Genomic DNA, 72,089 nt, shown 5'->3' on the forward strand with positions numbered 1-72,089 from the left:
AGCTGACATATTTATTTATCCGTCTCTTCAGTACAGACACTAAGCAGTCCATCTGCTCAAGTATTACTGTATTTGCTGTCTCGGCTGCTTTTTGAATTTTGATATAGATTTCATTTACTATTTTAACTAAGATTATATGATTATTGTATCATGTGTGCTGCCCTTGACTCCTGCAGGAGGAAGACTAGGATAGAATTAGTAGTCTAGAATTAGTATTTATTGTTATTATTTAATATATTTTTTTAATAACGATGGTAATCATTTGACTTGGATGGGTGTTTGGTGCCATTTAGTGTTCACCCAGATCTTCATTTAAAATTGTTTATGGATAGAATTTCTTGAGTTCTTAAATTTCAGATTGGTTTTAACCTGTTAGGGTGTGTGTGTTTTATTCTGTACAATGTTATGTTTGATTGTGTCTTGTGTTCTGTTTTTCATATTATGTACCCCATTCTGGGATTAATTTTAATGACGAATGGGCTAGAAATGCCCCAAATAGGTAAAACATTCTCCTACTGGCATGAGCTACATGGGCATGCGGCCAAGAGATTAGTTGCCCAAAAGATACAGACCACAGTAAGCATCATGCCAAAATGCAGGGTTTCTCTGGCATGGTCACCGTTGTAACCATGACAGACAAGATAGGTAACACACCACCAAACACTGATTTGTATCCCCCTCCATGTATATTATAGCAAATGACACAGCACTTCTTTTTGTACCACTAGAGAACGCAGGTGAACAAATGCATGATTGAACAGGACCTCTCACATCCATCTAAACTTTCTGTACGTCTATAAAAAAAATAGCTGTGACATGCTACCTTTCCACAGGGATAATTTTTTATTTTATTATGGATCACTCTTGCAGTTTCCTCATTTGCAGTCTGAAGTGGTACAACCCCAGAAGAAATCCACCAAGTACTCTTGGATTGTGTCCAAGATATTAAGGCCAGGTGAGTAGTACGTCAATTTTTTGGCCAAGCATTCACCAGTGCAATCCATGTATACAATGGCTGCGGAGGGTATTCAAGGAAGAAATGTTTGACATCCATAGTGGGGAATAGTGTGTGAGTGTGTGTGTACCTTTTCTATACACATGTTGTAAGGACCATAGAGATTCTAGTGGAAGGGCCTTCATGCCCAGTGTCTCAACAGTGTAAATCAGAAGGTGCATTTGCAGAAGATCTTCTCCCACCCATGGGAGAGGTTTGACAATTTACTGACAAACTAACGTGACTTGAAACAAATCCTCCCATAAGGAAGCAACAAGCTGAACTGTGAGAACCCAATGTTGATATAGCTCCTTTGGTTGATTGGCCAATCTTGCCTGCTCTGTTTGTGGCTCCCTGCCATTGGACTTTGTTCTCATCTAACATAGAACCACTATAGGCTCAGTTCAGGGTTCTTCTGGCTTGCTGGGGGCACATGCTCATTGAACACATCCAATGAGCATATTCCTCCCAGGGCCTGGAGGAGAGTACACTGCACATACATAGCATGTATATTCACAGTGTAACATATTTCGTGAGTTTCACCAGATAGGATTCTAAATCTATAAAAGTACACCCTGTTCTCAATTAACCATAGCTGCTATTTCAGTGGTTGGCCAGAAGGCACATTCAGCTTTTTATTCCACATTCACACATGCAGAGTTGTCCTATGTCAAAATGCTCTGACTCTCTGTATGGGACACTGGGATCTTGTCAAGCGGACATGCTTCCTTGGCTTACAGCGCAAGCCTAACCTTGTCTACTCAGAAGTAAGTCCTGTTGAAGTCACTGGGGCTTACTCCCAGGTAAGTTGCAGTCTGAGTTTTTAAAAAAACAACCATTGCTTTACATGCCTGTATAAAAGGAAAGAAAGAGAGAGAGAGAGAGAGAGAGAGAGAGAGAGAGAGAGAGAAGATGGTTTGCTTCGCTTCAGTAAACACCAGCAAAATCTTCACTCAGGGATCTTTCGATCCAGAAAGAGGAGAAGGGCAAAACAGCCCAGAATCCTTGGCAGGAACCAATACCTGTGATGCCTCGTAACCCTGGGATCACCTTGCATCAGAATTAGAAGTCATCAAAGGGGTGACACAGCAGTCAAGGTGCCCACTTTCTACTCAAAAGAGGGCAATCCGTTGCTCATGTCATGAATATATATCAGAAAGTGGGTTGGGACTGAATCAGCTGTGGTGTAAAAAAAGGAGCATGTCAGAGAGCAGGCCAGCCCTTTAAAGCAGGTACCTTGAAAGGAGGGTGCGGGGGGAGGGGGAACCTCTTTAAGATGAAGTCTGTGCTAATAACATGTCCAGAAGATGGCTTCTGGCAAATTGCTTTGTTATTCTTGTCAAAAAAAAAAAAAAGTCCCTTGGAAGCAGTCAATTTTAAACCATATATCAAAATGATTAATTGCCCTTAAATGAGCAGATGCTGAAGTACCCTTGAATAGAGGCAAAGAGGCTAAAGCCTTTTTGGATTGTGAGCCTAATGTATTCATTGAGTTGGCAAAATATCATTAGAGCTATTAATTAGCTGCAAGAGCCCAAGCTTTGGAGAGTCCAAGGTGTTCCTGTTTGGGGTCTCTCTCCCCCCCCCCCATTTTTCCCCTAGGGGGAAAGGGTCTTCCTGGGATAAGGGAAGCAGGTATTTTAGCCTGTGGAGAAAATGCTTGATGTTACACAGGTTGCCTGTTCTTTTGTAAACGGAAGCAGGGCTGTAGCTTCGCCTCCCTGGGACCGGAAAGGTTCCAGACAGGTCCTTTTGGACAGGATCCTAAAAGAGTCACGCGGAGGGGGGAGTCAAGCTGCAGCGAAATAGACGGCTCTCGCTTCCTAAGTGTGCAGGCGGCCCGCCCCGGGGCTGATCTTGAGTTGGCTGGTTCGGATTGTATCGAGGAAACAAGAGCAGAAACTGGACCAAGCTGGCTCCACCGTAGAAAGGCGATGGGGGTGGAGAGGGGTGTCCTCTTGCTTATTATTTCGTAGGCTTTGCAGAAAAGCTTCCTTCGCAACCATCCAACATCATGTAGAATGGAAACGATTTCGGGACCCTGGCGAAATGGTTGCTTTTTGTGAAACATTCGCTGCCCTGTGGGCGTGTAAAAGAGAAGTGCTGTTAAGAAAGGTTTGGGTTGCAAGAGCCAAAGAAAGATGTTCTGCACCCACAAATATGGGAACTACCTGCTAACTTCCCCAAAGGACTTTGGGCATGGGGGGGCGAAGGGGGCGAGAATCATGAGTCCCCTCAGCCCACACTTCAGACTCTCCGGGTATCAGCAAATCCCTAAAACTCAGTCTGCTCAGGGTTCTTTTGAAATCCTGCATCAAATATGTTTTCAATGAATTCATGGAAAAGGGGTTGGGGCTGGGGGTGGGCTATGGTGGAGGGGGGAAAGAGGGAAACTTTTTAAATCTGTTTAAGTTTATAAACAAGATTAAAGAAACAATGTCAAGGGTCTTATGGAAATGGTGATAGTGCCCCTTTAAATAACAGCAAGCGGAGATTTTCTATATCACTGTGCAGTTTAAATCTGTCTTGATGGACTGGACATTAGTCCTCCTTAAATCCTTCAGAAAGCAGCTTTAAGGAAAAAGGCTGAGAGGAATTTCTTCTCGCTTTAATTGCTTAAGAAACGGTTCCCACAATGAGCGGTGGCCTAGATTCGCCTCTCATTTAAGTTCTGATTTTTAAAAGTTCACAAGTTAATCCCCTTTCAGTCTCACACGAATGCAGTTGGCACAGGGGGACAAAGTAATGGACAATGTGCGGGGGGGGACGTTTCAAACCAATTTTTTTAAAGGGGGAAAAATCCAATCCCTTCCCCCACCCCAGCTAAAAAAAATAAGGGGAGGAGGGAGGTAACCGGCATGGTGTTGATTTGGTTAAGCAGCTATTTTAAGACCTTGTTATCATTAGAATACGAGGTGACTTTATACATCATGGCGAACTATCTGATATAGGCAAAGAGATGGAAGGGCACGCCCTCCCCTTTAACTCTCCGCGCTGGAAGGACGCAGAGAAGTCAAAAGGGAATAATTCCAACATATTTCCAAGGAAATATGGTTAACCCACCCACACCCACACAAAAAACCCACCACATTTCTTACGCCACTAATTAGGATGCAAAAAACTTTCAAAGGGGGGGGGGTGAGCACTGGAGAGATGCTCATTTTTAAAACTGTTCAAACTTAACAGTAAGGTGGTTCTTATTTTCTCTTCTTTTTTTTTTAAAAAAAGACGCTTTAAGTTGTCACTCGAAAAATAACGGTGAGGTGTGAAGTAGTATTTAAAAAAAACAGAACCGAGTGTTGCACTAAAATAATTATCAGAGGAAGTGGGAATGAAATGGGTGATGCTGGTGAGATCGCAATTTTGACGAAGATTGGAAACTTTGGTGTGGAATTTAGAGAGAACGGTTCGAATTAAGTCAGTGGCGTTCATTCCCATACAGGCGCTTCGAAATCTCGCATCAGTCAGGTACAGGAAAGATTTTGTTATGTAGAAAGAAACTGGATTTCTTTTTTTTAAAAAAATAAAAATCTAAACTCAGATTACCATAAAAATAAAGAAAACATGGGGGCGTTATTTGATAAAGTTGTACCAAGTGAGTTTTCATATAATCCATAGTAAGATTAATGAAGCTGATCTTAGAACATTGTTGCATCAGAAGGAAAAACGTTCTTCGCTAAAAACGGTGGAGTTTTTGACATCCATTTTTAACCAGTTGCCGTCTAGGAAAGAGAGTTTGGGTCGCATGGATGTATATTATTTCAGCACACATGTTATAATTTTAAAAAGTAGTGAACAAAAATAATAATTTTATTGAAGTCCATAGAAGGGAGTAAAATATGTTTTACCAAATTATAATTAAAGCGTTTGCTTTTTTTGTTTGATTTACGAAATCGAATCCTGCCCTTTTGCTCGACAGATTTGTTTGCTCTTCTGCATTTTGCTATCAAAATCTATTCTTTATAGATCAACTTGCAGGGTAACATCACCGCAGGATAACTTAACCAAGCAGTATATGGGTCGGTTCTCCTCTGTGTGTGATCTTTAAAATAATAATAACGTTTCGACCCAAACTATGATAATTAAGAAGACCGGAGAAAGTTGTCACCTTTGCTAAGTCCATCTCTCTCCTTCTCTCTCTCCCTCTCCCTTCCTTTTTCACACACACAGAGAAAGACAGGATAAGGTATGCTGTAAAACAACAGACGTGAAAAGGTAACTTTTGAATCGAACTTCTCTCCCGCTTCTGCCCAATCAAAAGAAGCGCAGGGTATTTATTTGTTTTGGCAAGTGTCCCCCCCCCCATCCACCAATCACCGTCACAACTCCGAGGAGCTACAGGTTTCTAAGGAAGGAGCTGTCCCTAAAAGGGCAGCGTGGGAGCGACAGAAAAGAGAAGGGGACCGGGATAGAGGCGAGGGCGTTGCGAGGCGTTTGGAAAGCACCGTTTCCGGGGATTCGCAGAGGAACACCTAGACTAAAAATAGGGAAAGGGTTCTGGTCTCTTTCCTCCACCATCGCTACTTCCTCCCTCCCCGCCTGTTTTAAACAGGAACTACAGTGACTGGCTTAAACAGACCAAGGGCAAGGAAGGTTGAAGCAAAACGCTAAGCGCATTCTTCCTTCCTTCCTTCCTTCCTTCCTTCCTTCCTTCCTTCCTTCCTTCCTTCCTTTCTCTCTATCTATCTATCTCTCTCCATCCTTCCTGTCGCCTTCTATTCCGATCAGTCTCGTTTTTGTTTTGAATGATACACCGTTATGCTGAAAAGTTTGCCCCAAGAAAAACCCCAAGCTTCATGTTTGCCCCAAGAAAATCCCGCGTCGTCGCTGCTTTTTGAGAAGCCTAACAAAACCAAAAAAGTTTGCACGAAACACGTGGAGCGGGGGAGGGAGAGAAAGGTGACAAGGCGACAAGCCGGGTTTCTGACCTTTCCTACTGACCCGATTTCATTTTCCTTGTCAGGAAAACAGAGAAATAGATAGCTCCGCGTGACACCTGCAGGCCAGGTGATCAAACTTTTTCTGGATGGCTCAGAAGAGGAGGAGGGATGGCTAGCGGCGCAGGGAAGTCTCCTCACAACCCCAATCGCCACCTCTGGAGAGCCTTCCAAAGGAACATTTAAAATAAAAATTCATCTTCAGTTATTTTTCTCTCTCTTACCCTATTTGTTTGGAAATAGATTTAAATAGCTTTGCTCTTTCTGGGAAATGCACGTTTAAAAATAATAATCATATTTCGTTCCCCGCCCCCCCCTTCTTTAAGTAGTTCAGCGCCTAAGACTTTATGATCTCCACTGCGTCTTCCACACACACATACACACTTTTTTGCCAGAAAATCTATAGGCTTAAATTAAAAGGTACTCCTTCTCTCCTCACTCCCCCCCTTTCAGTCTTTCTTGTTCCCTTAATTCCTGCCTAAACGGTTTTGCTCTGGGAGAAGAAATCTTTTCTAGAGGAGGGGGGGAGAAGCCCTCAAGAAGAGAAGGGTATTATTGTTTTAATCCTCTTATCCGCAGTCATTTTAAAACAGGGCGTTTTGGAACCTGAAATGGCGTCTTGTCCTCCCCAATCCCATCCTAAATCCTTCTGGGATGGGAGAGACTCGAAAGGCAAAGAACCCCCCTGGCATCTATTAGCGGTCCCTGCGAAGGCTTTCAACAACTGCCCTTTTCGGCAGCAAAGGCATGACAAAGCCGAAAAGCAAATAAAACCAACGCTGTGCAGTTAGTCAACTTTGCCAAAAAAAAAAAAAAAAAAGTGGGAGAGAGAAAGGGAGAGAAAGGGAGCTAGTCTTGGCTGCCTGCGGAGGGAGAAGGGGGCGAAGACAGACCTGCAAGGTCCCTGCAGAAGAATGTGTGTGCGCGCGTGTGACGGGAGGTTGGAGGTGTGTGGGTCGGTGTGGGGTGACAGCATAGAAATCCAAGGGGGTGGAATCTGTTCTGTCCACCCCATTGTGCCGCATCTACTCCTCCCGCCTCATTTTAATCCCTCGGATTATGTAGGGATCCAATCTTAATCCCACCGGGAGTCTTCCCGCACACCCAGAGGCGGGGAACGGTGGGAGGCCACCCCTAAACCCCGCACGGGCCAATTCACTTTCCTACGCCTTGCCTAGATGTTATTGTTTATATCCAGTTACCTCTTCGTTGTAATAATAGTAATAGTAGTAATAATAGCAGCAAGCACCTCTCTTTACGTTCCTATGCCAAACACGTTGGTTTGGGGGGAAAGGGCTTCACTTCCATCCAAATGGAGGAGCGGGGAGCGTGGGGAGCTGTGATCGTAGTTAAAAGCGGGTCAGAAGCGTCATCAGCTGAGAAGTCCACCGCTGAGCACTCGCTGGCGCCTCAGGGTTAGAGTGTAGTAATCGGGCCAAGGTCAAGGGCGCAGTCGCCGCTAGGCAACTTCAGACTTTTCCTGCCTAGGAAGATCTCCCTCCTGTTTGACCTGAGGAACTGAGATAGGTGATCTTTTCCCCCAGAAGCCTCTTTTTGGAGATCCCTCTATGCCTTACACCGGCCTTCGCCAAGCTGATGCCCTCCAGATGTGGTCAAGCTGAGAAATCCTGGCAATTAGCCATTTCTTACAGACATTCCGGCCAACCACCTCTGGAAGGCACCAGATTGGCGAAGGGCAGGCCATAGATCTAGGTGAAGGCAAGAGAGGGCCTTGGTTTTTGGTTGCGGGGCTGAAACTAGACTCTAAGGAAGACACTCGGTGATTCGATGCATAAGTGTATTGGAAGTGGCAGCAAGTTCGGCTTTAAAATTTCCAGAGAGAAACTGACCTGATCCGAAAGTAAACGCGTCATATAAAGAGCGCGCATCTGCTCCCAGCGGAGCGGCCAGATCAAACCCCCTTCAGGGGGCAGCCAGCCAGCCAGCCAGTCACGCCGGCCCTGGCAATGCAGTTTTCCAAATGTGAAGGGGATGTGAAATGTGCGGAGATGCTTGCCAATAGGCCCTTGCCAAAAGAGGCAACTCCTTTGCGATCAAACGTGGAGAAAAAGGCCAAGAGGCGTCTCTCCGCCTTGGAGAGCCGCGGTCACTTTTCCAGGCTCAGATCCACCACCCACTCCGGCCACTTATTAAACTCTCCTCTGCCCCTCCGCTTCTTCCAACGCCAGCCTGGCTCGCTCTGATGATCTGCCAGGGATTCAATTAGACTGTTGCACCTGACTAGGCTTGGAGTAAATGACTAGAAGGGGAGGGGGGCAAAAAAGAAAGAAAGCAGCCCATCCACCCTACTCCTATTAAGTTGCTACTAGAAGAGTAAGAAGGAGGCGGAGGGAGACTTGGCGGCGGCGGCGGAGGGGAGAGATCGGCAAGCCTCTCTCTTGATTGACAGGGTGAAGGACCATTGAAAATCTTGCAGGGGAGCTCCCAGGTCTATGTGAAGCTCCTTTTAAAAATCCTTCCTGATTCCTCCTCCCCCAGTAGATGGCAGCTTTGCAGGACCCAGAGACAACTGGGAAACCCGGAGCAGGAGGAGGCTGGAGTAAGGCGAGCGCTCCCCTTCCGCTCCCGAGTCCCTTTCTGGGCACCCCACGCTCCCGAGTGAGACCCTGACGGAGGCTCTCCCCGGGCCGACTGCAACCGAGCCTAAGAGAGGCGAGACTTCGGCTCCCAAGGTATGGCCTCCCCATCCCGCTTGCCCCTCCCTCTGCTTGACAGAGGAACTGCCCGGCGCTCGAAACTTGGCCCAGATGTTGGTCCTTCCGCGCGTGGATCCCCCGGCGCAGAGCCCGAGCTAGCAAGGAAGGAGCGTTTACACCCGGGAAGCGCGGGGAGGTTTGGCGACCATGGCTTTCTCTCTCTCTCTCTCTCTCCCTTGCTGTTCTGGAGAGGTGGGTGGGACTGTGTGGTCGCGGGGCTCGTTTCTTCGCAGCAAAGTTTCCAAAGTCGACGCTGTGCTCTTGCGCCGGTTGTCACGGGCCGGTTTCCTATTTCACAGCCAGGCACCGACCCCGCGTGTGAGTGACTAGGCGGCTACTGACTAGCCGAGGCTTCCCATCTCCCACCGTTGACCCCAGTGTATCATTTCTGGCCAGATGGCTGGACTGCTGTCCGTTCTGCCAACTCTTTCTTCTTCCTCTTTTCCTCCCTTCTTCCCTTTGAACGGCTCCGCTTTTTGGGTTTGTTCTGGCTTGGCTTCATTTGGAATAAATTAGTTTGCCCCGTAAATGTTTTTTTTTTTCTTTACCCCTCCTTCCTCACCCCACTCCCCTTTACTAAATAGAGACAAATCTCTTGCCTCGCTTTTCGAATGTAATTTTTAGCAGATGGTTAAACAAATAAAATTCAGGCGCACAGATTCGTTTGGTTAAAAGCTTTTGCCTGGCGAAGAGGCGAAGCCGCGCCACAAATGGTTTTAATACTCCACTTCAAATCTTCAAATTTGTCAAGTCTCCCCTTTGAACTTTCCATAGTACAGGCTTCAGGAGAAAGTGAAGACGGTGAAAATTTTGTCTGTGTTTGTTTGTGTGTGTGTGTTTAAAAAATACTTCATTCTCCTACTGTTTTCCTCACATCCCTTCTATTTGCCTACGGGCAATTAACAGCGCATCTCTTCGTCTGTAGGCACCAGTGGTAGATTGTCAATTTCACCCCTATTTACATAATGATGTTTTAATAAGCTAAACAGCCTAGTGAGGTCCAAGGGGGAGAGAAACGGGGGCGAGGGGTGGGAATCTGGAGGCAGAGGGGCGGGGGAGATTTCAGGCAAAGAGGAGAAACCAGCGCTAGTGGTCGAGATACAGCTCAATAGCAGGAGAATGCAAGGAGGAAGGGTCTGGATTTAAGATCGCATCTGGGGTTTTTTACCTGGTGGATAAAAATAAATTAAAATTGCGGGGCGTGGGAACGCTGTTTGAGAGCAAAGTATGTGAAATAGATGGCCTTGAGATCCCACCCCCCTCCACCGTTGCTAATGCGAATCAGCTGTAGACACACCGGCAATCCAGTTCAGCCCCAAAGTGGAGGCACCCCGGATTCGAGGATTACGCGCTCGAAATCTATGCAAAAGTTTATTCTGAAGCAAGTCAAGCCAAGTTCAGTGGGTCTTCTTCCTAAATGCGTGTGCACAGGATTTCAGAATCAATGAGACTTCAGTGCTGCAATCCTATACACACTTACCTGGGAGTAATAAGTCCCATCGAACTCAAAGGGCCTTTCTCCTGAGCAAGCATGGATAGGAGCGGGACGCGTTGGCCTTTTAAGGAGACTACAGAGGTAGACACTCCGAAACTTTGCCTTCACTTGAGTTATGGATCACGCTGCCTTGTAGTTTTCTGTTGTTGCTGGTGGTTTCCTTGGTGAAGCCAGCCGCTCTTTCCCACTCACCCCTGCTCGCTCATTCACTCCGCCCCCGTCCTTGCAAGGCCCCAGTTAAAATATGCTTCAAACCCACATACTTAAATAGGCGACATTCGAAGGGGAGATCGGCCCGCATAGCCAGAGATTTCCCTCGGATCGTGGGCTAGCGGGTAGGGGAAGATTGGAAGACGAATCAGCGTGGACGGGAAGTCTGGGCATCGGGACCCTCAGCGGAGAAGTAGTCCTTAACAGTAATAGCAAACCTGCGCCTATCTACTCAGAAGTAACCCTCCATGGTTGGGGTGGATGAACGTTGTAGTCAAAGATATCTGGCAGGGGGCGCAAAGTTGGGGAATCTGTGGCTCTCCAGATGTTGTCGGACACCAGTTCCCATCAGCCCCAGCCAGCAGGGCCAACAGTCGGAGATGACGGGAGTTGTCTTCCAGCAACTTCTGGAGGGCAACCAGCCTAAGCCGCCCCACTATGCACGTGAGTGGAGGTGGGGGTATTAGTCAATCTGTGCCCCTGTTTGGATCCAGGCAGATGTACATTTGCATATGGGGGAGGGGCAGTTCCAGAAAATCAGGAAATGGGCTTCCTTTCTTGGTGGGCTAACCCAGTATGCAGGTTTTGTACCGTTAAGGCCCCTTGAACATCGTGAGAGGCGCACAGGATCGGGTTGCGCCCCTTTCGAAGTCAAATGCTATACTTCTGAGTCATCATCAGGTGTTTGGAATTCAGTCTCGTGCTTAACAATATACGGTGGTACCTCGGGTTATGTACTTAATTCGTTCCGGAGGTCCGTTCTTAACCTGAAACTGTTCTTAACCTGAAGCACCACTTTAGCTAATGGGGCCTCCTGCCGCCGCAGCACAATTTCGGTTCTCATCCTGAAGCAAAGTTCTTAACCCAGGTACTATTTCTGGGTTAGCGGAGTCTGTAACCTGAAGCGTCTGTAACCCGAAGTACCACTGTAATTCAAACTCCATGTAAGCAACCTTAAGCACACTTACTTACAACCGAGTAAGTCCCGCTGAACTCTGTAGGCTTAACTCCTCTGAGAAACTCCCTTAGGATTCTGAGGGGCCATTTAAGAACAAGAATTCCGTGACTCTTTACAAAATGATTTGGGGGGGGGGAGAAAATGGTTTTAAGCCATACTATCCGCTTATTTTCTTCTGATCAACACTAATATGACTTTTAAAAAGGGGGGAGTTTTGGGTTCCTGTTACTTCTTGAGTATTGTTCTGTGGGAAGGTCGGGGAGACAAAGTTTGAGAAATAATTTGAAATACTGTACAAATGCAGAGGGGAGCTGGAAATCGACCTTTACAACAACAAAATCTCTCCAACTTCCGGACAAATGTATTTTACTTCAGTGATTTCATTAACTCGTCCGTCCGCGCCGGTTCGGCTGCTGCTTCTTATTTAGACGGTTAGGTGGTGTTTACCATCAGGCCCGAAATCCAGTATCATTGAGAGAAGAGCAAGCCGTAGGCATTCACGATTTCAGGTCAGATCCGCTGCCCTGCGCTCCGATTCCAAATCGGAGTCAGCCTACGATTGCATTGTCAGTGAATAAATTGTCCTCGAAATGTCAACCTGCCTTTTCCAGGAAAACACCCCCTAAACGAAACGAGTTAAGTCCCATGGACTTCAACGAAACTTTAATTCCCAAATAAATCTGAAGGTCACAGCCTTTCTAAAGTGGAGGGAATCGAAAGATAACTGAGAGTGTCGTTGAATGAACAGGTTTAGCTGTTTGTTCGAACCATTCATTCTTACGGAGCAACCAAGCAAGAACTGAACTCAAACCGATTGTGTAAAGTTTACACCCATAAAGGCGGAAGTCAGGCAAACACGCGTGACTTCTCCACTAGCAATATATGTGCTGTGTGTGTGTTCCCCGGAAGAAAGTGATCGGCAACCGTTTAAGCCGAAATACTTGGACTTAAGCAGGTTTGGTTTTATGGATGTACTAAAGCGCGCCAAGGTTCTAGTCCCTGGCACGAAGCCTTTAACGGGATTGTGGATCGCGCTCAATAAAGGACGCTAGTTCGGTCCTGTATCGCAGAGGGCGAAGCTGGTTCTGAACATGGCTGGTGGTTTTAAAAGACACCCGCTTCCCCCCCCCCAAAAAAAAGGGGGGGAGAGAATGGGTCAACGAGGACTCCTAGAGGGCTCTAAATGAGAGATGCGAGGCACATTCGTTTGTCCGTAAACTCACAGGAAAGCAATGGACTTGTCTGCACAAATAAAACGCTTGTAGAAAACAAAACCAAAGTGTGCACGCTGTGCCCAGGTGAAAATCTACGGTCTCTCTCTTTAACTTTTTGCATTGGCTTTCTCCACAAACAATGGTTTGTTTAGATCTGGATAACAACCCCCCAAGCCGCCCCCTTCATCTTCATCTCAGGGACCTCGAGTCAAATGTATCCGGCTGACCTGTAGGCTGCAGCAGGACCTGGAGTGGAGCGCTGCCCGTTAGCCCCGAGGTTTAGTTTCTGACTGTATATAGACAGGGACTGTTTTATTTTATTTGTATTTTATTTGCTACGGCTTCACTCTTTAGGGAACGCTAGGCTGTTGTTCGTAGGAGGCAGCAGGTACAAAATATTAGCTCGCTGCCTTCTGATATTTTGGAAACCGTTCCTTCTGAAAGCGCTCTAACGTTTCTCAGAGTCCGGGTCCCAAAGAAGTAAACTCGGAAGTCAAATCCCATTCACGCCCAATAGGCTTTCACTCCCCCTACCCCCATTAAAATTGCAATCCCCGCGAGAAAGCCCAATGGAACTCAAGGGGATTTACTTCCAAGTTGACACGTTCTAGAATTAGGCTGCAAATCTCTGGAGATCGCAAGCTAAGGGAAGACTTTGAAGCAGAGTTTAAAGTGTGTGTGTTGTGCTGTTGATGACAAAAGTCTCTGGCTACACAGACGACTTGAGAGGCTTTAGAAATTTGGCGAAGCTTTGGCCCTTGCCATTTCCCCGATCCTGAATGTTCAAGGCGTTCGCAAAGACTGCGCGGATTTTTCCTCTCCTTGCTGCGCGCCGATTTAAATCCCTGACATTTAATTTTGTTCAGGGAACTTCCCGCTGGTCCGGCCTGTCACCTCGCCCCAGCTGCTAGGATAACCACCCCAGGACGTCTTCCTTGGGGTCCCTCTGCCTTCTATTGTACATCCCATTTCCACTCGCCCACCCCCCTTTCAGTTCCACTTGGTTGACTCTTCAAATTTTCCATGTAAATGACAGTAATAAATATCTAATCATGTCCTGCAGCTATATATATACGGCTCTCTGAGCAGGGCCTCATTAATGAAACATCAAGCGAAAGGGGGAGAAAGTTTCTTTCTTTTCTTCTTTCTTCCAGGCATTGTGGAGAAAACTGTTTGCGAAGTACCCACGAATCACAAGAGAGCGTGGAATAGCCCAAGAAGGCCGTTTATCTCTTGTAATCATCATCATCAACAAAAAACCCCACACATTTCGAGCCTTGTTGGCTGGCCAGCTTTATATATTATGTAGCTATGAGTGTGTCGCGATGTGTGCGGGGGAAATAATGTTAGGAACAAATAGGAACCTCCATTTAAACAGGTCCGACGTTATCAACACAACCCACGGCGGAGCGTTTCCTGCGCAAGCTCCTGTGAAATGAATGAGAGAGGCGAGGGAATAGCTCTTGCGCACCCTTCACTCATTTCAGAGGAGGTCCTGGAGGTTCCAGCCACTTACCTTTTGCAAGATCGCTATTAACAATCTTCCGATAGCTTGCCTCATAAAGGCTCGCGCGTGTGTTGTATAGCGAAAGTTTCCAACGCGAAAAAGTGGTGGTTGTTTTTAAGCAGAAATGAACTTTCTCTCCGCACCCTCCGAAAAAGAAAACCCATTTTGGGTGCTGTGTGTTAAGCAGCCAGGCCAGGTGGGCTGAGGAAGGAAGAGCGGGAGAGAGAAAACAATATCAGAGGCTATTAGTATCTGTTCTTGGGTCAGCCCACTATTGGAGTAAAGGCAAGCTTCGGGGTTACTCAGAACTCTTCGTCATGCTCTCACAATCCTTCCCCAACTGAAAGATTCGACGCTACATCTGTTGGGAGGTACATCGTTTACCGAGAGGAGAAAAATATAAGGAGTTAGTCTTGGGGGTGAGGGAAGAAGGAACCCTGCGGATCAGGACACGAAGGCGAAAGTTAGAAAGTGAAATGGACAACATAGGAAACAAAACCGACAAGAGAAAATCTACAGCACAAGAGAAAGCAATGGAAGGGCAACTAAGGCTGCAACCTTATCTCCACTTACCTGGGAGTAAGCCTCGACTGAATTCAGTAGGACTTACTTTTAAGTAGACATGGTTAGGCTTGCGCTGTAACTTCTGTTTTTGGACCAGCGGCAATTTTGCCCTTCATTTGCCCTGCACAGAGAACAAGACACTTCAGACAAGTATTTGGAATCAAGTTATTCCGCGCATCTTGCCCTTAGAGATCGTGATGGGAAATCCATCTCCCATGGGGTTGTTTATTCTTTCACCGGAAAACTGACACATGCCCGTCAGTGGCGTGACTCCCCAACAATTAATTGAACCCATAAAGCGCTCTTAATGCCAGCGGGGGCGGAGGGCGGGGGAAGTTGAGATAAGTCTGAAATGAAAGCGCACGAGATATTGTTCTCCCAACGCTAAACAAATGGAGTGATTACATTCTCTCCAAACGCATCAGTCACGCTACATTAAGCAGCAGAGAGCTAATTATCCCAATTAGGAGGCTGATTTATAATTAATGGCTTGGACCAAGTGATAATTGGATGTTAATGGATAACAGTTTTGTCTGGAAGTAGCCCCTAGCTTCCCTAAAGGCCAGCTTGCCTTTCCATCCTCCCCTTTCCTTTTACTTTTGCTCAAAGCAAATGAAGGAAAAAATAATCTGCTATTAGGTGAATCAGTGAGAACGGTAAAGGCTGGGAAGAAAGGTGACTGTAGTGTTAAGTAGAATCAGTGGAAGTATAAGACTGGAAATGACGGGTCTCAGTTATACAAAATATTAGGGCTACAAGGGACTATACCGTGAAGGATTTAATAAAAAGTTTTGCAATTTAAGCTTTTAGGACTCATTGTTTTAGTGCCAATAAAAGTGGTAAAGGCTGGAAGCAAGGCGATTTTAGTCAGTCTGGTCGGTGTTAAGGGGAATAGATGGGAGTATAAGATTAGGAATGACTGGTCTCAGTTTAACAGAATCTCAGGGCTGGGAGGAAATATGCATGATCTGCTTTCATATGCCTTCCAGTTGTACCCATTCCCACCCCACCCCCTGCTATTATGTAAATTGCCAAAACACTTACTGAATTAATGTCCAATGCAGAGCTTGCCTACCTGACCGCTCCGTGCTAGTGTAGAATTGAATTCCATAACTTTCTTTGCACGTGTGCCAGAGGCTGGGAAGTTGGAACATTTTAGTCTTGAGGTGTGTGGGTGCGTGTGGAATAAGGTGTTGTGTCTCAATAAGGACAGCTGCACACATAGCATCATAAAGGAGACAGACAGAGGGAGGGAGGGAGGGAGGGAGGGAGAGAGAGAGAGAGAGAGAGAGAGAGAGAGAGAGAGACTTTATGGCAAGGGCAGAAAGAAACTGGATTTCCCCCAAATTCTTTGACGATGGTCCTCTGCCTGCTCTGCTACTCTGTCCTGTTCAGAGACCTGCTTTGGGTGGCAATACACAGACAAGGTCAGGAACTAGTGCCTGAACACCGCAACAGGACTTTAAAATGTTGTGTCTGGGGTGTGCAGGGAGAGGGGGTATGTGTTGGGCTGGCGCTGATCTTGTTCACTTAACACTGAAGAACTGCACACCTTATTTTCTTCTTCCAAATGACAGAGTATGCAATAACTTTCTGCACTGAGATGGTTTCCTTCTGTGTACAAAAGTGTGCCTGTCTGTTCAGAGTAAGCCATTAACAGGAGAAAGCACCAGATCAATTGGAAACAGAAAGAAGAATGAGTAGCTCTCCCCTCCCAAACATTTATTTGTGATCATTTATTGACACCTGAGAGGTAAACTTATACAAAGCTAGAGTTGGCATCCGTCTCTCTCAGGAGACAATGCAGTGCACCTCTGGGAGTGAGGTCAAGCTGTTGGGGGGTTGCAGTGCCTGATGTGGCTGTATAATAATTATCATTAGCACATGTCTCCAAATATCCTTTTGGTCATATTGTCTTGAATGGCAAATCTCTGTCTCTGTCTCTCTCTCCAAAGCCCTGTCTTAAGACAAGAATGCCAGGTTTCACTTTCAGGTGGTTTTAGAATTGATTTTTTACAAAGGAATTCCAGGTGCTTATTATTGTTGTTGTTATTATTAATATTAAAAATATTGCTTGGTTGTAAATAGAACCTCTAAGCAGTATTATTATTATTAATTATTATTATTATTATTATTATTATTATTATGTGTGAGCTATGGAAATAATCACAGCAATGCACCTTATCACATCTACTATCCAAGATTTCTCTGCTACCTTTGGACAAAAAAAGCACTAAGGCAGCTTAAAACAGAAAAAAGCCCTACAATATTATACTAAGAAAATACAACTTACAAAAGTTTAAGATGGCACTGGCTTAATAACAACTTTAAAAAATAAATAAATACCACTACCACACCTAAAATGAAAACAATGTCCTCTGCCTAAAAGAAAAAAACATATTTTTTTTTAAAAAAGGTCAGAGATCACCTCATTGGCTCAATGTCTGTCTAGGCAGTAGCTCTTTATAAGGGCTCCAGACAGGTGGTGGTGTGCAGAGCAGCTGGGAAAGCTCTCCTCCAGTTGTTTCGAATGCAGCCTCTCCCCTGTAGAAATGCTTTATCTGTAATTCTTCCCAGCTGGTGATTACAAATATAGGTGTCCAATTACGGTACATGCATGTATGTGCTGGCTGCCCATATACTACTGGCAGGTCCAGCCCACCCATAAGGCAAAGTGAGGCAACTCCTTTGGGTGGCAGGATCCACAGGGGCAGCTGACCTGGCCTCCATGGAATGCCTCACCTGCTGCCTCTGTTGCAGTGGCAGCGACAGCTCTGATACTGTCCTTGGAGGCCAGATTCACAGCCTGTACAGTGGCCTCTTGGCAGATAGGAGTTACTGCCAGTCTCCTCCCATCCTTGTTCCCAACGTAGATCTTTATTGCTTCCTTCTTCCAGGTATCTTTATTCCCACCCCTAGTTCCTGATGCAGATCTTCGCTCACCCCTTCTTCCCTGGCTGGAGCAGGTGGCAGGGCACCATTTTGTGGTTTACCTCAGGCGCCAAAATGTCCTGGGCTGGCCGTGGCTATTGGACCAGGTTCAAGGCCAGGTATTAATTTACAAGACCCTTAACAACTTGGGTCAAGCACCTCAAGCACTGCCTAATCCCTTATATTCCTTTTTAATCCCTGAAGTCTTGGGGAAGGCCCTGTTAGTGATCTCCCCCATGGCTCAGATCCACAGCTCGTTTCTACCAGGAGCTGTGTGTTCAGTATTGTGGGTCCAATTTTGTGGAACTCTCTTCCAGCTGAGGTCAGTCAGGCCTCCTTCCGGCACCGATTGAAGGCATTTTGATTTCCTCAGGCATTTTAATTGAAGTCTGATTTTACAGTTTCTAACGGATTCTTATATTTTCTGTATGTTATTCCTTATACCACTTAGAGACCATTGCAGTTAAGTAGCACATAGGTTGTTAAAATTAAGCAACAAGAAGAATAGTAATATTAAAGACGTTAAGATATACCATGCATATCTATTTCTGCACTAGTTGAAATCTCTCCTAATTGTCCCAGATTAAGAAAAAAATCATTAAATCCTCTTGAAGAAAAAAAATCAGGGTAATCTAATATGAGATCTGATCCTGGGTCTGCTCTGCGTGACCATATATGAAGGCAGACACAGCACTGAGCAGCATCACTTTGTAATGTGATAACTACTATAAACAATGTTTACCGACCATGGACAGTAGTTATAGTTGGTGTGATGTTGCGGCCTGACAGAGCATGCTCCAGCGACCAGACAATAGAGTTCTGTCCACTTTACAGACTCTGGTACCTGTCACAACATAAGGCTTATTAGCTGTGCCCTGAAGGGACAATATTAAAGACTACCAGAAAAGGCTCCTTCCAGGTCAGACGAAGTGGACACTGTCACGAGAGGCCAGGAACTATTTTTTCTCTCCACAGCATTGGTCTCTGTAGCCTGTGGATAACTGTAATGGGTTTTGTCCCCAGAGTCATCAATCTCTCCTAAACACCAAACACATCATAACAAAAAGCCAGAGAAACAAATTCAGCAGTGTCCAAACCAAAATGAAGACTTCTGGCTATAGCAGCTAGGCGTGTTGTGCGAGGGTCGGGATCAAATTGATCAAAGCCAAACAAGCAAACACATCTGCATTGACATTACTGCTGGAAGAAACCTCCAGATGAGATGCCTGAAGTTAGATTCCTAAAGCTGTGCTAAGATACCTAAACCAAAGCAGCCAAGCTTTTGCTCTGACTCATTTATTTCGTAGTTTTTTCTGTTGCTTACATTAGGATTTGCAAGTGCTTTCAAAAGTAAACCTGCATTGAGCTCGTAGATAAAAAGGCATGAGTGCAGAGAAGGAAACATGTTATTACCCTTTTCAAAAAAGACTGCCAAATTAATTTAAGTTGCTACCAAATCCCTCTGAATTTCTTAGGGTTTTTTTAATAAAAAAAATCAAGGATCACAAAAGTTTGTAATTTTAAACTTCTTAAAAAAATTTTTTAAAAGCTTCTTAAAGTTATTATTATGGTGCCAATAATAACAATTTGGCTTTTCAGGCCTGTTTGCTCACTTCAAAAACAATCAAATATTGTCATCTTTGTAGCTTACCATCCGATCCAGAATTCTGTTGAACTGAAACACATGTGATTCATCTCAGCTAAAGTCAATGAGGCTACCACCCAAGCCCTAAAAACATGGCTTCATGTGTGTGTGATATGTCATGTCACTATTTTCCCCTCTGCATCATGTTCTCCAATATGTAGAGAGCCAATGCTCATAATGTACATCATGTTATTATAGTGATATACTTCAGCACATTACACTTATTAAAACGGTACAGGTTCTATTCACCAGCTCAGTACATGGTGGAAAAAACAATGGTACTATAACATACATAGCACATGCAGAGTAGCACCATGGAAAGAGGAAAAATAGTCTCAAAATGAATGTGTGAAGCCACTCCAAGTCCCACTAATAGTAATGGAATTTATTTCCAAGTTCAGATTGTTGTACGATATCATCAATTTATATTCAAGAAATGTGTTTGATTTGGGAGTTGAGGACCAGGGAATAAAAAGCAGAACCTATATTTATGACAGATCTAATGGAAAGCAGCAGCGCCAACTCTGTCCATGTGGACCAGCTCTCTAACAGGTCCTTGGACAGCATGTTTATAGCAACACATCTGGAAACATGTGGTCACAGCTTGTGTGGACAAGAGCCACACAGATAAAATTCAGTAGGTTATATCCAAAATGGCAGAACACTTTATTTTCAGCAGTGCCCCCCTACTCAAACTTCTCCTGAGGGTTAGGGAACCTCTAGAAAGGTATGGGATATGGTGGGTTGCCCTGCAGCTCCATCTGCCCAGTAGACCACCACACATACACTGGAGCTTCCTCTTTTCTGGAACAGATGGGAGGAAGGGGATGGAATCAATGGCTGCTAGCCATGGTGACTATGCTCTTCCTCCATTATTGGAAAGAATACCTCTGAATACCAGTTGCTGGAAACCACTTGTTGGTTTCCCAGATGTATCTAGTTGGCCACTCTGAGAACACGATTCTGGACAAGATGACACACTGGCCCGAACCAGTGTTATTATGTTATGATGGAAACTGGTTGCACCAGCAGAATTACACATGCATGACTTTGCTACAACCCAAGAGCGTCTCACCAACCTTGCACTAGCAAGAAGCACTTTTGCTACTGCAAATTGACCCTTGGATATACAATTCAGCATCTTTGATGCCTGCAAAGTACAAAGTTTCATAACCACAAGGAAGCAATCACTTTAAAAATGAACTGTGCAAAATTGTCAGACAGTATGTAGCAAACAAGTCTATACTGGCAGAACAGATTATCTTTTTCATCTCAAGTCCTTGCAGTAGTTCTGATTAGGCTATTGTATATAAGCATAAGGAACATGCCATTTGTTTTTGTGTAATACACAGCACAAGCAGCCTCACACTGCTGCAGTCAAATTATTTTACGGCTTTCAATTTTTTGCTGGTGGGTATTACTTTTCTACTTAATTGAGTGCTTAATTATTATTATTTTAAAAAAGGAAAATGTTATGTGGACTAGCCTATCTTTTAATCCTAACCACTACATGGAAAAAATACAAATCAATGGAACTTACACTCAATTAATGTGCCTAGGCTCTGCTATTCCACATATTTTCCCCCAAATATCCACCTTGTTAATAGGAACTAAAAATAGGCTTAAACACACAGGGCCAGATCTCTGCTGTCTGTGCATTCAGCATCTGCTTGTGAGGCATGTGCAAGAGAAGACCCTCTTATTGACGGAAATTAAGAAAAGAAGCAAACAAAGTCTGAGAACAAAATATGTTACTTTTTGCTGATTCGTTAACTGTTCTGATTGGGAGTCCCAATTTCCCCCTTGAGTCAAATTACATTTGTGTTGTGGGGTCCATCTTTCCCTCCATCCCTTTTTTACACAAACAAATCTACAGGCAAACTAGGGAAAAAGAGAGAAGAAGGAGAGAAGACAAGGGGAAAGAGCAATAAGGGTTTCTGTACCTTGCATGATTTAACTTTCTCCTTCATTAAAAAAAAAATAAAAAATCCTTTCTATTCTTCCATCATACCAGCCAGTTTGAACTCACATATTTGAGTCTGGATATGCAATACAGTGGTACCTCGGGTTATATATGCTTCAGGTTACAGACGCTTCAGGTTACAGACTCCATTAACCCAGAAATAGTACCTCGGGTTAAGAACTTTGCTTCAGGATGAGAACAGAAATCGTGCTCCGACAGTGCGGTGGCAGCGGGAGGCCCCGTTAGCTAAAGTGGTGCTTCAGGTTAAGAACAGTGTCAGGTTAAGAACGGACCTTTGGAACAATTTAAGTACTTAACCCAAGGTACCACTGTAATTAATTACCAGATTATATAGGAAAAGATTCAGTGTGACATGCGTCGTGGTCCAGCAATCTTCTATCATGTACATTAGAGGGATATGCTTGCTGAACAACTGTTCCATGTATAACCACTTATGGAAGTGGAGTTCCTACTAGGGTACATTCAAAAAACCTCACTTTGTGCTGGGCATTATGAAGCCTTCTTAGGCTCAGTGGTGTAGGAAGGGGGGTGCAGTGGGTGCAGGCTGCCCCAGATGTCATCACTGAAGGAGGTGACCGTGGGCCTGGCCTGCAGCGCACCTGTGCCACAAGTCTCTCCTGGGGAGTGATGCAGTGGCTTGGGCCCCATGCAGGCTCTGGACTGCCCAAAACAGCAACAGGGGCTTGCAGACTCCATGGAGGTTCTGCGCAGCATGCTCTGCCCTGGCTTGCCCTGCCCCCAGGTACAGGGCATTTGCGCCTCCCCGGGAACCCAAGCAGCTAGCTATGTCACTGCTTAGGCTCTCACTGGTGCCCCATCTGGACAGAGAATGACTTCAAGAACATGTGCAACACTGTGTTGGCCTATGACCACACAGTAGACTGAAGCCCCCTCTCTAAGCAATTAGACATTGGAGATCTCATTACAGAATCCCTGACAGATGTCTGTAGAAGCCTGTTTGAAATCTACTTTCTGATGGAATTTCTATTACCCACAGACAGAAAGAGGAGGCTGGCTATCAAAGAGCAGGAGATTTCAGAATTTTATGACTCATGGGTAACAAAAGAAACATGTATGGATTGCTAGGGAGGGAGGGAGAGATGCCTAGTGGTGAGCTAGACTAAACAGACAGCCTGTCTTCCCAGACTATATGTGACCTGATTCATGTATGTGACTCCTCCATAATATGTTCATGTGTTTGGCACCAGGACTGGGCTACATGCATGCTTTATCTGAAAGATGCTGAGTGTGAGGAACAGGAACAGCCAATGTGGGAGGGCAATGTTGCAACGCTTCCCTCCTGACAATGCCATTACTTATGCTTACCTGGACAGTGTGGGATTGGGGCAGGATGGGAGTGGCATTGGGGCTGTGGGCACTCTGGCTGAGCCAATTCAGTGCTCCTGCCAGTGAACCCACACAGCTCCATCCTTGATGCTGCCCTGTCCCATCCAAGTAAATGGCAGTAACACCACTGTCATTATTGCTCTCCCATGTTGGCTGTGCCTAGTGAGGGGATTCTAAACACAGGCATAAATGCGTTCATGTCTCAAACTGCCACTCAGTTTTGTAAGGAGACCAGCATCAAAACATCTTTAAAAATAACTTTCCTTCCTGGAGAGAGAGAGAGAGTCCTGTAAGCAGGTTGCCCCTGCCAAGAAGCCCCTCTCCCGCAATTGCAACCCATCTGACTTCAGATGGCAGGGACACCTGGAAGAGGAAGATGAGAGTACACATACCTTTCAGGTAATCAGGTTAGAAATAATGTTCTTCAAAAACTTTTTTTATTTCCAGCAGTGTGGAAAAGGTGATCAGGTAACAAGTTCAAACTGAAATCCTGACACTTCTCCCTTGTGACAATGCTGGGTGCTTTTGCAGTAATCACATGGCATTCCCTTCAACCATGTTTTTCTACTTCACAGAAATTGTCATACAGACTGAGCCAAAGAAAGCATGTATTAGCATGCCTGTCTTAAGATACAGGCAGAATTGAATAGATTATTGTTACTATTATTATTATTTATTAAAAATAAATTACCAGGACAAACTTTTCCACGTGATCATTCAGGCCCAGTGATGTGAGTTTCCAGTACTTCAGCAGCATGTGAAATAAGAATTGCAAACTGACGTTTTTAATTTTTGTTGTTGAGTACCTTCCCCCCAAATCCATCTTAAAATTAAAATTGCTTTTGTTACTACCACCCCTTTTTTACAGTCTAATTGACTTTTTCCAAATTTATTAAGTCCTACTGAAAGAATTGAGGCTTGAGTTAGTAACTAACTCATTGAATTCATTTAAATGGAACTTGGACTTGACTAAAGTTGGTTGTGGCATTTTTTGATGTTGCAAAGATACACCTTTTCTCCAGACCGCACCATGCTATATTTTGTTGCTGTGGAAAATGCAGTTCTCCCCACAGGTTGCATATTTGCTGCAATTGTCATGTGGCGTTGTGGTATGTAGGTGCATGAGAGCAACACACACATGCGCACAAACTTGGAAACAAGTCCCACTGTGTGGAGTGCCACTCCCACCCCTAAGTGGTGGCTAATTTGCCGCACCTCAGCTCCCCTGAGAAGAAGACTCGAAATGGTTTTGCCCTGGAGAGGAGTTGGCAAAGGGTCAGGTGGGCCGTCAGGTCAATCAGGATGAGGAAGAAGCCAGAATTTCACCCTTCAGTTTGAAGCATCCTGTCTATGCAATAGTTGCTTGTTTCAGGGCTGAGTAGGAATTTTTTGGGAAGTAGTCTCTGATTGGCCTTGGGAATCCTCTTTTTTGCCTACTCTGTACTGCTGGGAGTCCTGGGAATGACATTTTTATTTGTTTAGTTGGTTTTTAGTCTGGACAGGGAAATGTCTAAGGCATTATTGGGCTAATGGCACTCTTTGTCACCCTAGGATGCCTTGGCATTTGGCCCTTTGGGGTAAGGTTACCAGATGTTCCCGTTTCCTGGTGGATGGTCCCCGGATTTACAAATCAGTCCCCTGACAAAATCCTATCATTCCTGATGAAGTTGAAAAGTAATAATAATAATAATAATTTATTATTTATACCCCGCCCATCTGGCTGGGCCTCCCCAGCCACTCTGGGCGGCTTCTATAGAAACCAAAAATACAGTAAAATATCACATGTTAAAAACTTCCCTCAACAGGGCTGCCTTAAGATGTCTTCTGAATGTCAGGTAGTTGCTTATCGCTTTGACATCTGATGGGAGGGCGTTCCACAGGGCGAGCGCCACTACCGAGAAGGCCCTCTGCCTGGTTCCCTGTAGCTTTGCTTCTCGCAATGAGGGAACCGCCAGAAGGCCCTTGGCGCTGGACCTCAGTGTCAGGGCAGAACGATGGGGGTGGAGACACTCCTTCAAGTATACTGGGCAGAGGCCGTTTAGGGCTTTAAAGGTCAGCACCAACACTTTGAATTGTGCTCGGAAACGTACTGGGAGCCAATGTAGGTCTTTCAAGACCAGTGTTATATGGTCTCGGCGGCCGCTCCCAGTCACCAGTCTAGCTGCCGCATTCTGGATTAGTTGTAGTTTCCGAGTCACCTTCAAAGGTAGCCCCACGTAGAGTGCATTGCACCAAGCGGGAGATAACCAGAGCATGCACCACTCTGGCGAGACAGTCCACAGGCAGATAGGGTCTCAGCCTACGTACCAGATGGAGCTGGTAAACAGCTGCCCTGTACACAGATTTGACCTGTGCCTCCATGGACAGCTGTGAGTCCAAATTGACTCCCAGGCTGCACACCTGGTCCTTCAGGGGCACAGTTACCCCATTCAGGACCAGGGAATCCTCCACACCTGCTCCTGTCCCCCAAAAACAGTACTTCCGTCTTGTCAGGATTCAACCTCAATCTGTTAGCCGCCATCCATCCTCCAACCACCTCCAGACACTGGACCTTCACCACCTTCACTGGTTCTGATTTAAAAGAGAGGTAGAGTGTCCCTGGATTCACTGAAAAAAATCTGATAACCTTACTTTGGTCTGCCTTTCAGGCTTCACAAGACCAGAGTGCACTTGTCATGTTTACATACCCAAAGTTCTTGTAGAGAGGAGGAATAATTCTTTCCAATCCTTTACTGTGGGATAACAGGCAGCACCTTGTAAACATGCCCAAAAGTGGGGAGGGACCTGATTCCTGCTGCCTTAGGGGACTTCCATGTCCATACAGTGGTACCTCAGGTTAAGAACTTAATTCGTTCCGGAGGTCCATTCTTAACCTGAAACTGTTCTTAGCCTGAGGTACCACTTTAGCTCATGGGGCCTCCCGCTGCCGCTGCACAATTTCTGTTCTCATTCTGAAGCAAAGTTCTTAACCCGAGGTACTATTTCTGGGTTAGCGGGGTGTGTAACCTGAAGCGTCTGTAACCTGAAGTGTCTGTAAACCGAGGTACCACTGTACTATATTTTGATTTGGCTATTATTAATTTATTTAGTTGTTTACAGATCCTCTCTGTCGGTATATTTCACCCTGTTTTCACCACAGTTGAAGTTTCGTGAGTCTTCTTTAAAAGTGCATCGGAAATTGGCATTTGTCTAGGTTAATGTGTATAAGATTGCAGCTTCACTCACTACCATATGCGATGTCACATAATTGTGATAAATAAAGGGGCAACTCGTTTCTCCAATGTCTGTGTCTTTTTTCTGAATATATGTTTTCAATTTGATATATCTGCTCACATTTTAAATTTATAAAACATAAACTTATTTTTTTGTGTGCATGTTAGAAATGAGGAAAAAATCAGTTTGCTAATTTGGACTTCCAGAAACAATATGGGAATTGTCACAAACCTACCTTTCAAAATCTACACTTCTCAGATATTTTTTTAAAAAGTGTACAAATTGCACACATTAGAGAAAATTACATGCAAAAAAGCAAAATGAAAAATGCACACTAAATTCTGATGAAATTTTGTGAGGATTTTCAAAACAAACAAGCATCAATTCACAGACTGATACAGTAATATGCTGAACCGAATGTAATACTGGAAAAAAATGAGAAAAATTTAAATTGACAGAACAATTAAATTGAATCGCATATGTGCATACTGGAAAGCTAATTTAACACTAAAAATTCTATGAGCAGCACAACATCACACAAGTATTACTGCTATCTCTGAAATGCTTTCCCCTTTATTTCATTTTAAAAATAAATAAATATTTGCATTCCCCTGTTGTTCAAATCTGGTGCTGAACTGCTCATCCAGACCTGTTTGCATAATAACCCACAAGGAGGTGATAGGCTCAGCACAAGTATACACCATTATCCATTATGTGTGACTGAACTATTGTGCTCCTAGCATGCTGGTGTAGCATGCTAAATTCAGACATGCAATCACTTACAGCACTTTTTATATGCATGAATGGTAGCTCCTGTGGGATAATTTGTGCCGCCACTCAACAGGGCTTCAGACAAGAACCCGTTGCTTGACATGGGTTGGCTAGAGAACTCTTCACAGTACTGACATGATCTGCATCCTCCAAAATAATGTGTCGATCAGAACACAGATACCATTCAGAATTTGCACTTCTCCAAATTTTGTGATGCAGTTCTTGGCTCGGACAAAGGTATCAAAGTGCATTTAAAATGAGCACTTTTGAGACACACACACACGCATGCATGCATATCTTGCGAGGAAGCATGTTCAAAGATGTATATTTAAATATATATTGAATGTGGATTTTTATGCAGATTAATGTGAAAGCAGGATGGAGTGGACTTATGAACACAACAAAAGGAGATGGAATGGAAATAGACTGATCTGTCCATCCCTAGTTGAAAATAGAGATACTTTTTCTATTTCTACTACCCCATTTGGTTTTAAAATAATGAGTTTAAAAGCCTTGAAAAATAATTTTTAAAAAGGACTGGAAGTTAGATCAGATAACGAAACACTATGATAGTATCGTTGAAATGTTCAGTCACTGTTAACAATCTGATGTTTCATGATGGTTTTCGAATGCAGTGTGTTTCATTCAGTGATCAGCTGTATGCAGCTCCACAAGTCAGATTTAAGGAGAACCACCTCCAGGGTAGAGGGCATCACTAGGAAGCAGGTTTGAGCAACCCCCCCCCTTCTCATTTAAGAAATTAAAACACTGACAATGTGCTGGTGATATGGCAGTGTAACCAGAGAATGGTGTTCACTACTTTTAACAGAAGCTTTTTGTAAGCATTTGCACTGGCCCAAGCAGAAATGTTCTTAAGGCAGACTATACATTAGAACTGAAAAATGACACTTCGGCAAAGGAACAGTAGCAATAAATCCTTGTTGCCTTAGAAGTTGTCAAATTGAAGTGACAATCTTATGAAATGCTAAAAAACACCCTTATGAAACACCCTTTCCTGAAAAATTCCAACATTAAGGCCACATAACCAAAGCCATTAGAATAAAATACCAGCGAAAGATTAGAATACAATGTCAGCAAAATTCTGTACATAGTTTTCTATCAATGGTTACAATCCTATACCAGTTTCCTGATATTTGACCTCATTGGTATCAATGGGATTTCCTTCTGAGCAGACATGGATTATGGTGATAGTCTCCTTTAAAGCTCATTTATGTTGGAGAGTTTAGAATTCAAATCTACTGAGATATATAGTGTTCAGTAATACACACACACACACACACACACACACACACACACACAGGTTTAAACCCATTGCAGGTTAAGTATCCTGGTGCCTTTGTTTTTTTCATTTCAACTTTATTTAGATCTTTTAAAGGAAATCTTTTGAACCCTGATTTATTGTACATAGAGAGTCAAAAGCTTTTTGGATGAATCTGAGAGAAAGTTGCAGCATTTCGTTTATATCCCCATCAATTATAAAAAGGGAATGTTTCCATAGATTTCAAGTGTCCTCTCAGGAACAACAACATTGATTTAGAGCTCAGAATTCATTTATTTTTATGGGAATTTTGGAGCCTTTGGACCTGAAAGGTTCAAGAAATACAGGGAGGAAATGAGGGAAAACATCTTGCAGAAATCATTTATTTAGAGCCCTCCTAGATATGTAAGGGACTGTCACTACATTGTTATGAACTGCAGCCATCCCTGGACGGAATATGTTTTTCTCATAAAGGTGGGTGGAATAATACATTAGGAGGAAACAGGTGTTTATATAGTGCTCATGTAGGGGATTAGGATTCATGCTTTGCTGTGAAGTAGAATTCATGCCTACCTACCCCCCTGACAAATTAGACAATGTAATCAAGAAAGGCAAATGCAAAGAAGAGAACATGGTGAGATGCTGCCAGAGGTACCTGCACTGTGGTCAGCAACCTGAAATTCATGGGCCAAATCCGATCCATAGGTGAGTGGACTTTGACTGCTACTGCTGTTTTGAAAACTTGGCATAAAAACCCCATTCTAGTCAAACGACAAAAGGAGTTGGAAGCTCCCTGCAGAATTTGCACTCCCTAAGGGGGGGGGATGTTACTTATACAGCCTCTGCTCTTATGTATCCATCTCCAGAACTTTCATCATCCTAAGGCACAAGGGTAATAGGAGCTGTTGTTGTTGTTGTTGTCCTATGATATGGGTGGGGAGCCTGTGGAATTCCAGAAGGAGTCCGAGAGATGTGTTGGTGGAGGCTGAGACACGATTGGAAGCAGTTAGGTAGCATGGAGAACAGTGGCCATGGTGGGATCATGTGTTATAACAGGGCCAGCATACAGAGAACAGTTGTCTATATGAAGGGCTGTTAGAGGCAGCAGTGGAGGACATGGTGGGGCAGAGCTGCACACTTGACCTCTGTTCATCTGTGGCACTGCAGGATGCTGAGACAGAGAGGGGAAGGGGCACAGAGGGGAGGGGAGTGTGCTGCAAGTGCCCCAGCTGAGCCAACTCTCATTGCTGCCTTGTCCCTCCTGCTCTCCATTCCACTACGCTGCAGTGACTCAGCCAGATGGAGGTCCAGTGAGCAGTGAAACCTCAGCATGCCATCTACGGATGGTCCTCTGTTTGAAGGAGCCTTCTATCTGAAAGGCTGGGTTTTGTACTTCATAATAATTGGCTTTATATAAGCATATTGAGGAATACTCGTGCTCTCTCAAAAATAGAAAGGAGGGGAAGTTGGCCACTTCCTAAATAATACCTCTAGTTTTAATTTATATATTTTTTAACTGTAGCTATATCTGTATTGTCCCTGTTATACCTAATTGCAAATTCAAATGTATCCCTATCATGTTTTATGACTTCCTTGATATTGTATGTGGGCTGGAACTGGTCTGTGACTGAAATAATAAAATTCATTCATACCTCTAGTCTGGTGGTAAATGCAGGGATGCAGCAAACTAGCTGCGTACAAAGTGAATAACAAAGGAATTTATCAGAATTAGTGGTATGGCACACACGTGAGACGGGAGGATGGTGTGGCATGCAGGAGTTTGTAGAAAGGTTAGATTGGGAGTGTTGCGTGTCTGAACTGGAAGAAGTTTGATATGTGGGCCATGTGTACTCAACTGGGCTTTTGGGTGCATGTGTCAAAGATTGTGGTTTCAACGATCTGAATATCATACTGGAGACTTATACAGAAGAAAACATGAAAGGACTACTAGTGAATACAAACAATGTCAAGAACACACATCCAGAGGAAGGCCTTTTCCACTTGTGGACTGTTTTCTGATGTCACAAAAGAGCACTGCTTGAAAAATATACTCCCTAAATCCAGAGAAGCTCTTTTATTTGTACAAGACTTTGAACATGCATATTTTCACTGATTGGAGTTGGCACCAGCTCTAGGATAGAGGGGAGCTCTTGGCAGGGTGCAAAGACAGCAGCATTTGCCATCATAGTTTTGCTCATGATACAATGCCCCAGAAGTCCCATCATTCTGTGGCATTGTGTGTAAAAAAATAATTCTTACTGCTATGGTTCTTCATGACAAAATGTGATGGCGTTTCTGGGGCACTGCGTTTTGGAAAAAAATAAGATGGATGCAGCTGTGGTTGTTGGGATTTGCAGTGGAAGCATTAGGAGGTACCACTATTGACAGTGAGTCACAGCAGGCGTCAGGACCGACAACAGTGACTCAGGACTGACTGGAACCTGTATCTTCTAGAACGCTGTATCTTCCTTCTTCACTGTGCCTCTGTAAAAAACACACGTGCTGCACCACAAGATGCCTTTTGCTAGTGCTTGTGCAAGAGTTGATGGAGCAGCACCAATATATTTCCACTCACAGTTCTTTGGATCCCAAGTCATACTTAGGAAATACTCAGGCAATATGGTACACAGTTTTAATTGCACCTAGAACAGAATATGGGAGCACCAGAAAGGATGCTGCACATCAATGGAAGATAAAGACAAAGAAACAGCAGGTGCAGGGTTTCGTTTGACACCCCCCTCCTCCTGGAAGGGCTTTCTGTAGGGTTGCAGGTGGCTGCAGGTGGAAGAGGGGACAGGAAATCTTCCCATTAACTTCCTTAACCTAACATAGCTTAGGATGCAAACTAATGGCTTTAGCATGGCTTCAGGTTTCGGATCAGCAAAGTTATAAAACCTGGCGAGCAGAGCAATGCAGATGAGAAAACTACAGAAAGGATAACAAAATGAGTGAAGAGCAATGAGTAATTGACTGATCAATGCTAACCACCGAAGGATCTCATCGGGGTCACTCCTGCGCCCAGTCCTTTTCAATATTATCCAACATTAATTTCTGAAGTAAAAGTCAGTTCTGTTCTGCATTAGCCTGAGGCCAGAGTGGGAAGCTGTCTAGGCTTATGCTCTAAAGTATACTAAGTGGAAATGCTTCAGAAGAAGGCTGCAGAAATTATAATGGAGTAGAAGATGTAATATGAGAGGGGAAGTAAAATTGGTATGTTTATTAACCTGATGACTCTCTATTTAAAATGCTGCAAGCAACAATAAAAGATGGATAACAACCATTTCCAGTATGGCAATGGATAAAAAACCAAGGAATGGGTATAGAAATGACCCCCCCTACTTCCCCATTAGTACTTTCATCAAGCACTTTGATGACATTGAGTTCGTGCTTTATCCTCTTGAGAACTTTTCCTTGATTCATTCGGTGCTACAGTTCAACTAGCTTCCTACCAATGCTGGGAGGATGTGATTGGAGCAATTCTGTCATTTCAGTTGCTTGATTTTGGTCATTTTCCTTGGTTAATGTCCATAAGAACCTGTATTCCAGAATCAGAGATGACGCTGCACCAGGACTGTCATACAAATTTTGTCAAGAGCATATGAAAATTAGCCTAAATGTCCGCACTAAAAAAGCAACAACAGCAACTAACAATTCAGAGAAGCTTTATTTTTATTGCAAAAATTGGATTCCTTTTTAGAGTCTGATATTCATGATCAAGGACAGCAAATCAGGGTGTCAAATATTGGCAGGAAGTGACTTTTCATAGTGCAAACTCCTAGTGAAGTGTACAGGTCTTAGTAGAAAAAAAGGGACAGTTTTGTTCTTGAATTTTTAGATTCAGCTCCTATTTCTGTCGTTTAACATCACAGTATTGAGGCTAATCTCTCTTGCATCAATTGCAGATGCTTCCATTTCCTATTAACTTTGCTTTCACAAACTTCCCTCTAATTCTCACCCTCTTCAAATCTTCAGCAAAGAGCATTATGGGAGCTGCAACCATTATTAATAGGAGAGGTGAAAGTTCAATCCCCCATAGTAGTAAGGACAACTTAAGATATGCTCTTTTCACTGCACAGTGTTAATTTATATAATATACCACCTAATCAAACTCTGCTGTTTATTCTCCAATTGGCTGCAGCATTACCAATGCCCTCCAGCCACTGAACGACATAAAAGATGCATTTGCAGATTTTGAAAATTAAAGCCATCTATACAGCCAGTGGGGAAGATCAGCTTATTTGGTTGCTTAATGAAATATAAAGATTATTTTAACCAATGTAAGCACAATTCGACAGCTTGCAAAACACTACTGCAGCTTGACAAATGGCCTCCACCATTTACAAAAGAAAATTGCTGCATAGTGTCTTTTAAATATTTAATTTATTCTATTTGGAGCATGCAGGGAGGCAAATGGGAAGTTAACTGTGATTCTTCGAGCCTACAAAGAATGGATCTAAGAAGTTGTTCATTCTTAAATTCAGGTTAGAGATAACAGGAAGATTTTAGTACTCTTCTCCACAGAGGTGCTATTAAAAGCAGGAACTGCACTAGTTATAAAACCAAATTGGGTAGATGTATGGAGAGATTTTTTGATTTACAGTATGATGTTTCCATCACAGCCTATTTGTCAGGAATAGATTTTTGTATGTTTTTTGTGTGCCGATCTCATGGAATTTCTAGTTCAGACCTTCAAGAGCCAAGTTTCCCAGACTCAAATCATCCTGGAAAGATGAGCATTTGTTCAGTCCCCTCCTTAAAAACTCAAATATAATTTCTTATGCAATCTGGTCCACTCATAAATATTTCTTCATAACTAACAAATTTTGTACTCCAAAATTGCTTACCTACCTATTTCAAGTCTTGTTCTATCAGCTGCATTCCTCCTGTTCCAGCAACAAAAATACAGATTTGGTTTGGCAAGTTCAAATGAATAAATCCACACTGTCTTCTAGTAATCCAAAGGTTTTTTTTCCCTTGTAACGTTCTAGTGGCAGGTCACTCCTTTCCTGGGTGTGAACACCCAAACAGTGTATGTTCTTCAATAGTTTGTGTGGGTTCAATTAGCTTTGCTTTCGGTGTATTTACTTTGTGCTGACAACCCTGTCCCATACATGAGTTTTGCTATTGTTGTTAATTTTGCCTTTTTACATTCAGCTGGGGTTTCATGCCATTGTTTCTTCCATCATTTCCCAAAGATGCTTACTGTAAGATTTTGTGATCTCTGATCAACATATGTGGATTTATGCCACACCCTTGTCAGGGGCAGACTTTGGTCTTTCAAATTTCAGCTGCAACCTGTGTGAGCCCAAAATCTAGCACTCCCCCCCACCTACCACCTTCTGTTCTGCTCAATTCTCTATATCATAACTGCAACACCCTGTGACACCCTCTAGGCTCAGTGCCCAGTGTGGCGGTACTGCTCACACTGCCCTAAATCTGCCTCTGCCCAAATGATTCATTTTATTTAATTAGGTAGTAGACTTCATCTATCATGCAACTCGGGGTGGCTTGCATGAGTGTGTTTTATGGGCAGTGTCCCATCGAGGCTCTGACCAGACCAGAGCCTGCATTCCTTTAGCTAAGCTTGAGATGGAGCATAAGGAATCAGGTGGTTTTCAACATGCTTTGAAGCCAAGTTATTTATAGCCACCTAATACGTCCACTGGAGGGACGCGGGGTGGCACTGTGGGTAAAACCTCAGCGCCTAGGACTTGCCGATTGCATGGTCGGCGGTTCGAATCCCTGCGGCAGGGTGCGCTCCCGTCGTTCGGTCCCAGCGCCTGCCAACCTAGCAGTTCGAAAGCACCTCTGGGTGCAAGTAGATAAATAGGGACCGCTTACTAGCAGGAAGGTAAATGGCGTTCCGTGTGCTGCGCTGGCTCGCCAGATGCAGCTTGTCACGCTGGCCACGTGACCCGGAGGTGTCTGCGGACAGCGCTGGCTCCCGGCCTATAGAGTGAGATGAGTGCACAACCCTAGAGTCTGGCAAGACTGGCCCGAACGGGCAGGGGTACCAAATACGTCCACTTGTTTGGAAATGCTAGATGGAAATATTTTCACAAACAAACTACAGTGTTAGGCATTCTGAGTTGGATTTGCACCCAGAACAGAATTCCCTTGATTTGATATTTGCTTAAAATTGGTGGCTAGGAAACTATTAGAGAGCTCACATCCTGCTGATGGAGCCTTGTGTTTTAATTTCATTGTTATCACTCACAGTTGGAGGCATATGTTTGATAAACGTTCATCTTGTCCAGGCTAGGCCAAAACATTTTTCTGCCTGAGGCAAAGGACAAGAGGGTGCCTTTCCTCATTCCATGTATCAAAACCGACTAAGGTGGCATTTGAATCTTACTTACTTCAGCACTGGCAAAGGGATAGCATCCTGCACTACACTTGAGGGAAGATACAGGGCAAGTAGCACACAAAGCTCTTCCGTCTCCTCACCCTTCAGCATATGCCACCTGTAGCAACGGTCTCATTCTGCCTAATAGTGGGGCTGGCCCTGCATTTTGTCTCCTGAGCCAACACATGACTGAGAGCTTCACTTGCTTGTAGTTCGTCCTTCTCCCATGGGTGTTTGGATAAACTACATATGTAACCACTTATTACTATTGTGTGCTAAAACTTCTTTTGCATGTGCCTGATTTCCATGGGAATTCTACATACTGCTTCACTGCCTGCACACCGATTTGGAGTTGCTGGAATATATGTTTTGTTTCGTCAGTAAATTATGCTGGTAGCTATTGAGCATAGGTAGTCAGTATTCCATGGAATATTTAAGATTCTCTCTCTCTCCTAGAGTGCTTGTGTAACCAGCTTTGTTATTAAAGTTTTATCAAAATCTGTTCATTCATTTTGCAGGCATGCACATGCACACACTTTCTGATACAGGAAGTACAGACTTGTCAACAGGCAATGTTACAAAATACCATACTGGGAATAAGATTTGGGTACTTAGCATCTATAGGAGGAAATAAAATAAAAGAGCAAACCACAGCACAGTTCACCAGAATGCTTGTGTTATGTGCAAATGGGATATTGTGCCATTATCACTGAAAAGGGACTTGCGGGAGGACCATGGTTGAGGTCCACCCTGAATAACAGAGAACTACCCCTTTTCCCCCAATGTGGAAAGGCCCAAATTGTTGGGAAGAAAATTGTGAGAGCCAGGATTCAAAGAATAATGAGATTTCTAAGGCTAGAGGCAACCCATTTTCCTATGTTTGAAAGATGACTGGCTAGAAATGAAATATGCCATTCTTGCTTCTGGTGAAAACACTGAGGGAAAGGCAACTTTCTCTCCCAGCAGCCTGATGTACTTCCAGAGCTTTACATTAGTTCAGTCCACTTCTGTTCATACATTTGTCAAAGCCGTATGTCACAACAACGAGGGGAGGGGAATGAAGGTGTAAAAAAAATAAAACTTCACAAGATCAGTAGCTTTTTTTGATAACCAGCTGTACACCTGGATAAAGCCATATTATGGTCACCAGCATCTTTGCAGCTAACCTGGAAGGAGGTTGGGTGGGGCAGCAGCAAGGTAGGGGCCTGTGCACTGTCAATCTGGTACTCTGACTGCTGTACCTGCATGGAGCCATCCTCACTGGCACCCATCCTCAGTCCCATCCAGACAAGCAGTAGTGCCAGTTTCAGGGAAGATGGCTCTTTGGACACACTGGTAGGTCCACATGCACTTCTGTTACACCCCATTACCCTGTGAGCTAGGTTAGGCTATGAGACCACGACTGGTCCAAGGTATGGTTGAACAGGAATTAAAGCTGAAGCGAACATACCTTGGACTTGAGAAAAGTGAACCTGATGGATTTCCATGTGGAAATCTACATCTACATCTAATTTTCCATCTACATGATTGATGGTTTCACATCAAAGGTTGACTTTGCATTAGTCGCACTAACAGTCTCCTTCTCCTTCTCCTTCTCCTTCTCCTTCTCCTTCTCCTTCTCCTTCTCCTTCTCCTTCTCCTTCTCCTTCTCCTTCTCCTTCTCCTTCTGTTGCTACAGGTCTTATGTCACCATGCAGCACTATGGAGTGAATGGCTATTCTCTTCATGCCATGAATTCTCTGAGTGCCATGTATAATCTTCACCAGCAGGCAGCACAGCAAGCTCAGCATGCCCCAGACTACAGGCCGTCTGTGCATGCCCTGACGCTGGCAGAGAGACTGGCTGGTAAGAACAACTTATGGATCTTGTCTTTGCATTGGGATAGTGTACAGGATTATTACTGGGACACGGCTGAAATGACAGCTGAATTTTGAGAAGACCAAAGGGTTGCTAATTTTTAAAATCCCTGAAGATGAGCACAGATCCAAGGAAATGCAATAGCAGCTCAGTTGTGTAAAATGTCCTGGACTTTAGGTGAAGCCTCCAGAATAGTGAGCAAAAGTTAAAGTAAACAAACTGGAATTTTAATATTTTGCTTCATGCACTTATTTTCCACAAAATTGCATACAGAATCCAATAAATATATAAAGGTGCTATACCAAATTTAGAAATTGCATCAAGCTACTCTGACTATAACATATGGCTGTACAGCAACCTGTCCTTTCAAATTCCAATACATTGCATTTGGACTTAGCAATGTATAGCAGATGGGGAAGGTGACTTTTGCAACTTCTCCCTCCCCCTGCAGACCCATGTCACTTCTGACACACTCTGGAAGAATGTGGAAGAATGAGGGAGGATGGTACTGACATACATCACCTCTCCTCCATCTCCACCAGTGGGATCCCTCCAATGGATTAAAAGCCTTCCATGGTCAGAAGGAGATGGTTATCTTCTACAGATGTTCAAAAAGTCAGAAACCACCAGAGGGAGAGTGCTCTTGTACTCAAATCCTGCTTGCTGGTTTCCCACAGACAACTGTTCAGTCCCTGTGAGAAGAGGATGCTGACCTAGATGGGCCATGGGCCTGATCCATGTTCTGATGTCAGCATTACTGGATTACAGCTCCCAGTGGCCTTCATCATTGGTCATACTGGCTAGGGCTGATGGGAGTTGGAGTCCAGCAGTGTTCTGAAGGTTGAAATACTGACCAATGGAAGCATCTCTGGAGGACAGTCATATCACTTCTTTAGGCCTCAGTTTCTTCAGTTGAATACAATAAAAACAAATAGCATCTAGAGAACATTCAGAGTTTTGCTGCTATTTATGTAGATCAGGGATGGGGAACCTGCGGCCCCCCAGGACCTACCATCTCATGAGGTCCAACCACATGGAGAGGCCAATCTAAAGCTACCTCAAGCTGTACACTAGAAACCTCCCCATTTATTTAAGCCAGCGGTTCTCAACCTGTGGGTCGCCAGATGTTGTTGGACTACAACTCCCATCATCCCTGAGCTCGGGCCTTGCTAGCTAGGGGTGATGGGAGTTGTAGTTCAACAACATCTGGGGACCCACAGGTTGAGAAAGGCTGATTTAAGCTGCTTTGTTAGCTGCCCAAATGCTTTTCTTTATATGATGCACACAAATTACACTAATTAAATTGGCCACTTCTCTTGTCCTCCAACGGCTGTACGTTTCAAGACATCATTTTGGAGGCCCGTTATGGCTCCCAGCACCGCAAACAGAGGAGAAGCCGCACAGCCTTCACAGCCCAGCAGCTGGAAGCCCTGGAGAAAACTTTCCAGAAGACTCACTATCCAGATGTGGTGATGAGGGAGAGGTTGGCCATGTGTACCAATTTGCCGGAAGCCAGAGTTCAGGTACCCATAATGTTAACCATCTCATGTTAACCATCCTGGGTGAAGGTAGATGTGAAATTTTAAGTGCCTTGGAATGGTGTACCTGGGTGTCAAAACCCATTTCTACCACACATATAAGCATTTCACCTGACTTCACCCTTAGTCACAGCAAGATGTTGCTTCCCTTTGCAACATAAAAATGGTATGTCTTGTTTAGATATAATGGGTAGTGCATGCATATTTTCTCCCCGGTGTGCTTTTGTGATATGCAGAGCTATTCATTCAAAGGACATTGTAAAGTTTTTAGATCCACAGCTACCACAGCATGGTTTCACAACCCTCTTCATGAGGCTGTGCATTCAGGCTCTGTGCTTACAACCACCCAAGGTGCTTTACTTCTCAATACTGGCATCACCTGTGTGGCCAAACCAACTGCACCTCCAAATGCTTGGAGAACAGACAATTTTCCAAACTATATTGTCACATGTCCTACTGAGTTAATGTGGGCAGATGGTTGGTGGTGGTTAACCCACTGGGTGCTCGGGAGGTGAACCTATTTTGCTTTGTAAAAACAAAAATGGTGAAAACTTTAGTGAACTATAAAATTTAAAAAAGCATAGCAGTTCAAGGGTTCATTGTCGGCCATTTCTGAACCATGAAGAGTTGGCTCTTTCTAATGTAGCATTCTTTCAGATGATGGCTTTCATTGTTCTTGAAAGCCTCCACTAATCTGGGGCCTTTCAAATGGTTTGGACCACAGCTCCCATCAGGCCCAGCTAGAACAACTGTGCTGGCTGGGACTGATGCCGCATGGGTGTAGGCAGGATTTTTGTTAGGGGGCAGAACCTCAGTTTGCTATGTATATTTATTGATTTTTATTGGTTTAGGAGGGCAGCTCCCCCCCCCCCGGCTACACCCATGGCTGATGAACATTGTATTCCAAAGCATCTGGAGGAAACCAGATTTGCAAAAGCTGTTCTAAGGAACCCTATGTCAAGGGCTGGCTCCCAAATCCCAGGAAATGGCTCTTGTTGGTTCAGATGTTGTCTAATGACACATGGACCAATGGTAGCAAATAGTATGGGAAAGTATTAGAAAAGTATTAGAAAAACTAACCAATAAACTGAAACTGACACGTAGACAAATGGAATAATAATAATAATAAATAATAATAAAAATAAAAATAAAAATAATAATAATAATAATAATAATAATAATAATAATAATAATAATAATAATAATAATTTATTTATACCCCGCCCATCTGGCTGGGTTTCCCCAGCCACTCTGGGCGGCTTCCAAAAGAATATTAAAATACTGTGATACATCAAACATTAAAAGCTTCCCTAAACAGGGCTGCCTTCAGATGTCTTCTAAAAGTCTGGTAGTTGTTGTTCTCTTTGACATCTGGTGGGAGGGCGTTCCACAGGGAGGGCGCCACTACCGAGAAGGCCCTCTGCCTGGTTCCCTGTAACTTGGCTTCTCGCAGTGAGGGAACCGCCAGAAGGCCCTCAGTGCTAGACCTCAGTGTCCAGGCAGAACGATGGAGGTGGAGACACTCCTTCAGGTATACTGGACCGAGGCCGTTTAGGGCTTTAAAGGTCAGCACCAACACTTTGAATTGTGCTCGGAAACGTACTGGGAGCCAATGTAGGTCTTTCAAGACTGGTGTTAAATGGTCTTGGCAGCCACTCCCAGTCACCAGTCTGGCTGCTGCATTCTGGAAGAAGTTGACTTCACCCCGGTATGGCTCCCCTTTATCATATACACAGCCCAACAAGACAACAACAATAATTCACCAACAGCATACTAATCAATATGGCTAACCTGATCCAAAACACCCACCCACCCCACTCACACATGAATACAAAGTTCACCACAGCCAATCACAACCAACCAACCACACCCTAGCCAACCCCAACCTCTCTCACCACCAAAAAACCCACAAGCGAATACTAAAGAGAACCTGCACAAGTGACACAGACACAAAACCCCATACATATATTAAGTAGAATAGAAACATCGCCACCTGACACACACCCCTACTCACCATGGCTCCCCCTCCACCTCTTTCCCCCTTTTCTTCCTAATGTAACACTAATGTCTCAACGAATGAAACTGATCTGTAGAAAATGTAACTTTAAAAAAGAGACATACTTTTGTAAACCAAGAAATCTTTTTTAAATAATACGTTAAAAAAGAAAGAAAGATTGTGTCTAATGACCAGAATCTAAACCCTGAAAAGTATTGCACTGTCAACACTTAAGCCAAACCAGTCTGGGCCAGTAGATTCCCAGACCTTAAAAGACCCCACTGAGATTCAAAAGAAGGAAGAGATGGCTCCATGAGCCTCTGCTTAACCAAGTTAGACCATAGTGTGATGGGATGATGAGCTGCTTGTGCGTAAAATCCAAGTCCCTCAGAGTTTGGTTAAGTCCACAAACCTCTGTCTGTAACGGAGCCCCTTAAGCATGGCTCCGTCAGTCGCTGGCAGATTCCGACAGTGGTTGCTTTCGGAATCTCTTCCAACATAAAAGCTCCTTAACGGAAACGCGTCTTCTGGACTCTCGGCGTGACAGTTTCCGGCGAGGAGTGGGTGTCCCTACAGGAGGTCCTGAAACCTCCCCACTGTTTTCGCTGGAAGTGTCTCTGAGCCATCCCTCCTGCTCACTTTCCCTCGGAGCTCCTCCTCTCCCCCTGCTGGTTCCCTCTTCAGCTGCTGAGTCTCTCCCAACCTCTGTGAGCCCTTCCACCTCCTGTCCTTCCGATGGCAGTTCCCTGACACATAGCAAGTAACCAAGATTTATTAAAAGATAGTAAAGATTGTGTGTGTGTGTGTGTGTGTGTGTGTGTGCGCGCGCGCGCGTGTACTCCCCCATAGGAAAGTACAGTTAGAAAATACAATTAACAAATATAGTTGTGAATTAGAAAGCACAGTCAAGGATTAAAAGGTCTGTTTGAGAATTATAAACAGGGAGAAAAAAACCAAAGCTATCTAAGGCAGTCCCTGGAATAGCAAATATGATCTCCCAGGTGAACAAAGATTGCCCACCAAGTGCAATGTCAGGTAGGGAACAAAACAGGAAATACTATGGAGAGAGGATACAGACTAAATAACACTGTTAGATTACACTGGTCTAATTTAAACCAATTTTCCGGTCCCTCTCCTTCTCTTCCAAACCAAGGTTTGGTTTAAAAACAGGCGAGCCAAGTTCCGAAAGAAGCAGCGCAGTCTGCAAAAGGAGCAGCTGCAGAAGCAGAAGGACTCTGAAGCCAACCACAGTGAGGGCAAAGCAGACACTCCCGTCCTAGAAACACAGACTCCGACTCCTGATGCAGACAAATCCATGAGCCTGCCCAGTGAAGTCAACGCAGAGCTCAACCTGACTCTCTCGGAGCAGTCGGCCAGCGAGTCAGCAGCTGAGGACCAGACAGACAGAGAGGAAGAATTCAAGATCTCGCTGGAGGAGAACAAAGCAGAAAAGAGCCCTGGAGCTGAAAACAAGGCACTGAGCAGCAAGAGAGCAAGCCCAAAAGCAGGTGAGGAAGGAAAGCAACATTCTCCTTTGTGGGAAGAGTTTTGATGTGAGCAGAGCCTAAGGATGGGTTCAGAAACAAAGACTTTTCTCTTGTCCACCAGATAATCTCAGTAAGGCAAGGGTAGCCAATGTGGTACTCTCTAGCTTCTGTGAACTACATCTCCCATCAGCCCCCAGCCAGTAGGGTCAAAGATCATGGATAATAGGAGCTGTACTTCACAGCATTTGAAGGGCACCACGTTGACTCCCTCTCTTTTAAAGGATCAAGCTAGCACTTTCATTCCAGTCACTTAATGTACAAAGAAAACATACACATCACAAAAGGCAGGCTGTGCACAGGTACCTAAGCATTGAAAAGATTATGCTGCCCCCATATGTAATTCAAAATAAAAACAGTACAAAACCATAAAATAAAATTTTAAAACAAAAACAAAATAAAACATAGATTTGTTGCAGGTGTTGGCCAGGGATGATGGGAATTGTAGTCCAACAAACCTGCAGAGCCCCATGTTAGCTAGTCCTGGGCTAAGACCTTACATGGTTACTATTCCATATGTTTTCCACAACACATTTTCTGAAACTCATGTAGGGAAGATTGTTTAAGAATGAAGTTAAGATTTGGTTGATCCCAAATATGTGAATCACAGTTCTACATTTTAAACATAAGGACATATGAAGAGCCCTATTGGGTCAAACCAAAGGCGTATCTAGTCAGGATCTTGCTTGCCCCAGTAACCAGCCAGATACCAATGAGAAGTCACAAAGCAGGACATGAGTGCATCAGGCCACTTTCACTGCTGTTCCCCAGCAACTGCTGTTTAGAAACATATTGCCTCTGATGCTGGATGTAGTCATCATTTCACTGACCCAGTTCACACATAACATTAAGGACTTTGTGGCAAAGCATATTTCTGCTTACCATTTGCACTATTTCTCCAAAGTGCTTTACAATCACATTGGCTGCCAATATGCCACCTGGCCAAATTCAAGGTGTTGCTCTTAGTGCACAAAGCACTAAACAACTTAGGACCACCCTACCTAATGCCTTTCTCCATACATTCCTGCCCAGACATTGAAATATGCTAGAGAAGTGTTGCTAAAATGGCACTTGGCATACCAGCACCCAGACTGTGGAGTTTATTGCCTCTGCATATTAGGCACAATCTGTGTTGAGCTTTAAGGTAAAGGTAAAGGTACCCCTGCCCGAACGGGCCAGTCTTGACAGACTCTGGGGTTTGTGCGCCCATCTCACATCTATTGGCCGGGGGCCAGCGCTGTCCGGAGACACTTCCGGGTCACGTGGCCAGCGTGACAAAGCTGCATCTGGCGAGCCAGCGCAGCACACGGAACACCGTTTACCTTCCCGCTGGTAAGCGGTACCTATTTATCTACTTGCACCCGGGGGTGCTTTCGAACTGCTAGGTTGGCAGGCGCTGGGACCGAACGACGGGAGCGCACCCCGCCGCGGGGATTCGAACTGCCGACCTTTCGATCGGCAAGCCCTAGGCGCTGAGGCTTTAACCCACAGCGCCACCCGCGTCTCGTGTTGAGCTTTAGGTGCCAGCTTAAAACTTCTTTATTTATTTCTACAAGCTTACCTTGCCGTGACACATTGTTGTGTTCTTTGGATCTTTGCTTTTTACGTTTTTTTCTCTCTTTTGACTGCATGTTGATTTTATGTACATCACTTTGAGAAGATCTTTTTTATTTATTTAGTGGTATACAGACACTTATTTATAAATACATACATGTCTACAGTGTTGAGCCATCTTTTCTACATATATGATATGATACACCATGCTCAGCTGCAGACTTCACCCCCATGGTGAATACAATTCATTAGGGATTCATAGGCAGCTTCTGCTTGCAGTGAATAGGTAGGGTTAAAAAAAAAAATCACACAAGCCGTTTATCCTCGAGTATGTTCAATCCAGGCAGATCAGACAATTGCTACTTAAAAGCTTACTGCATAATGCATGCACTGTGCAAAGTTGACTGCATTATTAACCTAGTGTTACCATTTATCTGTTGCCACATGGTAATCTAAGGAAGGGGAGTGGTGATAGCAGGGAGCCTAGCTACATGGTGGGATGCTACCCTCAGGTGCCATGTGATAAGCCAATTGCTGGTTGTGTTGATCCAGCCAAAGTCTGAAAGTCTAGTAATTATTATTATTATTATTATTATTATTATTATTATTATTATTACCCCCGCCCATCTGGCTGGGTTTCCCCAGCCACTCTGGGTGGCTGCCAACAGATTAAAAATGGAATAAACTTCCCTTCAAATGTCTTCTAAAAGTCAGATAGTTTTTTATTTCCTTGATATTTGATGGGAAGGCATTCCACAGGGCGGGTGCCACCACTGAGAAGGCCCTCTGCCTCTTTCCCTGTAACCTCACATCTCACAGTGAGGGAACTGCCAGAAGGCCTCGGAGCTGGACCTCAGTGTCTAGGCAGAATGATGGAGGTGAAGATGCTCCTTCACGTATACTAGGGCAGGGATGGGGAACATGTGGCCCTCCAGATGTTGTTGGACTCGGACCCTCATCATCTCCAGGCAGCATGACCAAGGACGATGGGAGTTGTAGTCCAAAAGCATGTAGAGGGCCACAGGCTCCCTATCTTTGTTCCAGGACCAAGATCAAACAAAATGTTCCTTTCCTACAATTTGTCTTCAGATCTTCTCATCCCAGTCTCTTGGCTTGCCAGTCCCTGGACATTCATGTCCCCATTTGAACAGGGTGTAAATGTGCATATGTAGGAAATGGGGGAAAGGAGTCCTTTTCCAACTCTTGGTGGGAAAGGCAAGGCAAGCGATTGGTGCTTCTTTCCCAACATTCACATTCCTTGCGCTCTCTCTCTCTCTCTCTCTCTCTCTCTCTCTCTCTCACACACACACACACACACCATTCTGTATCTTCCAAAGTTGCCCTGTGTTGCAGCAAGCTGGATATAACACCTTTTGAACATCAAGAGAAACCATTCTTTTCAGGTTTGTACTCTGTGCTGCTGATAATTTTGACTGACTTTCTTCTGCTGTGCTTAACAATGCAGATTCCCCCATCAATTCCACGGCCACGCCATCTTCCAGTAGCAGCATGTCTCAGACACACTCCTATTCCTCCTCGCCCCTCAGCCTCTTCCGCCTGCAAGAGCAGTTCCGCCAACACATGGCAGCCACAAACAACTTGGTCCATTACTCCTCCTTCGAAATGGGGAGCCCTTCCACCATGCCTTATTTGGGCATGAATGTCAACATGGCACCCCTAAGCTCCCTGCACTGCCAGTCTTATTACCAGTCGCTCTCCCACGCCCAACAGGTGTGGTCCTCTCCTATCCTGCAGGCTTCGTCCTCTCTTCCAAGCCTGAACAGTAAAACGACGAGTATTGAGAACCTTCGGCTGCGAGCAAAGCAACACGCTGCCTCTCTGGGCCTGGATACGTTACCAAACTGAGAGCCAGGCAGGGGGGTGGGAAATGGCAAAAACCCAACCAACAGATGACCCTAAGGAAGCGCGCCATGCCTTTGCCACTGAATGGGTTTGTCTTTAACACACGGCACAGCTCTTGACTCTGTCCCACGTCATGTTGCTCCCACCAGTCCTGGGGGAAATGTTGACCCAAGTCTCCTATAGCTCTGGTTTCCACGTCAGACGTTGCTACTGCCTGTTTCCATGGCCCATTGTAAAAATAATCCTAACAACCCAGAGGAAGGAAAGATGTCTTAAAAATGTGAACTTGTCTTCAGAACTGTGAGTCAAACTATGTAATATTCAGAGAGATGCTTTAGATGGCGCTACGATAAATGTGATTGCTTTGTTTCTTTGCGGGACTGGGGAGCTTCATACTGTACATAGTTTATATGATGTTGAAAATGTTCCTTCACTTGTGTGTTAACGTCAGTGTTGCCTTATGCAGAATTGTGAAGCACCTCCCTTCCCTTTTCTTTTACATTTATACTTAGATAGTAGATAGAATCAACTCTATAATAATAATAATTATAATAATAATAATACAAAAACCAGCTGATCCAGGTATGGTTTAACTGAAAGCTGTTCTGAGCCCCCAATGCCATGTTCCCCTCTAGTTCTTTGAAATTGCCCCATTTTATTAATATCAGGTGATGGTTGCAACTTTGTCCTGGTTAAAGCACTTCCAGTAGGACAGTATCCAATTTCTAGATGAGTTTTTCAAATGAAATGAGAGACATGAACACACTAGAATTTTTTGGATGAAGAGACATTTTCTGCCTGCTGAACTGTACACACTGACTGTGCCATTACAAGATTTTAGTGTGCCTGCGTGTAAACATTGATACTAATTTGGACAATGAAGAGTAATTAAAATGTGTGAATGTGCCATCTTCCACTGTTTTCCTTTATCAGTTTCACATTGCAAATCTTTGATAAACAGAGTGAAGGGTTAAAGAGAGATTTAGCAAAGTAATTAAAAATGATCCCCATGCCACATTATTTCTGCCTTCAGATGAAAAACTTGAGGAGGACTGAGATCTTCAAAAGCAGAAAACAAATTAATCAAAATGCATTACTAATATCCACGATCTGGTTTACCTGCAGCAAATGACCACAGGGGCAATTCATATACTCCAGAGCTAAGCACTATGAAAGGATTTTATGAAAGAGTTTGCAGGGCAGCGGCGCGCGCCTAGTGGCGCGCGCAGTTATACCCATCTTTTAGATTTAGGGGAGCTAGTCTCAAACGTTTGTTGGGGGAGACCTAGGTTTTTTTTTGTGTGTGTGTGGGGGAAGTTATTTGTCCTGTCTTCAAGCTTTTTATGATGGAGGACCTCTGTAGCCACCCCCAACGACACGATCTCAAGATGGAAGGGGAGGGAACAGCTGTAGTCGCCTGCGATTCCTGCGCAATGTTTGCCATCTTGCCAAAGGTTGCAGGCAGCTTTACCTGCAGCAATTGCATGTTGATTGCCCTTTTAAAAGACAAAGTCCAGCAACTGGAGGAACGTGTAGCTACGCTCCAAAGAATTAGAGAGTTGGAGCTCTTCTTGGAAGCAACAGAGCACACCGTCCCCACCAAGGAGGAGACAGGGGACTCCCCTGAGAAGGAGGCTAGTTCACCAACGCAGGAGCCAGATATATGGAGAAACGTGACTCAAAGAAGTAGGAGGCCCAGGGTTCACTCTGATTGTTTAGAAATACACAATCGCTTTGAGGTCCTCTCCCCTAGCATGGAAGACGGAGAGCAGACTCCATTTGAGGATCTCTCCCTCATTACAGTCGATCAGGTATATGAAGACGAGCAGCAAAGTCAGTCCTCAGGGAATGTGCAGGCGACCTTGGAATGGTCAGCTCACGGAAGAACCCCGACCAAACCCAAGAGGAGGCGTGTAGTGGTGATAGGGGATTCCCTACTGAGGGGAACAGAAGCAGTGATCTGTGGGCCTGACAAGATGTCTCGGGAAGTGTGCTGTCTCCCCGGGGCTAAGATCCAAGATGTAACTGAACGACTGCAAGGAATCATAAAACCCACTGACAATTACCCCTTCCTCTTGGTTCATGTGGGAACCAATGACACTGCAAGCAATAGCCTCCAGAAGATCAAAAGAGACTATGAGGCTCTCGGCAGGAAATTGAAGCAACTAAATGCACAAATTGTCATCTCGTCTGTCCTCCCAGTTGAACGACGTGGCCCAGGGAGAGAGGGGAAAATAGTGGAAGTGAACAGCTGGCTTCGCAAATGGTGTAAACAGGAACGGTTTGGATTCTTAGATCACGGACTGCAGTTTCTTGAAGATGGACTTCTGGCAAGTGATGGGCTGCACCTCACAACGGTTGGGAGAAATGTTTTTGCCAAAAATCTCAGAAACCTCATCAGGAGGGCTTTAAACTGACTAATGTGGGGGAGGGAGACAGTGCTCCTGAAGGTAGGAGTTTATCAATTAATGAAGATGATCATCCAGATGTCATAGACCAAATGGAGCAAACAGCACGCGGACCTAGTGGTGGGAGGAAAAAATCCTTAAATAAGAGACATGGGGGAATGATTAATGGACTTCAATGTCTGTACACTAATGCGCAAAGCATGGGAAATAAACATGATGAGCTTGAGCTCTTGGTACAGCAAACTAAATATGACATAATAGGCATCACTGAAACCTGGTGGGAAAAGTCCCACGATTGGAATGTAATAATGGGGGGATACAATCTATTTCAGAGAAACAGACCAGACAAGAAAGGAGGAGGAGTGGCGTTATATGTCAGGGATGTGTATACCTGTGAAGAGATCCAAGATTTAGAACCTCAAAGCCAATGTGAGAGCATTTGGGTCAAAATTAAGGGAGAGAAGAATAACAGAGACCTCATTGTGGGAGTTTACTATAGATCCCCAAGCCAAACGGAGGACATAGATGATGCCTTCCTGGAACAGATGGCCAAGCATGCAAAAGGAAGGGAGATAGTAGTAATGGGGGACTTCAATTACCCGGATATTTGTTGGACGTCAAACTCAGCCAAGAGCATAAGGTCAAACAGATTCCTCACTGGCCTTGCAGACAACTTCATTGTCCAGAAAGTGGGAGAAGCAACAAGAGGAACAGCCATTTTAGATCTGGTCCTAACCAATGTTGATGATCTGGTTAGTGGGGTAGAAGTGGAAGGATCATTAGGCGCGAGTGATCATGCTCTTCTGAAGTTTACTATACAGCGGAAAGGAGCAGCCAAGCATACTAGGACTCAATTTCTTGACTTTAAGAAAGCCGACTTCATAAAACTTAGGGAAGTGCTGTGTGAGATCCCATGGACAGCAATACTAAAAGGAAAGGGAGTTCATGATGGCTGGGAGTTTGTTAAGAGGGAGATAGTAAAAGCACAACGTCAGGCAATACCAATGAGACGGAAACATGGAAGGTGCCTAAAGAAGCCAGGGTGGCTATCTAAAGAACTTTTAACTGAATTAAGATTAAAAAAGGATGTGTACAAAAAATGGAAAAGGGGGGAAACCACCAAAGAGGAATTCAAACAAATAGCCAGCACGTGTAGACACAAAGTCAGAAAAGCTAAAGCACAGAATGAACTCAGGCTTGCTAGAGAGGTTAAAAGCAACAAAAAAGGCTTTTATGGGTATGTTCGTAGCAAAAGGAAGAACAAAGAAACAGTGGGGTCACTCAGAGGAGAAGATGGTGAAATGCAAACAGGGGACACAGAAAGGGCTGAACTCCTCAATGCCTTCTTTGCCTCAGTCTTCTCCGATAAAGAAAACAATGCCCGACCTGAAGAATTTGGAGCAAATGATTCAGCAAAGGAAACACAGCCCAGAATAACTAAGGAGATAGTACAAGAATATTTGGCTAGTTTAGATGTATTCAAGTCTCCAGGGCCAGATGAACTGCATCCAAGAGTATTAAAAGAACTGGCAGATGTGATCTCAGAACCACTGGCAGTCATCTTTGAGAATTCCTGGAGAACAGGCGAAGTCCCGGCAGACTGGAGGAGGGCAAATGTTGTCCCTATTTTCAAAAAGGGGAAAAGAGAGGACCCAAATAATTACCGCCCAGTCAGTCTGACATCAATACCAGGGAAGATTCTGGAGCAGATCATTAAGCAAACAGTCTGTGAGCACCTAGAAAGGAATGCTGTGATCACCAATAGTCAGCATGGATTTCTGAAAAATAAGTCATGTCAGACTAACCTGATCTCGTTTTTTGACAGAATTACAAGCCTGGTAGATGAAGGGAATGCAGTGGATGTAGCCTACCTTGATTTCAGCAAGGCATTTGACAAGGTGCCCCATGATATTCTTGTAAAGAAGCTGGTAAAATGCGGTCTTGACTATGCTACCACTCAGTGGATTTGTAACTGGCTGACTGACCGAACCCAAAGGGTGCTCATCAATGGTTCCTCTTCATCCTGGAGAAGAGTGACTAGTGGGGTGCCACAGGGTTCTGTCTTGGGCCCGGTCTTATTCAACATCTTTATCAACGACTTGGATGATGGACTCAAGGGCATCCTGATCAAATTTGCAGATGACACCAAACTGGGAGGGGTGGCTAACACCCCAGAGGACAGGATCACACTTCAAAACGACCTTGACAAATTAGAGAACTGGGCCAAAACAAACAAGATGAATTTTAACAGGGAGAAATGTAAAGTATTGCACTTGGGCAAAAAAAATGAGAGGCACAAATACAAGATGGGTGACACCTGGCTTGAGAGCAGTACATGTGAAAAGGATCTAGGAGTCTTGGTTGACCACAAACTTGACATGAGCCAACAGTGTGACGCGGCAGCTAAAAAAGCCAATGCAATTCTGGGATGCATCAATAGGAGTATAGCATCTAGATCAAGGGAAGTAATAGTGCCACTGTATTCTGCTCTGGTCAGACCTCACCTGGAGTACTGTGTCCAGTTCTGGGCACCACAATTCAAGAAGGACACTGACAAACTGGAACGTGTCCAGAGGAGGGCAACCAAAATGGTCAAAGGCCTGGAAACGATGCCTTATGAGGAACGGCTAAGGGAGCTGGGCATGTTTAGCCTGGAGAAGAGGAGGTTAAGGGGTGATATGATAGCCATGTTCAAATATATAAAAGGATGTCACATAGAGGAGGGAGAAAGGTTGTTTTCTGCTGCTCCAGAGAAGCGGACACGGAGCAATGGATCCAAACTACAAGAAAGAAGATTCCACCTAAACATTAGGAAGAACTTCCTGACAGTAAGAGCTGTTCGACAGTGGAATTTGCTGCCAAGGAGTGTGGTGGAGTCTCCTACTTTGGAGGTCTTTAAGCAGAGGCTTGACAACCATATGTCAGGAGTGCTCTGATGGTGTTTCCTGCTTGGCAGGGGGTTGGACTCGATGGCCCTTGTGGTCTCTTCCAACTCTATGATTCTATGATTCTATGATTCTATGATTCTATGTAAAGCTCAAACCGAAAGTGAAGGGACTGAATACTTGCTTCCAGGCAATGCAAGAACCCAATCCATGGCTAAAGAAACCTGGCAAGGTCCCTCAAGCTCAACCTGTGTCAATTACATGGGCCATGTGGATACTCCTAGGGAAAACATGGATTGTGAGATCCAGTCTTATGAGTCAGTTGCCTGCAGCTGATGCACATGTTAACTGGATGGATTTATTCCAAAACACACATTAGGGCAATACATCTACTAGGCCAACCAAAATGTCACAAAGTAGCATGCAAAGTTAGGCTAGATGATAAACAAAAGGGTGGGTGGGTGCAAAACATTGGCTGATGTTGGAGCCATGGGGCTGGATTCAACCTACTGGCCCTGCCAGCAGAAGCCCATGCAAGGACTTCTGCCCTCCCCACTGCAAGCCCCCAAATTGGCCCCGAAGGCATCAGGAGAACCCCTGGAGCAGCATGCAGTGGGAGGAAAAGGCAGATCGTTCCACCAGGCAAGCAGAAATGCTTATGCTAAGGGGGCACTCTTAGTGCTATGTTGAATTTTTTAATTCACACTCTTAATGTGGAAAATGGTAGCAGTCGTTCATCTAAGGCTCTGCTGGATGCTATGGAGGTTTGGGAAGAAGAAACATACAGTAGTTAACCCAGCATTTTTGAAAAATATAAAATCCAACTGCTTAGTTACGCAGAATAAGGTCAGGATCTAGCTGTAGACAGGGTCAAAGTATCTTGTTAGGGAAGGGCTGTAGCTCAGTGGTAGAGCTTTGCATGCATATGGTCCCAGGCTTCATCCATGGCATCTCCAGCTAAGACTGGGAAAGACCTCTGTCTGAAATCCTGGAGAACCAATGCCAGTCAGTGTTGACAATCAGTAGCAGAGAGTGGTGTGGGGCACTGCCACTCACCTGCAAATGTACCGGCAGAACCAATCAGGCAGTGCATTTATACCATACTGACTTTGCCACCACCTCTGTTGTGGTGTGGAGCAGCAAGGTGAGCAACCACAGGTCAAGTAAGTACCACCCCCACCCCACCCCACCATCCACTAAGGCGGATAATACGGAACTAAAAAGACCAATGGTCTGACTCGCACGGAAGCAGCTTCCTATGTCCTTCAACTGATCAGCTTCCAGCCTGTTAATTTTAGAATTCAGCTATCTGTTCTACAAAACCAAGAACCACAGACAGGTCCTTTCAGTAACCATGTGTATTTGTCTCCTGACCATTTTTCTTTTTCAGTCAGTATCTCTCTACACCTAAAAAAAGTACTTAAGAGAACTAGTTAAACAGCACATTGATAGCTTTTATAATACACACACACACACACACACACACACACACACAACAGATATAAAGATCAATAAAGACCTCAAGTTCACTTTTTAAAAAGCTTATGATACATACAAAGGCCTTTCACAAAGAATATTGTATCACTGAATAAAACTTTCAAATCTGACTTTTTGCACTAACTTTTCTCCCTAACAATGCACAACACAATTCCAGTGGAAAGGTCTTTGCTAAACCTAATTATAATGTTTTTATTTTTAAAAAAGTTATTCTAGTGCCAATGGCTGAACAGTGAGGATACGTTATACAGAGTAACTGAAACTCATCTAGGATCATATCTGTACACCTTAACATTTCTATACAAAGTTGATTGGAAAGGTGCTTGTGTGCATAGACAGACCATCACTTTTGGTTTGGGAAAATCAAAACCTTATCCCTGCCATTCATTACTATTACTGGGTTCTGAAGACACATAGGAATGCCTTCCATGATGGGTGAAGCATTGATTGTGGCTGTAATGTTATGAGTCTGGTCTCCCAAAACTGGAAGCTTTGCTCTTACTGGGTGCTCTTGATTTTAAAAGCACGTCTCTTATTTCAAGATATTGTAGTTTAGACCTCATACCTTATTTACACTTTGAGATAGCAGCCTTATTTAAACAAATGAGGACAGAAAAGCAGAAGTTTTTTTATACCCGAAAGTATGTTTCTTAAAAAGCTTAGTAGAAGTAATTAACGGTGCAGTCTTATTGCTTTAAATGAGGCTTACTCCTTTGTAAGTATGCTTAGGCTTGCAACCTAAATTAACAATCTACGGATGGAGGGTGGTACACAACTGTAATAAATAAATAAAAGCAATTAGCAGGGAGCTTGAAAATCTACTCTCACTCAATTTCAGAGATGTCAGTGTTGACTAGGAGCAGTGCATCCTGTTTTGCTGCTTAAAGCTACTGGACTACAGTTTCCATCATCCATGACCATTGGCCATGATGGCAGAGACTGATGGGATTTGGAGTCCAACAGCATCTAGAGAGCCACGGGTTCTGTGTTCCAGATCTAGATTGTGTTTCAGCTTGTTTCTAGAGTTTAGAGTAAAATGGAAAAAGTAGTCCTGTTTCCCTCTCATCTGGCTCTCTTTCTCCCAATAGTAGTCTGATCCAATTTCCACCATTATTCACATTCTATGGGGGGGCAGGGGAGAGTTTCATATGTGCATATAGGAAGTTCACAATTCAGTCAAATAACTTAAAAAGAAAGTTATTAACATTCCAAGATGAGAATGACTTGTCTCGGAAATGAAACAAGCATTGTTTTTTTCCTGTTTCATTCCTTTCGAGGGTAAATAAGTGGACGTGATCGCACATTTCCATGAGGACAGTTCCTTATCTGCACCCCCCCCTTATAAATATTGCAATGAACATACTAATTTCTTGTAAAAAGGCCCAAACTCTACAGCTGGTTTAGCTATAAACCAAGAAAGGAATGTACATGTGAGTTTATTTATATGCTCATTTTTCTCCCTCGCATTGTCTCAAATTCCTTCACCTTGACCTTGAAATATTTATTCTGTAAAATCTGCATGAACTCACAAGATTGTTCTAAAATGAGTTTACTGTTCCACCCGCTATGAATGCCATATTGTCTGGTATTTCCTACTCGAAAGTGTCATAAAACATATCACAAGAAAACACAAGCTAGGCTTATGATTTACCTATTGTATTTTGCACAAAATTGTAGGATATTGATCTTTAGAAACAAAGATTGTGTTTCAAGAGAATACTGCAAAATTATTTACAGTGCAATCTATACATCTGGGGTCCCCAGTGTGGCAGCTGTGGGCAGCATAATGCTCTCAGACATCCTCCTTGCCTGCCCACCGCTTTCTGCTCCTCCCATTTTAAAAAAAGAAAAAACATTTTTGCTTTTTTGCTGAGAGTGAGTTTCTTGTTGAGGTGGCCCTGCATTTTTAAAATGTTTTGTTTTGTTTTGTGAGTCTGTAGGTCTTTAATCTGCCTTTTTGAATGGGAAGTTCTGAGCTTCACCAGGTGTCTCTCCCCCCCCCCAGGTGTCTCTCCCCCACTCCCCGCTAAAGTTGTCATTTTGTGTTATGCCCAACAGCAGATTCTTAGATTGCCAAAAGTGTCTCTGGCCACCAAAAGGTTGGGGACTGACCCCTGCTATACTTGTCTACTCAGAAGAATTCCCATTAATTTCAATTGGGCCTAATCCCAGATAAGCGGGTATAGGACTGAAACTTTAAGGTGGCTGAGACTCCACAGGATTCTACAGAGCTGCCTCTCTAAAGGATCTATGGTCAGAGGCCTTTCTGATGGGGTGGTGAAAAGCTCTGCTGCCACAATTCATTAGGACTTACGGTATTTCTGAGAAGACATGCATAGGATCACCGCACTGTAAATTTCATTAAATTTAATGACGCTGAGGCCTGCATTTGTCCATACCAACAGCAGATGAGATTAGAGTTTTTGTACTATATGATTTCACATTGCAGGTGGAGGGATCACATAACTGATTGGTCTTATGTGCACACCCACAAAACAGAACTTTGGGCGAAAGGAAGGCTGGAAGCTTCCTCACTGGCAAAATATTGATCATCTTTTTCTAACAGCAGTTGAAGAAGAGTCATTCTCTGTGGAGAGCGAGTCAGCTGTCAGCTATCGACTATCTTTCCTGGGAGTAAAGATTTCATTATGACTCAAGCTGATTGATAGAATCATAGAGTTGGAAGAGACCACAAGGGCCATCCAGTCCAACCCCCTGCCAAGCAGGAAACAAAATAGAATCACTAAACACTAATTTGGGTACCAAACAAAAGAAAAGAGAACTAGAAATCCCTTGGGATTTTCTAAATCAGCCAGTGGAATAGTAGGAAGTTGTGTATAATGCTTAAACCAGATTTCACCAACATGGTTCCCTCTAGATGTTTAGGACTGTAACTCACATCAGTCCCAGCTAATACTTGGGGAGGGCACTAGGTTGGTGAAGGCTGACTGGGGCTGCAATCCTAAACACACGTTGAACACAGTGGGACTTGCTTTGAAGTAAACAAGCATAGAAGGATGCTTAGGGCTGCCATACATCTGGACTTTCCCAGACATTACTGGGATTTCAAAGGTGGAACTGACGTCCAGGGGGAATTTCTGAATTGACTTGCCCTGGATCTTAGGCAAGTCAATCAAATAATCACATTCTTTGTGTTTTTCTTTAAAAAAAAAAAGCTGACCAACATTGGGGTCTTCCTAAAATAAAGCTCAACAACCCTAGTTGTTCTCTCACTTGCCTACAATTATCTGCTTTCAGTGCGGATAATGGGACAAAAGGACGGGCATTGTTAACAAGCGTCCTGAGCTACAAAGGTTGAGAGTGAAATTCCTTCTAAAGATCTGTCCTGACTTAATAAGGAGATGTATTTCCTAAACTATGCACCTAGTATTGAATTTAAATTGTCCTCTCTGGCTTTTGAAACTCTTGATAGCTAATGAGGAGAAGGAACGGCCAATTTAGATGTGTCTTGGTGGGTGGGGATGTGGAAAGATTTTAGCATCTGCTTTGTGAAGTTGTTTCATGTTACTGACCAATGAGTTCCCAGCCACAAATATGCATGTTGGCCATATCTGAATAAGGAACGAAGCATTTTAAAGGGGGGGGAACATCAAAGCTATGTACCATATAATTTTCTGTAAAGATAAATAAAGAAATTAAGCTGTAATGTAACAGTTTTGTGCTGTAGGATTCACTATCTGGCAATGCAAACATGTATAGTATTTATTTATTCTGATAGTTTAAAAAGAAATACGATTGTATTCATTTGAAACAGGCCACAGCATGATGCCATGTACCCAAGTTGTGTCTGTCTTAACTTTATGTAAAATTGCCTGTTTTCATATTCCAATAATAATAATAATAAAATGTGAGGGGAAATGGTTTGCAAGTTGTTCATCAGGATAATTTTTTGCTTTCTTTGATTAAAGATCAGGAGAGTCTCCAAGGGCTCAAAAGAAAAGAAGCTGGATGGTATTTTCTGACCCAAGGAATTCCTCAAGTCAGGACCAAACTAGGTGTTAGGCGATTTACATTGTTAAGGTTGCCTGAATGATGTTTGGGGTTTTAGGGAGGAAATGGCAGGTACAGGGGAAGGGTGCTGAACTGGAAATGTGGCATGCCAAAAGGGCTTTAACTCCTTGTCTCTATCATGACCTCAGTTGGAAAACTTCCACCACCACCCGGCAATGGAAGGGGTAGCAGCATGAGTAATGGCATATCTAGGTCTGACCCTCAGTTTCCTGAAAACGCAAATTTAGTCTGTTAGGGAATTGAACTATTTTAAATGTTCATATTTTATAGTTCCTCAAATAATATCCCATTAATAACTTCAGTTTTTGCAAGTGTAAATACTGCTCCTTTTTCTGAAAGAATAAAAAAACAAAAAACCCCAAAAAGCAACCCTCATTGATCTCTCTCCAAAAAGCTGATCCCATGCAGAAAAAAATCCAGTTCCAACTATCAAGCTCACAGAAGCAGTACATAGAGAACTTTTCACTGGAAGAGGTATAATGATGATGATGATGATGATGATGATGATCTAAGAATTTGTGCCCTAAAGTGCCTTGTCTAATAGTGAAGATCAACTGATCATTGGTGCAACAGTTGGCTCTGGAGCAACACGCTGACACTGACCTTTGCTGGTATGGAAAATCACGGCATTTTGCCAAAATCACAGCTAGCCCAACAAGCTGCAGTGCAGAGCAGGGAGATGTTACGAAGATTTGCTCTGAGCAATTCACAACTTAGAATTAACCACAGATATGGATAATTTCCATCAAGGTAAGGATAAGATCATCTGAAGAAATATGTACATAATGGGAAAGGTATGGGGGAAGAATCAGCATTAATACTCTTCAAAGTACACTCCACTTGAGATTACTTGGCAAACGGTGTAATTGGGTGTCCCCGGCAACATGATGAAATGTGCCATAAACATCAGAAAACTGATGCTGTATTAAACCTGCTTTTCATAATCTTCTCTCATTTCCCAGACCTGAGATGCTTTTATTCAATTTCTCCTGACTAACTTGATATGTAAAGCCCCATAAACACAGCAATACGTAAAGCTCAGGAAAATGCACTTATTACTGATGCTTCTCTCCAGCAGCTAAGTTGCTGGCGCAATTGAGGGTAATTCCATTATTTCTAAAAGGTTGCCTTATTTCCGTGAAATGCTAAGTGGAGTAGCATGTCACAAATTTATTTTTGATTGCCAATCTTGATGCATCGTTTTTCACCATGATCTGCACTGGATCCATTAAATCCTGGGCAGCTGCATTAGCATCAGAAATAATAACCAAACTAAATTCACACTGCATAGTAGTAAAACTGTAATACAGGCTTTCACCTGCTTGCACGGGATCGACTTGTGCACAACAGCGTATACATGCAGTGCTGGGAAATAAATAATTCAATTCATACCAAGAAATAGCAGAAGAAAGCGGGCGAATATGCTTGGCTTGTGATGACATCCTCCCCAGAGCCTGAAGAGGATGTCAGTGAGGGTGGAGATACCCTGAAGATACCCAAGGTGCAGCAGGACTTTGTTTAGGCTTCTCAGCCTTGTTGCCTAACAGCTGATGTGTGGGGTAGCAGCAGCAGCTGCCACTTTCCTGCATGTCCATCAGCTTCCTGCTGCCCCCAGAGCTTCAGGTCTAGTTGTGGATATTTTGGGGTGCAGTATTTTTGGTATGGATTGATGAGAGTGCAGCAGAAAAGGAGTTTAAAGGGTGTTTAGAGGGTGCTCCCCTCTTTATGTGATTTCGCTTAAAAGTGCAGGGGGACGGGACATAATCCCCACATAAGTTGGGGGTGTGTGTGCATGTATAAAGTGAGGAATTCAGTACAGTGCTATGGCAATGGTTTCATCAGCACAAACTTCTCAGCTTTCCAGAATGACCCCTCTGTCCTCCCCCCAAACACCTGTTCTGGGGCTTACCTCACCCTTGAGACAATTTCAGAGATGGGGGAAAGGAAAGAGGGAAACTCATTGTGCTAGTAGGATCCCTTGTTCTGGCTGCTAGTAGTGGGACTTATAGGTAGACTGGGATATCCTTAAGCAGACAGTGCAAAAAGTAGAGTCTCTTAGTATGCAGAGAGGGCTATGCTCACACAAGATGTATTTGTGTAAGTTCTTTTCACATTAACAGCAGTGGAGCCAGTAGACACAATCCTTCTCACCTTGCTGCATGCTATTTCTGAGTGAGTATGTGACGCCTCCTATAGCTTGCTACCAAAGGAGAGTATCTGAATAAAAACAAGTGGCACCTGCAACAAGATATTGCCATTTGGAGTGTCCCTAACCAGGATCCCAGCCACCCCATCCCATCTCCCTCCCATTCCACATTCTTCCATTTCATCATAGTCAGCATTCCATCACAACTTAGCTCAGACCACATTGGGCTGTTTGAGGTGGCGTCCTCCATCTGCAAATCTCATACTTTTGTGAATCTGTGGGGGGTGGGGGTGCCAGTTTGAGCACAGAAGTATCAAGACAGGGAACTAAGATCATTGACAACAACACTCCAGGCCCTGAAAGAGTGCCAAATAAATACTATAAGGGTTTTCTCTGGACCAGAAAGAAGCCCATTTCTCGATAGCATAGTATCATTTGATGCCTTTGATCAACCAGGATGTGAAGAAACATGGGAAGCTTGCACCAGAAATGCATGTGTGCATTGTGTTACATCAAAAGATTCCAAGGTGTTTTATGAACATTTGACAATGAAGTAAAATGAGAAAAGCTTTTGAAATGTGTTCAAGGAGGCTCTTCGCTTCACACAGACGTAGATCTTTCTTTTGGCGTAACAGAGACATGAGTTTGAGGAATATTGCAACGTTGTAGAATGTCCAGAGCTGGAAGGTCTCCAATTCCAGCTCCAGCCTCTAGGCAGGACCTGGAATGGAGGCTGCAACTGCTACATACCTGACCAGTGGTTGTCCAGTTAAAATTGAAGGAGCACCTACCACTTCCAAGACCATCAAACAGAATTCAAGTGAAGGGAGGGGTGGAGGGACAAAACTCCCTGCCAACAGAAACGGCATCATAGTGAGGGGCAACCATCTGTGCTTTTGTGGCAAGTATAATGCAAGCCCTTATCTCCCTACCCTAGACCCTTATCTGCAACTAAATGAACAATAATATTGGAAGTGCTGCTTTAGGGATTTTGAACTTTATAAAGCACTGCCTAAATGCTGAGAACAACTAGTTTTAAGGATCATCACATTTTATGATTTTCGTTAAGATGGCAATAGTTTCTCAAAAGCTTATCTTCATATTATTCACCTGTAAATATCATCTTGCTCCATGGTTGTTTTCAGAGAGAATTTGCTGGCCAGCTCTGCACCATGATAATGAGGCTTCCCTGCCTTCAGCTGAAATTCATTATAAATGCATCCTGTTGCCAATACTAGACAAGATTGTCCCCGCATTAGATTGCACTGTATCCACAAGAAAACACATGGATGATACAATAAGCAGGAAATCATGTTTAATGCCCAGCCATCTCTGTAAAGGCTGTGCTTGTTTTAGTGTCTTTGCTGGTTTGTAATTCCATCTTTAGCAAATTGAAAAGGCAAGCTCTTTCTTGGTTGGGAGATAGCTGAGGTGTCGTGCAGCACAATTTATTTTGAGAAAGAAAGGGGGGAAGTCCTCAGAGCCTTCATAAATTTTGGAACATTTTGGACAATATCGGTTTCACATTGGGTTGCTGACCATAGCTTCTTGAAATATAAAGTTCTGAGAATTTACATTTTCAGCAACAATAACAAAAGTTTCTAGTCTGCCCAGTTTCTAGTTTGTCCAGACAACAGCAAAACAAACAAACAAACAAACAAACAAACAAACAAGTTTCCTGCTTGGCAGGGGGTTGGACTCGATGGCCCTTGTGGTCTCTTCCAACTCTATGATTCTATGATTCTAAGATTGCTTTGGTTAGTTTAATACGGCAACCTGAAGCATAATAGTTAAAGAGACTGAGCTATGAACCAGTAAGCCTCTGGCTTGAACCTGTCTTCTGCCAGGAACTTACAAGATGGCCGATGGCCATCTTCAGTCCCCCTCCCACTGTGATATGGGAAATAATGATACTGACTTACCTTACAGGGTTGTTGTAAAGATGACTAGACAACGTGTGTGAAGCATTTTGGACACCTGAAAGTGCTATACAGTGTAAGTATTTATTTAGTCCTAAAAGCTATTTGGTACAAGGACGACAGTGGCATTGCCTCCACTGCCAAATCCCCTCCTATGCCAAATAGCAACCAGGTGCTTTGGGTCCAGATGATGCCACAAGAGAAAAGGATTATTGTTAGTAGTGGCCCATGGGGTGCGTTTCTGATCCTGGCTTCCCAATGCCTTGAATCACTGCTAGTGACTGAGAGGAGAAGGGGCAAGGCAGCAGGAAGATTGGTCAGCAGATCCTGATCTACCTTCTGCCCCCCCTTCTAACAGACCCTGTTGCCCCCAAGCTTTCCCAGTCCTGTTCACAGGAAGGACCCAGAGCTAATCCACCTCTCAAGCACTGCTGCCACAGCTCTCCTGCTCCACTCCTCTTCCAGTTCCAGACATGACGTTTAAGGAAAGAAAAAATAAATGCACAAAGAGTTACACATTGCAAAAGTTATCCAGAGCTGAAATTGATCCCTTACAATTATTATTATTATTATTATTATTATTATTATTATTATTATTAGTGTGCATAGCATTTTGTATTCTAGCTTGGTAATGCCACCTGAAGCTGTGTTCTGTTCACTTTTCTGTTTTGTTTTGTTTTAAATCACCAGACTGGAAATTTAAAAAGAAACAAAGATATATATATATATATAAGTTTATTTCGTAGCTAGCACCCAAGCAGCCAGTATTTTAAAAAACAAAACCAGCAGATGTGGCAATGGTTTCACCCTTCACAGAGCTCTGGCAGCAGCAACATGGAGTTTGTCTTGCACTATATATGTGCTCAGGATGTGACCCTGGCAAGCAGCAGTGACCCCGCTGTAGGAGAGAAATCACCTTTCTATGCTGGCTGCTCCTGAACCAGCATAAACTGAAAATACTGTAAACAACTCACAATGCTGTATTACTGCAGTCCGATGTATATGATCCAGCAAAAGCTGCAGAAAATAGGTGGATCTTCTCTTTAAGGCCCATCTGAAAAATGTAAATTTTCTCTTGAAAGTTGAAATCATAGTTGAGCTTTAACAGCCTTTTTACTTTCACATTATTCTCATTATTATCAAACTATATATCCGTTGGGGACATATTTTCAAGTGCAGTTCAAAGCGCTATCTATTTTCTACCCAAGTCTTGCAATATGGAAAGAAGGATGTCACTTTTCTCAAAAGGATATGTTTCAAATCAGTGGGGAACTGATCAGAAACATTTTTGCTTTTGCACACTGCACTTTGCTGTTTGACAGGAGAACGTGAATGTACAATTCTCGACACAAAAATCAAAACTTATGAAAATTCGTCTCAGCTCCAGTTGATACACAAGAACCAATAGGACTGATATGCAGAAAATTCCTTCAGGGTCACACTTAACTAATACATCTTTAAACTATGCACTCTATTCAGAATTATTTTGTTTTAAATATTCTCCTTTCCCCCCAGTATTCATGCCAAATTATAGTTGGCTCAGAGAAGATTCTAAACAGTTCTAAACCATAAAAGACCCCCAGATTGGTGGAATCTGCTTTCTGACATGTTATCGCTGATGCCAAATGAGACAGAAATACAAGTAATCTTGTAAAATGAAAGCCAAGGACAGACCTGTCCCTGTCTTAGATGAATAAGTATCCCATTACATTGAGGAATGACAGCCTCGAGCTATGATTATGCCACTATTATATACTAAGCATCATGGTTTGTCAGACTGAATACGTTCTAGTAAAATAAAATAAAAAGCATCCAATTTATAGTCAAGCATATAATCTATTATTTTGCTTAATATCTCTTTGCTTGGCTTTACAGATTATTGGACAAAATAACACTATGTTTAAGCATGTGTTTAGAATCTGATATAATACATGCTCTCGCCAACCCTTGTACTTAAAAAGACATAAATAACCCCGTTGAACTCTGTGAGTTACACTGGTAGGAAAGCCAGCATGAGGAAGATTACAAACAAGATCAAGAGTATTTGAGAATGATGCATGTACATTCCCCCATTTTGTTTATAGGCAATTCCATGGAGAATGTTTCTTTAAATATCCCCCTGGTCTCATAGGCAGATGTGTTTTTTATGGTACACTAACAACAGCAAAACACAAGCAGAAACATTTCCTTGTCAAGCAACTATTCAAAATACACTTCAATTTAAAGAGGCACAATTAAGCGCACTCAGATTTCAAACTCCTTAATATGCCATTGTGACTTTACAAACAAACAGCATGGCATTAAGTGAATTTATTCAGAAGCAAGCATGTAATAGATGCAAGCAAATAATGGGGGACATGGGGTAGCATTGGGTTAAAGGGTTAAGCCTTTAAAAATGTAAACATAAAGGGCATAAGGCTATCTAGGCAATGATGTGCCCCCCCAAAACATGGTTTTAAAAAACCAAAGAAGATGTAGGCCACTGGGCACTCAAGCAATGGTACTGAAAATCTGTGAGATAGTATGTCGCTGAATGTCAGATTCTGAAATACCAAGTGGAGGTTCTATAATGAGATGCTCACAGTTCTGATGGGGTGGATGGAGGGACTAAACATGGCAAACTTTGCTGATTTACATCAAGGCGTTCATTCTGAAGAAGTGAAAGTAGAGATTCTGCCAAAGCCTGTACTATGCATCTAGCCTGCTCATAAGTCTTTTACGTATGTGCAAGAATCCCTGACTCTGATGTACCAAAACTGCAATATGTCTGAGATCAGAACCCAGATTTATTAGTGACGCCATTACTGTGTCTGCCCCCTTTCCTTCAGCCTGAGGCTCCCTGCCGATCTGTTTGTAAACAAAACGTATGTGGGCCAATGAGGGAATAATGGCTTGTGACACATGATCTCAAGCTGCCCAGGAATGGGAAGGTGACATTGGACTACACATGCCATGTTCCCAAGGTGCACTTCAGAAATGTGCATGTGCTAAAATTCAACCGTGGTTCAAAAGCTGAGAATATAGAAGAGAATGTAGAGAGATCCTGTACTAGTCACTGTAGACAACGCAGAGCCCAGATGAACCAGGGGTTTGATTTAGTATAAAGCACTATCCCATACTTCTAACTTGCATACAAATTTATGCAACAGACTCAGAAAATTGCTACTGAGCACCAAATTGCAACAGCAGTCAGGGCAGTATTGTATGACCATGTCCTGTCAGTGCAAGTATTTCCACTTGCACAGTGGGACTTCCCCGCTCTCTTCTCCCCACCCCACCCTCTAGCACAGATTTAGTCAGGGGCGCATGAGGAGGAAAGTCAGAGAATGTTCCATTCCACAAGCAGAAATACTTGTGCTGAGAGATCATTTGCCTCGACTCTAGGTTGACTTCCACTCTCAGTCTGCACTTCACCAGGTAAAAACAGTGTGGGAATGTTCAGGGAGGCAGGAGAGGATATATTGTTTAATTATATCCTTCCCAACTTGTGTTAATAAGTTCTACAATTTAGCAGAGTAACATTCCCCTATTAAACTTACACAGCGGATAACGTTTTTTTGCCAAATAAGTTTCCTGGTAATTCCCCTTTTATTCCCTCTTAAAAAGAATACACGACACATAAAAGTATATAAAATAGTTTACTCACATTCTGTTCACAGAAGGATCCCAGAAGGCAGACTTAGGTTACAAAATATATACATATGGAATCCATCCCATAAGGAGATAGTTCCTTTGTCCTCTCTTGGCTGGAAGCCAAGAGAACATCTCAGGCTAAGGAGATGTTGCTTCTTCAAGGAATGGAGTCAGAGAGAGAGAGATGGTTGCCTTCCCTGTGCTATTTTGCTACCTGCACAGGTGAGGTCATGCTCACCTCTGGTCACATGTATTGGAAGTTTGTCCCAGCCCAGGAAGAAACAGGAAGTTCCGACTGGCTGGTCCAGACATCCCCTTTTTATGTCCACTCTAGGAATGTTGTATTTGACTGCTCTGTGTTTCACGCCCCACAAACAGAATCTACAGAAGCACAACAAACACACTTCCAAGGCCTGCCCTAACCTTTTCCCAACGCAAGCAAATCTCCTTCCCTGCTACATCAGCCTCTTTCTCTGCCTTCCTCCATCCTTGATCCTTTCTTGTGACTTTAAGATGGCAACAGGAAAGAACTTCCAAGTTTGTGCTGGGAATGCACACTGCAAATAGGCTTCTTGGTATGGGTGTTCTAGGATCACACAATATTGTGCAAGATGGCCCTAGAGAAAGGATTTCATCACTTGGAGGGCCACAGGTCCTCACTCCCTCTGCTAGGCTTAATGGTAACCACACCTGAGCATTATGTATTCCTTCCCCGTTTACCTTTGCCTACACTTCTCTCCTCTTCCTCTGTTGTATCTCCCAATAATAATAATAATAATAATAATAATAAATTATTTATATCCCGCCCTCCCTAGCTGAAGCCGGGCTCAGAGCGGCTAACAACAGTAAAATAATAACAGTAAAATAATACAGCATTCTAAAATCAATTCATTATAAAATCAGTTCAAATCAAATTGATGGCAACCATTGGGCTAGAATTCTGTGAAGAATTACCAAAGGAGGGGGTCAGGCTGTGCCTTGGCCAAAGGCTTGGTGGAACAGCTCTGTCTTGCAGGCCCTACGGAAAGATGTCAAGTCCCGCAGGGCCCTAGTTTCTTGTGACAGAGTATTTCACCAGATCGGGGCCATGGCCAAAAAAGCCCTGGCTCTGGTCAAGGCCAGTCTAACCTCTCTGTGGCCCGGGACCTCCAAGGTGTTTTTGTTTAAATACCGTAAGGTCCTCTGTGGGACATACCAGGAGAGGCGGTCCCGTAGGTAAGAGGGTCGTAGGCTATATAGGGCTTTAAAGGTTAAAACCAGCACCTTAAACCTGATCCTGTACTCCACCGGGAGCCAGTGCAGCTGGTATAGCACTGGGTGAATGTGATCCCGCAGCGAGGACCCCATAAGGAGTCTCGCCACGGCATTCTGCACCCGCTGGAGTTTCTGCCAGCCCCACGTAAAGTGAATGTCAAATTTTAGCCTGTAAGGCCCTAGGGGGCAGAGACCATTCCCTGTGTAGTCTCTTAAAGCACCATGAGCACTGATGCTGGAGGAGATGATAGAGATAGATAGATGATAGATGATGATGATGATGATGATGATAGATAGATAGATAGATATAGATAGATAGATAGATAGATAGATAGATAGATAGATAGATGATAGATAGATGATAGATAGATGATAGATGATAGATGATAGATGATAGATAGATAGATAGATGATAGATAGATAGATAGATAGATAGATAGATAGATAGATAGATGATAGATAGATAGATAGATAGATGATAGATAGATAGATGATAGATAGATAGATGATAGATAGATGAGAGAGAGAGAGAGAGAGAGAGAGAGAGAGAGAGAGAGAGAGAGAGAGAGAGAGAGATAGGTGATAGATAGCTGTGGCCCCAACAACACCACAGTGGCATAAACTCCATTGAACCCAGCGGGATTTTCAATAAACATGCATAAGATTGGGCTATACACTGGCTAGCATCCTGGGTGGGGAAATTAATTGCAGCAACACTCACCATAAAATTTTACCTATTAACACAGCTGATAGAATTCCCTTTGGCTCCTTTGTAATTGCTGTCACCGCCCAGCCTTTCCACCTTATTTTAAGGAGAGGTTCTTTCCATGCAAAGCTGCAGCTATGACAACTAGCGTACATTACTAACAGAGCCCGAAGCTTCACTTTGTCTCGGTCCTGAGCCACAGGGGTAGGATTTGGAACAGCACATCTCTCTACTCCTGTGTTCCCTCGTCATGTGAAAGGGAGGGCAAAAGGCAAAATCCCCACCAGGACAAAAGGAACTTGAACCCCATTCAGAGTCTTGACAAGCGCTAGCAGAATATGATCCTAATCCCATTTCCAGCATTCTTCTTGCTGCTTGGCCTCTCTGTTCTCTGCTGTATTCTTCTAACTGTCACCGTGGCAAATCCCCCAAATGGAAATAACCGGGCAGATAACCATCAAAGGGAAGCAGAGAAATCTACAGTAATTTCACAGAGTTATGGGAAAGAAAAGTAAGTGGGTGGTGGAGTTGATAAAAAGATGGTCTACAAGACTTGCCTGTCATCCTTCTCCTATTGTATTCCCAAGCATTTTCTCTCTCTAAGCAATAGCATTTGAGGCCTGTCTAGGATTATAGTAATATTTCATTAACAGTTGTGCATAGCTGCATAGGCTATCCGTGTCGGGCTAGAAGTACAGACACCAGTTTCATTTTTCTCCTAGTTGGGCCCTTGTGTCTTTGACATAGGAAGAGCAGAAATCCAAGAGGTGATGGTTTTCCTACTGCTACATCTGTGTGGAGGGTGGCTGTGTGTCCTAATTTATGGCATCCTGTATTTCAAGGGCTGTCTGGTCCAATAAAAAAAAAATACTAAGGGAGAACAGGAGGGGCCCTGAATTTGCCCACCAACAGCAAATGCCAAGACAACATTTTGAGCACACACAGAGGTCATTTGGGCAGAATATTCACTACAGTGAGATGTACTGAATTTCCATAGCTGTATGTAAATGAGTACATGCACATTTTATGCTGTCACCGTCCTATTTAGTATTTTTTTGGGGGGGTGATGCATTTCCTCTGGGGGTGAAGTGTAGCACAAGCCACCTGATCTGTCTGCTAAGGAAAGCTTCAACAGCTGGATTTCACTTTGCCACATAAAAATGTACCACAGGAGCCTTCCTAAAAGGTATGTTGGCAACCCTAGTGCACACACATTTGTGTGGTCATTATTTTCCCCTGACAAATGCCTTTAGGGGCATGCAACACATTTATTCAGTTCATCCCCCCCAAACTCAGAGAGAACAGCTGCCAAAGCAGAATTAAACAAATGGTCCCAGTGCTATGGTAGGAAATCGTATGAACAGCTACCATGATTCAAAATCCAACACTCAGTGGCAGCTTCAACTTTAAGTAGAGAAAAGCAAACAAACCACCAACTCATGGCGCTTGAATTTTGTCACTTTCCATTTAAATTTGTCTTCAACAGAGCTCCTTTAATCAATGTATTGTTGAGGTTTACAGTCTCTTTCATGCAGATTTTAATTCAGTTGGTTGTTTAATAGTTTTCTTAAATTTCAGCAATATAGTATTTTCATTGATAAAAGGGCATTATCTCTGCTTCAGCAAGGGAAAATTGAAACATCAGATTTCCATTCTAGTAGCCTTATAGCCTTGGCATGCAATCTACTTCTAAATCCTTCAAAGTGCAAATCTTATCTATGCCCCACTGAGTTCAATATGGCTACCTTCCAGGTAAGTGGCTCTAGGACTGCAGTCTCCAGTCACCTATCAGCTACCTGAGCAGGGAGCACATTCCGTTCTTTGGTGTCTCATGTCTCCCCATCAAACAGGCACAGTTAATCCTTCAGGACCCTTCCCCAAAGTCAAAAGTTCTCAAGGGGCTTGCAGCCTGTTTTGAATGCTTTCCTGAAGAACAGGGGAGGGAAAAGGAGGGAACCAAGAGATTTCATAGATTCATATCTAAAAGGGAAACAAAAGGTCACCTTTTAGGGATGTAGTTGACTGGAACAGTAAAAGTTCAGCTCAAATCTTGACTCTTTGGGTGCCTATAGCCAGCAGAGCTGCAGGACCAGTCCTGCCCAGTTCTGAAAACACATGAGGGGCCTTTCCACACTTACCATTTATTGTGCTATGGTAACTGTTTGATCCAATGGTTTTAAGAGTGAATTTGCAGCTGATTGCCTGCACCCTTGGTATCCTATTGCTGCTAATGGGTGCAGAGTTTCCCTTTTTACACCAGTTGTGTGTGATGCCCAAACTATATTTTAAAAGTTCCATCCCTTGAATCCCCTCCAGCCAGTAAATGTTAGAGTTATGAGCATGCACATGGGATAGCCTTTCTGCAACTTAAGAAAAATGCAGTGTCCAGTATTGCAGAATTCTAATCTTGTTGGAGTACAGGAGATTGCATGTCTGTCTGAGCTATTGGGATAAGATTTTGTCTGCAGCTAATGACTGCTGTCATGAGCAATACTTGACTCAGTACCATCCTCTTTAGTTCCCATGCCTCTCTTCTGAACTGAGCTCACAGATTGGCAGATCATACCAGTCAGAGGGAAGTGGCACAAAGTATGAAAAGGATCCTAAGAGTAACAGAAACATTAGGCACATTATCCAGGAGTTTTTGTTGCAATATGTAGAGAGGTACACCTTGTGGTGGCACAGATTTTGGAGATCTTTGAGCTATGGCTATACATTCACAGCACAGATCTTCAGCATCAATATTTTTGTTTCCATTGTGCATCAATGGTTTTCCCTAATGCTTGCAGGCTTTAAGTACATCTTCAATAGATATTTTTGCTGATACTGTATCAACAGGAAGCCAAACAGGGAATCATATTGTTGCAGCTGTGGGGTTGTCTCGTCAACAGATTGAATGACTATGCCTAAATCAGCATAGTAGAAACCTACTTTGAACCTTGCAGTGCCTCTTCTTGGGTCTCATACTCAACTGCCATTTCTTTCTCCCTTTTCTAGCTTGTTCTGTCTCAGTTTGGTAGTATTTCTAGCTCCCTTGCAATCCCAGAAGCATCTACGAAAGTTCTCATCACACATGCAGCCCACGAATTAATTCTCAGCTACTTGCAATTGGCTTGCAGCTGAAGTTAAATCAGCTTCCCTACTTTTGTAGCAGCTTGCTTGTAAAGTTGACTTCAAAATGGATGTTCCACTATGTAACAAGGGATACCACAAGCTTGAACTTACAGATTGTGTCAGCAAGGGCCTTAGCTTCAATGTGGGAAGTATTTCCAGATACATCTTTTAGACTTGTCTCATCAAAGATCTCCATTAAAGCATCATATAATCTACCAAGATGCTATCTCGGTGGTTTCAAAGCATCAGTCTGTCAAAGCATTAACCTGTCCAAGAAGAGTTTCTGACATAAAGGCACCTGTAGTCTCTTTTAGTGGAACAAATCCAAAGAAATTGCACAAATCCCAATAGCGTCAGATGTTCCATGCTGTATCATGCTACCCAGTTGCTTATTAAGAGATCCTGACAGCAGATTGCTACAGTCGTACCTCGGGTTAAGTGCTTAATTTGTTCGGGATGTCCGTTCTTAACCTGAAACTGTTCTTAACCTGAAGCACCACTTTAGCTCATGGGGTCTCCCGCTGCTGCCGTGCCGCCGGAGCACGATTTCTGTTCTCATCCTGAAGCAAAGTTCTTAACCTGAAACACTATTTCTGGGTTAGTGGAGTCTGTAACCTGAAGTGTATGTAACCCGAGGTACTACTGTACAGGCATGCTGCTACTGTAGGTATCAGCACACTGCTTCTATTTTTAGGCTTGCCACAATGGAGGAGGAAGAGGCAGCCTCAGATAACCTCCAAGGACAGGTGACCCAAAGTCCTTGCTTCTGACTGGCCCCTTCTTCCTATGGCTGCAAGTAGGCCTATTAAGCGTATGACTGTCAGGTTCTAATTCATCTCTTTAATGTTGTACAGTGGGAGGAATGTAGACCCTCTGCTGTGGTGTAATTTCACACTGAGGAGTCTGATGGGGTCCCCTGCAGCCTTATCCTTTATGGATCAGAAAGCCCACTTTCTCTTTGTGTTGAAGAGCCCACAGATTATCTCCTTAACCCTTTTTGTGCCAGAATGAGATTGAACCAGAGATGCTGCTCCTTCCTTTTGACAAGCCTCCCACCTTGTGGGTGCTTTTAGGTGCACATCCTGGAGGGAGGGAGGGCTCTGTGCATAACAACTTTATTTCTCCCAAGTTCTGAAAATCACGACAGTATGCAGTTGCATATTTCCCCCACTGCATTATAATTCAGTCCCCCCTCCCCCATCTAAATATAGCCAAACAGGCCTTCACTGAGAATCATGCTTCCCCCCACAGTAAAAATCTCTCTCTGCACAAACTACTACTGATACCCCTCCTTAAGCACCTTAAGACCTCTGGCTTCCCAGATGTGCTTCTCTTCCTCATTGCTTGCACAGGTGCTCTTCTCTTGAAGATGAAGCTGTAGCTCAGTAGCACAACACAAACTGAGAAAGGCTCCTGTCTGAAACCCTAGAGAGCCATGGCCAGTCAGTGATGATATTGAGCTTGATGGACCAATGGGCCTGACTCAGTAAAAACAACAACAACAATTTATTTATATGCCGCCCATCTGACGGGGTTTCCCCAGTCACTTTGGGTGGCATCCAACAAATTAAACACATTAGGCACAGTAAAACACCAAACATTAAAAACTTCCCTATACAGGGCTGCCTTCAGATGTCTTCCAAAAGTCAGATAGTTGTTCATTTCATCTTCCTACATTTCTTTCTACATTTGTCCTGGAGACAAAGACAACCGTACACTAAGAGTGCCCTGTAGGATGGACACTTTATGGCAAGTCATGCACAGTAAGCGCTCTCTCTCTCTCTCTCTCTCTCTCTCTCTCTCTCTCTGACACACACACACACACTATGTTTACCTGCTGTGACACAAACTGCTATTTACACTATGGAAGCTAATCCTGGTCCTATGGCGCACTCACAGTTACGACTCAGCATGCTTCTTGTGTGGTTGATGGAATAGAGGAAGTCAAACTGGCCCAATAATTATCCTGTGTTAAGCCAATCCAATTTGGGTTTTCAGGGAGAGTACTTGACTTTCAGCTCTAAAAGACATGCAGTCTCTCACAGTATACAGTATAGAGGTCAAAAAACCTTTTCTATAAGCGGACCAGCCAACGCTCATAAGTGTGATGCCTTGAAATGCAGAGGTACGCCAACATCTCCTTTCTCTGTGCACCATCCTAATGTCATTAGCTATATCTGCCTCCTGTTTAGGGATGGAGGAAAAATTCAATTCAGTATGCATTTAAAGCCAAATCTATCAAATCCACACTTTGGGAGGGCAGGGGAATGTGAACAGAAGCACACACATCTTTGAAAGTTGCACTCATACTTTAGAGATGCAGTCTTCCCATCAAGCAATGTGTATATATATATTAAACTGTATATATATATTAAACTGTATATATATATATATATATATATATATATATATATATATATATTAAACTGTATATATATATTAAACTGTGGCGCACTCACAGTTACGACTCAGCATGCTTCTTGTGTGGTTGATGGAATAGAGGAAGTCAAACTGGCCCAATAATTATCCTGTGTTAAGCCAATCCAATTTGGGTTTTCAGGGAGAGTACTTGACTTTCAGCTCTAAAAGACATGCAGTCTCTCACAGTATACAGTATAGAGGTCAAAAAACCTTTTCTATAAGCGGACCAGCCAACGCTCATAAGTGTGATGCCTTGAAATGCAGAGGTACGCCAACATCTCCTTTCTCTGTGCACCATCCTAATGTCATTAGCTATATCTGCCTCCTGTTTAGGGATGGAGGAAAAATTCAATTCAGTATGCATTTAAAGCCAAATCTATCAAATCCACACTTTGGGAGGGCAGGGGAATGTGAACAGAAGCACACACATCTTTGAAAGTTGCACTCATACTTTAGAGATGCAGTCTTCCCATCAAGCAATGTGTATATATATATTAAGGAACAAAAGAAGAAAAGGCACACTAATCTAGGAACTTCCTCTCTGCCCAGAACGTTGGAGGCTATACACCACACCCCTCAACAGTATTTATAGAAACTCAAACACCAGATTCTGCTCTGTTCCAGTAACAAGAAGCCGAAAGCACCAGCCTGAAGATGACGAGTGAGACCTCGTCGAAACGTCGCCCAGACACCCCGACTCTTACACGGGAAGACACCCGAAGACACCAAAACCTGCATATATATTATATATATATATATTAGGGGACTTGTGGATAAAAATGAGGCTATTAGTGAAAATAAAACAAAACAAAATATATTGAAGAAAACGTGTACACTGGTCAAAACTGCATAAACAAAATTTCTTTATTAGGAGAAATTTGCACTAAAAATATTTATTTAGAAGCATTTATTAACCACTGGATATTTAAAAAAATCTCTAAGCAGCACACACTATGTATGATATTAAAACAATACTCTTTAAAACAATAGGCTTGTGGTGTGTGCTTGGTTACAATGTATGGCTGTGATGTCCATAGCAGTTTCTCTGCTTTGCAAACATGCCCAAAGGCTCCCAAAATACTGGAGTTGGCACTGCTGTTAGTTCATATGGACTAGTTCAATAGACAGGTCAACAGAATAAAAGAAGCAAAAGCATGTGTGATAATTTATCAGAAAGAAGCAGGCAAAAGGAAAGAGTGGAGCACCCCCTCTCCACACATGAACTTTCAATGAGCATCACGTGACTTTGACCCTTAGGATAGAGGATTCCTTTTTTTTATATATAAAATTTTTATTGATTTTACAAAAGTTTTTATAACAAACAAACATTAAAAAAAAGACAAACAAACAAGTATAATTTCATAATGTCCTTTCATAAACTTCTTTCCTCGGACTTCCCCATACCTCCCCTTTCTGCATCCTCATGTCCAAATTTTTATAGCAACTTGTAAATGTTTTTTCCCGTCCTAATTCATCATAGTCCTTTCTTAATCTAATCTTATATTACTGCAACCCTTTCTCTCTGTAAAATCTCGACATTCTAAGATTCATCAAGTTTATAATAGTCCTTAAGATAAATCTTAAATTTCTTCCAGTCTTCTTCCGCAGTC

At 43.5% G+C, this 72,089-nt stretch overlaps 1 protein-coding gene across 1 annotated transcript; it reads left to right on the forward strand.

The window, feature by feature from the left end:
- The first annotated feature begins 8,335 nt into the window (after nucleotides 1-8,335).
- Nucleotides 8,336-52,048, forward strand: DMBX1 (diencephalon/mesencephalon homeobox 1). The gene is made up of 6 exons (XM_082228467.1): nucleotides 8,336-8,624; nucleotides 35,791-35,957; nucleotides 37,314-37,492; nucleotides 40,657-41,011; nucleotides 44,067-45,654; nucleotides 49,909-52,048. Exons 2-5 carry the CDS (start codon nucleotides 35,804-35,806, stop codon nucleotides 44,465-44,467), a joined length of 1,089 nt encoding a protein of 362 aa, XP_082084593.1. The 5' UTR covers nucleotides 8,336-8,624; nucleotides 35,791-35,803; the 3' UTR covers nucleotides 44,468-45,654; nucleotides 49,909-52,048.
- The last annotated feature ends 20,041 nt before the right edge of the window (nucleotides 52,049-72,089 follow it).

Source organism: Podarcis vaucheri, assembly GCF_965113315.1.
Source record: "Podarcis vaucheri genome assembly, chromosome: 6".
Lineage (NCBI taxonomy): Eukaryota > Metazoa > Chordata > Lepidosauria > Squamata > Lacertidae > Podarcis > Podarcis vaucheri.

Excerpts from the sequence above, each read along its gene's own strand:
- DMBX1 (XM_082228467.1), top strand. The coding sequence starts at position 35,804 with ATGCAGCACTATGGAGTGAATGGCTATTCTCTTCATGCCATGAATTCT. Across the intron at positions 37,493-40,656 it reads TGCCGGAAGCCAGAGTTCAG|GTTTGGTTTAAAAACAGGCG; the intron begins GTACCCATAATG and ends TTCCAAACCAAG. Across the intron at positions 41,012-44,066 it reads GAGAGCAAGCCCAAAAGCAG|ATTCCCCCATCAATTCCACG; the intron begins GTGAGGAAGGAA and ends TTAACAATGCAG.